At 35.2% G+C, this 72,089-nt stretch overlaps 2 protein-coding genes and 1 long non-coding RNA gene across 3 annotated transcripts; 1 reads left to right on the forward strand and 2 right to left on the reverse strand.

Moving 5' to 3' along the window:
• Positions 1 to 28,915: 28,915 nt before the first annotated feature.
• LOC143614309 (uncharacterized) lies at positions 28,916 to 29,533 on the reverse strand. The gene has a single exon (XM_077087788.1). It carries the CDS (start codon positions 29,531 to 29,533, stop codon positions 28,916 to 28,918), a length of 618 nt encoding a protein of 205 aa, XP_076943903.1.
• A 36-nt stretch (positions 29,534 to 29,569) lies between these two features.
• Positions 29,570 to 30,019, reverse strand: LOC143614310 (uncharacterized). The gene has a single exon (XM_077087789.1). It carries the CDS (start codon positions 30,017 to 30,019, stop codon positions 29,570 to 29,572), a length of 450 nt encoding a protein of 149 aa, XP_076943904.1.
• Positions 30,020 to 40,256: 10,237 nt separating this feature from the next.
• Positions 40,257 to 43,931, forward strand: LOC143614314 (uncharacterized). The gene is made up of 3 exons (XR_013150271.1): positions 40,257 to 40,543; positions 40,612 to 40,957; positions 43,839 to 43,931. It is a non-coding gene; the product is annotated as an uncharacterized LOC143614314 (long non-coding RNA).
• Positions 43,932 to 72,089: the final 28,158 nt, after the last annotated feature.

Genomic DNA, 72,089 nt, shown 5'->3' on the forward strand with positions numbered 1-72,089 from the left:
AGTGTGTGTTCCATTGTGACCGAGGCTGACTTGTTAGTTTGTTGCCACCCACGGAGTCTAATATAAGACAAGTGTGTTTCTAGTAAATGAGACTCCCGGCGACTCCCTCAACCGAGAGCCCCGAGGGGGTTTGTCAAACCCAGTAGTACTACCTTTCATTACCCAGCCAATATACAATTGTTAACGGTCCAATGTGCATGGGGGACTTCAGTATAAGTTCACAATGTACACATGAGGTATTAAAAAGTCTACAATTATCCAAAAGTTTGTAAGTTGCATGCTTTCCCCCCAAAAGGAGTAACTAAAAAGTGGGGTAGTGAAACTCACCTCGAATGCGGTTCAAATTGAAAGTCAATTGCTTAAGTCAATGTTGTTCTAGTGCCTAAATCACACAAGCACTATAAGTATTTGCTAAGCGATTCCTAGAACCCTTAGTATCCAAACAATTCCCTTGTTTATTTGAAGTATGACCAAAGTTTGACTTTTTGTTGACTTTGACCAAAGTTTGACTTTTTGTTGACTTTGACCAATGTTTTACTTTTCGTTTGACTTTTGACCAAAAGGTCCAAGTTGTTGACCGTTGACTAAAAAGTCCAAGTCTCGATGACCGAAAACTAAAAATTGAGTTTTATTGACCGTTGGCCAAAATGTTGACCTTTGACCAAAATGTTGACCGACGACCCGTTGATGACTCTTGACGAATTCGTTAGACTGAGAATGTTTACATTATGTTCCTAGTCGCAACTTTAACAATAATCAAGTAATGTGCACTTAGTCATTTTTCATCCAATTCTATGACTAAATCTAACTCCTATTACTTTCAACATTTCACAAGTAAGACCACTTAGTCAATTAGTTCTAAGTTGAGCCATAAAGTCAAAATTAAATATATTACAATTTACAACTATTTTAACTAATCATTATATTGATCATCCTTAACCAATTTCAATCATCCAAAACCGATTTTTCTCATCAACCAAAACTTGAAATTAAATTACCAAATAAATCACACATATACTCAAAAGTATTAGGTATAACATATATTTTTCTAATAATTTGATAATTCACCAAAACATACATAATATTCACACACTACATCTATCTAATTTTTATCTCTATTTCAACACAGCAGTACACAAATATTTGTCAAAAGTTATATATTTGTCCAATTGATGCAAGACCAATTGGATCAGATTTGTACTTCTATTTACAACATTCCAGAAGTGGAATCATATACATATCTATTTTTAACATTATGCAATTTATAACACAACTCAGAAACTTTACCTCTAAATCAGGTTTGCAACCCGATTTTATAAATTAATAAAAAGTATTCAAACAAAGTCCAAAAATTAAGATTCTCGACTTTCTGAAAACTAGATTCAAAAGAATTGTTCATAGAATCAAAAATAGACCAGAAACACAAACGTATCATCAAGTTATTCACCATACAATCTAAGACACAAAGTCTGCCAGCAAGCAGATTCAAACCACAATTCACAAAAGTTATAATTTTTACATCCTTATGATTCTTAAATCATCAAAGATCATTCCTACACTATCAATTTCATGTGTTTCTATTATCCATTTAAATTCATAAGAAAAATAAATATACTTATAAAAGAATCAAACTTCTAGACCAAAACACATACAATCCTTTAGACTCGTCAAACTTTGATCATCCCCTTTCTATGAACCAAATCATTTGGATACAAAGTTCCTATTTATAATATAAAACATAATAACCTACTCACTTGTTTGATCCAAAGGCTTACTCCCCTTGCTTCCCAATAATCACCAAACCTTTTGTGTATGGGAATGAGATCGAAAGAGAGTGTTTGCAAAACAAAGTGAGAGTGTGTGTGTGTGGGTGTGTGGTTCACGGCCAAGGCAAGAGAGAAAGGGAAAGATAAAAGCTTTGGAAAATCAATAGTTTGTAACCGTTATTAAAAGTCCTTTATTATTGATTTAATGGAATAATAATACCTTAGGTTATTTTTATTAAACCATATGTGACATGTTACATATTTTATAAAACATTTCCTATGTATTATAATCTAAGGTTACATTTAAATAACCAACATGTAACATATGTAACATGTTTAATCACCTAGCTTTCTTACAAATCACATAATCATGTAACAACTATAATATAACATATTGATCGTATAACACATTATACTTATCATATACAGTACATATCACATAACACGTTTATTATAACATGCATGACGAGTTTATTATTCTAGTTATAATTAGCCACTTATTCTTGTTTAAGTCACCAACGACACATTAACTTAAATGTACGCATACATGACACCACATGTACAAGAATTCGTTAACATAGTTAACAGAACTAACTGAGTTTACAGGCATAGTCAACAAGGTTTCACCGTGTTTAGTTAACGAAGTTAACCTGAAATTTGGTAGTTGTCACATTAGGGGGGTAGTGAGAATAGACGTCGACCTAGTGGAAGCTAAGAACTACTATTCCTCGTCCATGAAACCGGCGGCTAAGAAAACGGTAGCATAGCAACTACAGCAACATCCTAGGAACGAGCTGGAGGCTTGAGAACAAGACCTGAAAGAAGTTTCCTTGGACCTCGAGGATCCAGACGTAAAAGTTTTCGTAGGATCCAGTATCCCTACTAACATTGAAGAGGATCTAGTATCCTTCCTCAAGCAATGAAAATCTACATTTTCCTTCAAACACTCTGACATAACAAGTATATCAAAAGAGTTAATTACTCATAAACAAGGCCTTGATAATTCTATTACACCCATTCAACAGAAGCGAAAAAAATTTGCTCCTAAGAGGAATGCGATCATACAAGAAGAAGTTTCAAGCCACAAATAATGAAGCAGAATACGAAGCTTTAATTGCAAGTTTGCAACTAGCTAAACACATGAGGATCAGGTATCTTCAGGTGTATATAGATTCGTTATTAATTGTTAACCACTTTAATGGCTCATATGTTGTTAAAGGATAAAACTAATTAAATATCTAGATAGTGTGAAAGAACTATCAATGTTCTTCGATTCTTTTAGTATTATACAGGTACCAAGGGAAGAGAATCCTGGGGCAGATGCCTTAGAAAATCAAGCATCATCTTTGAAGGTTCCGAAAGCTACAAAAATTCCAATCGTCCATATACTCTCACCAGCAATAGGAGAACAAGAAATTTTGGAGATAACAACTATCAAAGAGATTGTGCTTTGGGATCCATTATCCTCAAATAATCAAGGATATTGGATCCTCCCGATCAAGAAATTCCTTCAAGATGGAGAGATCCCCGCCACAGATGATCCTAAAACCTTCAAACTTAAGGTATCATAATACATATAATTACATAATATTCTGTATAGGAGTTCTCTTGTAGGTCCATACTTGAGGTGTATTGAGGAACCTGAAATCCAAGAGGTTCTCAAAGACTTTCACAAAGGTGATTGTGGTAATCACACTGGAGGCAGAGCCATATTCTCTAGTTTTCTAAGAACAAGATACTTCTTGCCAACAATTAAGAAAGATGCCATGGAGTATTCAAAGAATGTGATGCTTGTCAAAGACACGGCAACATTCTGCACCAACCAGCGGAACCTATTTATCATATATCCTCATCATGGACTTTCATGAAGTGGGGGCATGGATATTGTGGGTAAGCTACCTAAAGCGCCATGAGGAAAAGTGTTCATGCTTGTCATGACTTATTACTTCTCAAATTGAATAGAAGCAGAAGCTTTTGTACAAGTCCGCGAAAAAGAGGTGATATTCTTCATTAAAAGAAATATTATTACTAGATTTGGTATTCCTTCATAAATTATTTGTGACAATGGTTCCCAGTTTATCGGGAAAAGAACCACTAACTTTTGTGATAGTTGGGGCATCAAGATGATCACTTCTACACCAGTTCACCCTCAAGCCAATGTAAAGCAGAATCAAGCAACAACATTATAATCAACAACTTGAAGAAGAAACTAGGATCCAAGAAAGGCAAGTAGGCTGAGGAGCTTCCTTATGTCCTTTGGGCTGATAGAACAACACCAAAGAATGCAACAGGTCAAACATCATTCTCATTGGTGTTCGGATCATAAGCCGTAATCCCAACAGAAATGGTGATTCCTACTACCAGAACGAGCATCCATGATCTTCAGGCCAATGATGAATTCTTATCCAATATCTAGATATTGTTGAGGAACTCAGAGACCTAGCCAAGATCAGAATGGCATCATATCAAAAAAGGGTAGCTAGGGCATACAACAAGAATATCAAGATTCGAATATTTCAATAAGGAGATTTAATCTTAAGGAAAGCTTTCCAAAATACAACTAATCCTGTAGATGGGAAGCTGGAACCTAATTGGGAATGCCCCTACTTGATGGAATCAAAAGCAGGAAAGGGGGCATATCATTTACTAACCATGGAAGGTGACGGACTAACAAGAGCATGGAATGTCATGCATCTTAAGAAGTACTTTTTCTAGTCAGGATCACGAATCCTTAAAGGATCAAGGATCCTTAAGGTGGTAAAATTTTATTCTATCATTTGTTTATTTCGGATTTACTTTACTAACTAAAGGATAATATATTCTTAACATTTATCTTTTCCAAGTTTTAAGTAACAATGCAGATTTCAATAAGAGATTCAATGACTAAGAGGTTGGCTACATCTCCCTCACGCTCAAGGTACATTGTTATTTCCTTGGCCTAGCCCACGATTAAGGTGTGATCCCCGATAGTCACATATTCCAAGGTTTAAAGGTTTTCGCTTTTCTCACGAATTAGAGTTTCTACAATCTCGCCTGTAGCGCACGTTATCCAAAGTATAGTCGGGGCAGTGGGACCAGTTACTCTTAGTGGCTGACAATTTCATTGTTTTCATCTATATAGAGGATCCTACGAATTATGGTAGACGTACCATACCTAAGGTTTTGGAGTTTTCACGGCACTCACGTTTGGGCTAAATCCCGGTTCGGGCGAGTCCCCAGTTAACATTTGAATCTTTGGGCCAGTCCCCGGTTTGGCCTTGTCCCTAGTTTTTGGGCTTGTCCCCAGTTTTCGGGTTTGTCACAAGATACACGGGCTAGTCCCCATATACACGGGCTTGATCCCATTTGCACGAGCTTGTCCCTAGTTTATTTGGGCTTGTCCCCAGTTTTTGGGTTTAATCATAGTTAATATGATAAGTTATATGCATCAGGTATCCTAAGTCTAACTACAAGGATCATGGAAATATCAACACTTGTGGTAATTTAGGTCTAAATAGACCTTATGGTATGATCTCTACTTATCGGTTTATATTCATTCGGTTTTAATCTTTATAACTTTATAGATGTAAGGATCCATTATTTTTAATCTGTTTTACAAGGATAATTTACCCTTGAAACTTTTCTCAAAACTTTTAATAAAATAAGACTGTTACAGATATGCTTTCAGAATAATAAACAACACGCAAGTAGTCAAAAAGTTTAAGTTATTATTATTATTATTATTATTATTAATAAATCACCAGGACTTACCAAAATCCTTAACCTGGATTTCACCATACAAAAAGATGGACCACCCACCAGGGTTAAGCAGGTGTTACTAATCGACGTAATCGTTCATAAAGTGCAGGAAAAATAAAGATAGGGGAATCAAGGGCTTCAACCCCACGAAAGGAGGATCCATCCACCTTTGTCACCCCTTAATAATGTCTTAGGATCGAGGATCCTATATCCTACTTAGCTATTATTTATTACATACCAGAATCAATTATCCAGAAAAACACAAACAAGCAAATAAAAAGAGGGCTCAAGCCTTGTTTTCTCTATCCTTCATTGCCCACTTTGCCAGCCTCCTCTTCAGCAGCTGCATCCTTCCCGCATCCATCATCTCAGCCTCCTAACCACCAACAGCAGTATTAGTGCTTTCACCTGCTTCATCTTCGCCACCACCCAATGTTGCCAAGGATTTCTTCTACTGTGCCATCTCCCATGAGGATTTGTCGAAGGCAAGATCATTAGCCTCAATCATAATTTTGATCCTGGCTTGGAGGACTGACTTGGTTGCCCGAATCTTTGCTTCATTAGTGGCACGCGTTATCTCCTACTGCAATTGAGCCTCGATTGAGGATGCGTGATCCTCAGCTTGCTTCTTTTCCTTGGTCATCTTAGCAAGCGCTTTATCCTTTGCAGCAGCCATGGACCTCATCCCAGACATGGTCTCCTCATACTCTTCGACCATCTTCTTATGATAACTTTTGGAAGAATTTACGACCTGTACAAGAAAATTGAACAAAGTCAGAAGGATACGTGATTCATAAATGAAAAATGTCATGGTCAAGGATCCTTACTGTAGTAAGCATGTCGAGGAGTTATTTCTTAGCACCGAAATGACTCTCTGGTTCTGAAGGTTTATTTCTCTTGGATGCTCCTGACTTGGCTCGGGTCGTGACAGGGCGTGGCTCATGCATCGGTGTAGATTTTGGAGTCTCCTTTTTCACAAACATACAATCAATGTCTTCAAGGGAGAATTTGGATGCAGACTTACCGGATTTCTGAGCACCTACAAAGAACGATTTACAGATAAGTCTTCAATTATTTTTAATTAATAATAAACAATGTTATAAAAACTCTTACTTGACATGTTGCTAATCGAATATGAAATCGACTCTTGAAAAGCTTCTGTGAACTTGGCTTTAAAAGTCCTAATATCTGGATCCAGTGCAAGAAATTTTTGTGCTCTTTCCTTGGCTCCAGGAAGCCCGGCTAACAAAGCAAAATTATCAACTGCAAAAGAAAGAACAAAGCGTTAGTTAAAGAATCGAGTACCCTTTCCATTTTACATAAGGATTCGGGATCCTACCCTTCATGATCCACCTTTTGGGTAAATCAGATCCACCAGGGATTGAGTCCTTTTTTACAGAGAAAAAATGGTTATCCAGAAAGTACCATTTTGGGTAACCTTTGAGATGGGGGTCGGTTGACGTGGTTTCAATTTAAAAAAAAACTATTGGAGCCATGAGTAGCCAAGGTGTACAGATATGACAGCTCCGACAAGCCGAACTCAAGATCTTCTTCATCAATGATCCTTTTGATGGTGCGCAGTACTCTCCACAGCATAGGCATCGCCTGAATGTAGCTGATTCCGGTCAAGGTAAAGAAGCTCTGGGTAATGCTAGAAAAGGGATATCGGTAGCCTATTAAAAAGGTTGAGCGGGAAAGCAAACTCGGGTCTTGGATACACAGTCGCTTCGTATAGTGGAATCAAAGGGACGAAAGATGGTGCTGGACTGAAAAGGTGATCGGAGATCATCAAATGTTGGATCGATAAACTTGCAGATCTCAGAGGAAGGGTTAGCGAGAAACCCTTGTGGTCGGAGTTAACTTGAATCCGATTGTTCGGAAGAAGAAGATACAGTGACGGTAAACATATTAAAAAAGAAAAGAGAATATGAAAGGAAGATAGAGAGAAGGATACCTGTTTGACTGCCAAATAGTGTGGTTATAAATGGATTATTATGATCACATATATAGGAGGCAGATAATAATCAGGTTTAGCGATAATAACTATTTCTGACACATGTCTAATCATCTCATTTTTGCTGGGAATTTGAATTTCAAAATGACAGCTGTAATCCGCAAACAACCGCCATTTTGGGGGCAATTGTTAAGGCATAGATTTTATGTTGAGGATACTTTATCCTTATGTAGCTTTTGGAACATTTTTCCTTGAGATATGTTCCAGGATGAGTAGGATCAAGGATCCTCGATATTTGTTGTTACTAATGATTGTTTCTCATGTGTAGGTTTTTAATTAACAGGTCTAACGGCTGGAAGACCTAGTCTACCAAATTTTACGTCATGGAGTTCATTCAGCACGTGGTAAAAAGACTTGGACGCAGCTAGTAGGAGAGTGGCGCAAAGATAGGACTAGTTGTTAGCTTTCATTTTTGTATTTAATCAAGCTTATGATCAGTTAGTTGACACACTTCACGTTCATTAGCAATACTCAGAGATAAATCAAGCAATACTCACACACACATAGCGATTCTTGTATTTACTGATCATAATCTCCAACCTTTGTAACACCCTTTTTGATTAATAAATTGGTGATGGACGATTTTTCATCACCCGGGGTTTTTGTGCCGGCGATCCGACCAATATCAAGGGCTTTTCCTCCCAACAAATCTCTGTGTTATTGTTCATCTTTGTTACACAATCGTTATTGTCATATAAGCACTAGAGCTCACTTTATAAATTTGGTTACATTATCCTTAAAACCAATTTTTGACCAAAAAACTTATGATTTAGTTTATGAGCCTAGAACAACAATTAAATCCCAAGCTTTGGCCGAATTTGTGGCTAATTTCAGTACTGATATCCGGCAGGAAGCTGACTAGAAGTTCAACAACTAGACCAGGATAAGGGTAAGTGGATATTATTTACTGATGGGGCCTCAAATGTCAAAAGGACAATCTTAGGAATCATCCTGAAATCGCCATAGGAGACATAATACTCCAAGCAATCAGATGTGACTTCCAAGCCATAGATAATGAAGCCGCGTATGAAGCTTTAATTGTTGGCCTTCAGTTGTCCAGGGATTTAGAAATTAAAAATATTCATGTATTTGTGGATTCCTTATTGCTTGCTAACCACTTCAATGGCTCATATGCTGTTAGAAGTTAAAAACTAACTGAATATCTTCAGATAGTTAAAAATCTGGCAGAGAAGTTCGATTCTTTTATTATTGAACGAGTATCTAGGGAGGAAATTGTTGAAGCAGGCGCCTTGGCACATCTTGGATCTGCCTTCAGGATCCCGACGGAAATATCAATTCCGATCATACATGTCCTGAATTTAGCTACAAAGGTGCCTTCACTTAATTACGAGGAAATAATGAAAGAAGTTGCTAAGCTGGCTCCCCAAGTCAATGAAGTAATGGATTCTGAAAATACAGCTGATCAGGATCCTCAAGCTAATCGGGAATCCTGGATTCAACCTATCAAGAGACATTTGTAACACACCGAGATCCCTAAGGAAGAGAATCCTAAAGCCTTGTGTATGAAAGTATCTAGGTTCATTATCTTAAACTAGTGTTTTTCCGATGCATTGCGTTGGTCGTAAAACACGGACGATGGTAAAACCCAAGTGTTGATGCGGTAAGTCGACGCGAATTCGGTCGGTTTCGGTTACGTGCGTTGTTGTACTGGAACTAAGACAAAAATAAAAAAAATTATAAAAATGGGGGTGGACCAATAGCGTAGTGCTGGTCGTAAAACTCGATCAATGGTAAAACCCAACCGTTATCTATCCTGGATGTTGAGGCGGTGATTCTATGCGAATTAGGTCATTTTTCGTCATGTTCATTATGGTATCGGACCTAAAAAATCATCATTCGGTCGATTTTCGTTACGATACTAGAACTAAAACAAAACGCGGTAAGTCTATGCGAATTCGGTCGATTTTCGTTATGGTATCGTAAATAATAATTAAAAAAAACAAAATTATCATTCAGTTGATTAGGCATTGATTATGGGCCGAAACTAAAGCAAAACAAAAAAAATACTATCAATATGGCGCCGTAAAGTGGCCCAACTAAGCTTTGCGACACCAAACTTTTAAATTATTATATATAATAATGATATTCTCTATAAGAAATCTCTTGCATTTTAACACTTGAGATGCCTGGAGGATCCGGAGATACAAGAAGTTTTAAAAGATATCCAAGAAAGAGACTGTGGGAATCACACTGGGTGTCGATCATTATTCTCCAAAATCCTTAGGACTGGTTACTGTTGGCCAACCATGAGGAAGGATGCAATGTTCTATGCTCAGAAGTGTGATGCATGTCAAAGACATAACAACATTCTTCATCAACCACCTGAACCTAACCATCCCATTGTGTATCCTTGACCCTTCATGAAGTGGGGGATGAATGTTGTGGGCAAACTACCGAAAGCTCTAGAAGGAAAGGTCTTTATGTTAGTAATGACATATTACTTTTCCAAATGGATTGAAGCAGGCGCATTGGCCCAAGTAAAAGAAAACGAAGTGATATCCTTCATCAAGTTGAATATCCTGAAGCGTTTCGGTATCCCAGCCGAGACCATCTGCGACAACGGGTCTCAATTCACTAGTAAAAGAACTACCAACTTTTGTGCGGCATGGGAAATAAAAATTGATCACTTCCACTCTAGTACACCCTCAAGCCAATGAACAAGCGGAAACTTCAAACAAGATCATCGTCAACAATTTGAAGAAGAAGTTGGGGACAAAAACAAGAAGGTGGGCTGAAGAGCTGCCATTCACACTATGAGCAGATCGAACTACATCAAAAAAGTGAAACAGTGCAAACTCGTTTCTCTCTAGTATTTGGACCGAGGCGATGCTTCTAACTGAGATGGTGTTCCCTACTGCGAGATCATGCCTCCAGAATCCTGAAACCAACAACCAGGATCTTGCCGATGATATTGATGTTGTGGATGAACTCAAAGATTCTGTAAGGATTCATATGACAGCATACCAACAAAGAATCACCAAGTCTTTCAACAAGAACGCCAAGGTCAGAAGATTTCAAATGGGAAGTCTAGTACGAAGAAAGGAATTTCAGAATATAATGGATCCCAAGGATTGAAAGTTAGCACCCAAATGGGAAGGACCATTCAAGATCGAGGCTGATGCGGGAAAAAGAGCATATCAGGTATCTACTATGGATGGCAGGCTCATGCCAATATCCTAGAATGTTATTCACCTTAAACTCTGCTTCGTGTAAGTTAGAATTTTATCTCTAACTTGGTATGGTATGTATTCTGACATTACGCTTTCAATTATTTTATTATCATTATTCTTAAAACCAATTACTGACTTAAGCATCGAAGGGTTGTTATCCAAGCTAACACCCGCTCACAAAGGTTCAAGTGTTTTGTAGAATTGGGATCCCGACTAAGAAGTGAATGCATTCCTAGGGGTTTGGCCACCTCTCTAAATTTAAGGTATAAATCCCTTCAAAGGTTTAAAGGTTTTCACCTTTCCACGAATTGGGTTTAAACACCTCGCCAGGAGCGCGCATGTCCACATGTAATTCAATATGGCGGGACCAGTTCATCTTAATGGTGGCTGACAATTTCATTATTGTTGGTTACATGGTGGATCCTCAAGTATATTATCAATGGAATAAAATGAACACATCGTACAACCGTGGCTTGTCCCAAGTACTTACACCAGGTTTCGGCATTTTCATGTCACTCACGATTGGCTTGTCCCAAGTACTTACCCCAGGTTATGGCATTTTCATGTCACTCATGATTGGCTTGTCCCAAGTATTTACATAAGCTTTTGGCATTTTCATGTCACTCACGATTGGCTAGTCCAAAGTATTTAACACTAATGTATTAACTCATGTTCAAAGCTATATTTGGGATTCTCCCAAGTATCCTCAGGATCACCTAACCATCTCAGCGATTATCTTAACATATCTTGCAGGATCTTAAGGTTCAACCTAAGATAAAGGTTATTAGATTGATTATCTTCTAACATCAAAGATTCCTAGTGCCTACCCATATAAACCTCATCCTATTCTAAACAAGTTTGATTGCTTCCTAAGTATGTGGTGAAAAATTGTTTTTACACGTGCGATTTTATTCAGTCCTAATATAACTCAACAAAAGTTTTCATCAATATCTTTTGGTATTAAAATAAGACAGACATAAGTAATACTGAAAGGTTATCATCATATTAATCAAAAGCAATATCCCTGACTTCGTCCTAAAACCCAAGATCCCTCCGTCAGAGATCTTAAAAAGTTTTCCTAAGAACAGTTTAGGTTTTGTCCTGAAAATCAGGATCCCTACACCTTAAGCTGTTCATTGTCTTAGAAACTGAAATTAAAATTGTTCAAAAGATCACCACCACATGACAGAGAAAAGTAAATTGTTTAGAGTACAACCATATCGAAAACTAGCAAATAAAACCTTCAGACAAAATGGGGCTCGGGCCTTATCTTCAATATCCTTCATTCCCCTTCCGTGAAGCCACAGCTATACCGGCCTGCACGACCTTGTCACCATCACCGGCTATAACCTCATCATCCCTGACCTTGTCCTCACACCTTGCTCGCTTCAGCAGGATCCTGCTTGGGATCTAAGCCTAACTCGGCCCTTAGCTCTGCTTCCCTAACCTTCAAACCTTTTAGATCCCGTGATGTCTTATCAAACTTAGGGATTATGGCCTCTTCCGTCAGCATAACCCAGGCATGGCAGATAGAGTGAGCAGCAGATAACTAAAGATTCATCTTGAACTCCTATAACTCCTTGGCATGAGCGGCCTTGATCGCCTGAAGATCCTTCTTCAGCTGGTCACATAGCTCAAACTTCTTTTCAAGATAAAGGTATTTATCCTCATCGATCTTGAAAAGATCATCCACCTTCTCCCTACAGGCTTCGAGCTCTTGCACGGTGCAGCTGTGGATCATCATAATCTGATCGAGACCTTGCAAAGATACAAATGAGTTAGTTCTAAAATACTATGCGATATAATGCTAAAAATGGTGGAAATCCCTACTTGCTGGACAATGGGCTAGAGATTCTCGAATGTCAGAGTTTCAGCAGTATGCCTGACGAGTTCAACTCCTTTTCTCTTCTTCGTTGAGGAAGCCTTGCTCTTGGAGTACGGAACAAGTGGTTTGGAGAATTTGACAGTGGTTGGATCTTTCTTTTTAATGATATTCTCGAGATCCTTCAACATGAAACCTTTCTTACCTAAAAGAAGGAGATCATAATCTTCATGAGTATAAGGAATCAAATCAAGATCCCGAAGAAGATACTTACCATACATGTTTTCAGAAACTTGGCTAGTGGAAGAGGATGCATGAATGTAAACACGAAAAAACCTTTCTAACTCCAGAATCCTCAAAAGAGCATAAATACTCTTGCAAGCCTCAGCTGTTGGTGATGCAAGATCCTCAAACTTGGGCGCTGCAACAACAAGAAAAAAGATAAGTATTTATTCTATCTAACTATTTATTTAATTCTTATTTTCTTACCTTTAACAACCTATTGTAATGAAAGATATTTGCATTCAGGGATGGAATCCCTCCGGACAAAAAAGAATTTCCTATTCCATTCCCCGTCGTTTTTGGTTGTTTTCAGGATCAAATGGGTTTGGCCAGGAATAATTTGAAAAACGAATCTACAGGAGCCGTGGGTTCTCAAGCGATATACGTCGGCTAGGTCAGAGAAGTCAAAGTCTAGGTTATGGGTGGTGATAATGTGATTAGGCATGAACAGTATCCTCCAGGCCATTAGCATCATCCTCATAACTCAGGCCGGTGATCTAGAAAACTGGGAAATAAAAGGCAGGAAATGATAAGTAAGGTCAAAAGAAAAAGAATAATAAGTAAAGCAAACCCAAGTTTTGGAAATAAGGTCGGAGCGAGTCTGTTTTTCGAAAGGACGAATGATGGTCCCTTGGGAAATATCTCCTCAGCGTGAAGGTTAGCGATATCACGATCCGTGAAGTTACAGGTCTCGAGATTTGGGAAAGCCAGAAGCTCTTGGTTGAGGAATTCTTCTCCGGAATCCTTAGCAGATGACACAGAAGATCGAGTTCTTTTCTTTTCCATCGGAAGTTATAATCGCGGTAAGAAAGAAGAAAAACCCTAGAAAAATCAGGAAAGGGAGAGAGAGAGTTACCTTGATTCCGGATTAGAGGTGAAGATAAATAAGGCTTGAAATGGAGTAATTATAGGCACTTATCCCTACATTAAGATGTGGTTGTTAATTTGCTTGGGGAATTGATCTAAGTTTTTTCACATTAGCTGGGTCGACGTCATAATGATAAGGCTTAATAAAATATATTACCGTTGTAAAGAGGTTTACAGTTGGTAGGGGTGAGCAATAACCGAATCGTTAACTGAAACTGAACTGAAAACCGACGAAACCGAACCGATATAACTGAAAACCGAATTAACCGAAATTAGCCGAACCGAACCGAAGTCTTCATTTTTTAACATTTTCAAGCCTATTTTCCCTCTATTTCATGTATTATACGTATTTATAGTTTAATACTATCATTTTCATGCATTTATATCTCCATTTCATGTACTAATATCTCAATTCATATATTTATACATTCATTTCATGTAGTTATGCATTCATTTCATGTATTCAAACATTCCTTTCATGTATTTTTAAACAAAATTTTAGCCCAAATTTGATATTGGTTATTAACCGAAATTAACCAAACCGAACCGTGCACACCCCTAACAGCTGGCATATTTTTTGGGGAAAATTGTTATGGGTTGATTTCTCTACTAAGATCCTGACTAGTGTCCTTAATAATATCCTGACATTCGGGATCCTTAGCAGGTCTGGAATCCTGAACCTTGTTTATTTAAACTAACTAAAATGCCTGCAGGTTACGCTTTCGCTAACAACTTAAAACGCTAGAAGACTCAGTCTTGTTGGTAATTCGGAAGCTCAGTTGAACTGCACATGGAGTTGAAGAATAAGTCATACAACGGTCACATAGTTAGGATTTCCATATTTGTAGCTTAGTTTTTTATTTTATTTCTCTATAGAAAGAGGCTGATGAGAACATTTAGAACACACAACCTCTGCACTCACTACTTATATTTTTGTACTTAGCGATTGTTCTCATTCAATTCTCTAATTGCACTCCAAGTTTACTTATTAATAAATTGAGGCAGGAGATTATTTTCCCCTCCCGAGGTTATTTTCCAAAGATCCTCACCGGGATTCTAGGTTTTATCTCGCTATAACCATGTGTCTGCTTTACTTTACCGCATTTACTCACTTGTTTGTTGAGAAACACACTACCTCACTTAACGAATTTTTTCAATTATTGGTTCGGTAATTTTTTACCAAAACACTTGGATCGATAAATTTTTGGTGAAATAAATTTGTGTTTTCTAAACTACCTAACGACGAGGAGTACTCAAATATAATATTTTTCTTAATTTACATTTATTTTTTTTAACCATTAATCAATTATTTTAATTAATTTTAGTTGGTTTTTTTTTATGAACTATTGATTTTAGTTATATTAATTTTATTTAATTCTAGATCTATTGATATTATTATTTTTATTTATAGAGGAGGGAAGCAAGAAATAGGGTATTTACTTGTTGAATAATACACTAAAAATTATTATTTTTTTAAATAATACATTTTTTATATTTGTAATTATCTTCTTTATGCTTCACTCATAAGCATTTTCAAAAAATATTAAAAGATTATACAGTGCGAATCAGGTATTCAAAGTCGGATATCCGGAGTTTCGGTTATCGAACTTCAGATATCCGAATCCATTTCCAAACTTCGGATATCTGAAATTTCAAATATCCGTTCGAATTATGAGACGAATATCCGAAAAAAACACTAGTTCATACCACACATGTAAAAAACAAAAGGGATATAATTGCAATTCAAAATGAAGCGATGGATCTTACACCACACATTTAAAACAAATATGTTTCAAAAGGAAAATTTATTAAAGATGAATCAAGCAGGTTACACTCAAACACAGTAACCACCGCCGTCTAAAAACCTTCACCTGCAGCCAACTACCAATCACCGTTGGGCATCATCTCCCTCTCTGTTTCACTGAAACCGTAGCCACCGAACTTTATATGAAGACAGAATTGCAGGTCAGAAGCGGTGTGGATGTTTGAAACCCATGGTTTACCACCGTCTGCGTCGTCGTCGAGATGATTAGGACGACGGTGATCTGATGGAAGGTTATACCGGCGTCGATGTTTGAGGCGTGTGTTTTGAAATAAGATGGATTTAGGGTTCTAGCTTCATTATATGTGTTTTATATGTAATAAATAATTAAAATAAAAAAAATAAATTTTCAGATATCGGATATCTGAAATATCCGAAAATTTCCAAATTCACTATCCGAAATTTCAAATTTCCCAGATTCGGATATCCGAATTTTCGGATATCCGAAATTTCGGATATTTTGGATTTGGATATTTCGGATACAGATTTTTTTGAACACCCCAAGTGCGAACAGTGTAACCCCAAATTTAATTTTTTTTTCATATAACATTTTCTCTCATCTATTCACAATAAATCATGAACATACCATAATTTACAAAATTTACTCACATAGTTATAAAGCATGGTGGCTGAGAATGCTCGAAGAGAGGGAAGCAAATTGAAAAATACACACCAGACTTATGTATGTATGTATGTATACTAGTCTGTGGCCCTTGTATTACACGGGTAGTTGATGAAAATTTTTAAAATTTAATCATTAAGTGAAATACAGTCAATAACATGATCATATCTGTTAATACAATTACAATTTACGTTAAAATTACAGAATTTACATAAGTAAGATTACACAAATATGTTACAAATAAGTAAAACCTTCATTATACACTACATTTTTGATTGTATTGGTCGGTATACATCGTTTATCATAAATCAAAATCTTTAGTACATGTATGCTTGTAACTCTTGATAATGTAACATAAAGGTCTGCTTATAACCAGTGGCGGACCCAGGATTTTTTGCCAATGGGGTCCCATATTTTTGGTGTTTAAATTTTTCGGGTCGGTCGTTGTTCAGGTCGGGTCGAGGCGAAGAACATAATAAAAAACAATATCATAATAAAACTTTCTTTTCAATCATCACTACCTGAACGGGTCAAAATGGGTCGGGTTGACACATAAACACTTTGTTTTCCCTTTCTTAAACATTTTTGAGATAGAACCTAGATCCACCCTTTCATAAGCATGTGTTGAAAACCATTAACTTAAACTAGTGAAAAATAAAACTGATATTTTAAAGTGTTTGAATGTTTCTAAAGAAACCATGCATAAAGTTGAAAACAATGATATGTATTTTAGAGGTGTTTGAATGTTTCCAAAGTTATCATTGCAACATTAGCAATCAAATGATTGATTAACACTAAAAATTAACACAAAAAACCAAAAACTGAGCCTTGTAAGACTTGAACCCATGACCTTTCAAAGATAAAACAAGGGACTTTCCACCAGACCACATCAACATTAATAGTATGGGTTCCAAGTATTAAATCTTATGGGGTCCTTAAACAATTTAATATACCGCTTCTAATAAATTTTTAAAAAACATTGGTGTCCCGGGACCCCGATCCACACTATGTGGGTCCGCCCCTGCTTATAACTCTTTCGTGTGACAAGTAAGGTTATTCAAGTACATACTAACCCTAGATAAATGATAATGTATCCATGAAACTAACAAAAAGATATTCATACACATAAAATGTCATACCTTTTAATCAATTAATATGATGTTATTTGAGATCATCAACTTATGTTTATCCATTATCCAAAAATCATGATTATCCCTAAAACCAGATTACATGAACTTTGATGAGATAATCATTGTTGCCTTAGAATCTTTAGAATTTCAAATTGATTGATCATGATAAATTTGTTATCATTAACACTCTATGTATGACAAATTTTTAGTTGATTTTATATTTTACAATTAACAATTGTATAATCAAGCAACATATAAAACTGAACACTAAAATATAACAAAATGATTTGTTTCATTTCATATGAATGTAGTTGCTAGAAAAATGACAAAGATATACTAACCTTAAAGCATTTTCAAATAACAACGATTATTCTGAGTTAGCAGAATATTATAATGTATAAAGTTGCATAAAGTGAATGTAGTGATTTTTATTTATAATAGTTGAAAGTATTTGATTGGGAATGTTTATATTTTGAATACTAATCTCGTGTTATTAGTAAATATTATGGGAAGTTGATGGAATATTTGACTAATCAATGTATATATTCTAATAACTTATAGTAAAAAAAAAAGAAGCAAAGATTTCAGATTTTATGGAAACATTGTAAATTACTTTTAACTGGGCTAAGTATTTTTTTTTAAATTTAATGTGAAAATGGAATATCCTTAAAATATAATGAGGAGCATGATTAAGTTACAAATAATAAAAAGAGAAATCTGTATTTTGTCTCCCTGGTTTATATCGTCGTGCGATGGGTTTACCCCTGAAAAAGATTTTGCGAACTTTGACTCCCTGTGTTTCTCCGGCGGGTTCTTCTGACCACTGACATCAGTTGACCCGTCGTTGACTGACCAAAAAATGTTGAAATGACTATTTTACCCCTGAGCCTTTAATTAATTCTAAAACTAATAATCCAAATCGTGTAGAGGGTGGGGTTTGAACCGGCGACGTCTCGTTTAACAACAAACAAAATAAACCATTTGAACTAAACTAGTGTTTGTTATAACTATGTAATATAAATATATATTACCACTTTATAACTTCATCAAAGGTTTATCATCATCATCATCTCCAGATTTTATTAATCCAAAAATCCAAGTTCATCATCATCATCATCTCCAGATTTTATCATCATCATCATCACCATATCTACAACATCTCAAGTTCATTATCATCTCCATTTTTACAAAACAATTAAGATCTAAATATAAATATTCATCCAAAAATCCAATAACAACAAATATGACACAAGAATTAATAATTATTAATAAAATTTTTGAAATAGAAAAACAAGATGGCTGGAATGTGGGTGCCGTGGCGGTGGTTGTCGTGACCGGAAAAACGATATGGCCGGAATCCATGGCGAAGATGGCTGTCGTGGCGGTGGCGTGGTGCCGGAGGTTAGGGGTTTTGATTGGAATGATTTATGGGTGCGATGGTTGAATTATTGAAGCGATTGGTGGTGGGATTTGAGAGATTTGAGGGTTTGAGTGATGAAATCTAAGGTTTGAGGATTTGAGATATCTGATTACTTGTTATGAAATTGATGATGAAGATGATGATATTAGGAGGGATTACTTGGTGGTGGGTTTGAGGATTTGAGGTTGTTGATGATGAAGATGAAATGATGTTGTTGATGAAACAAGTTGATAAAGATAGGATTCTTGAGGTTGTTGATGAAATGATGATGATGATGAAGATAGCCTTCTGATGTTCTACGATTATAATTAGAGAATTATTATTATTTATTTATTTATTTATTATTATATTATTATTATTATTAATACTATTATTTTTATATTTATTATTTATTAGAAGAAGATTACTAAAATACCCTTAATATGTTGGTATTATTACTAAAATCCCTACAGTCAACTAATGGTTAACTGACGGTAAGAGTCAGAAGAACCCGCCGGAGTAACACAGGGAGTCAAAGTTCGCAAAATCTTTTTCAGGGGTAAACCCATCGCACGACGATATAACCAGGGAGACAAAATGCAGATTTCTCTAATAAAAAATAAAAACAATATATATTTCTATTAAGTTACATGCATAATTAAGACGTGAATCTTAATGAATTTTTAAAATTTTAATAATAAATGTTATAACTGTAATTATTTTAAAAAAAATTGTGTATAACTTTATTATTTTGAATATAAACCATAATAAACACTTGAATTGTATTAACCAAAATGTAAAACTAACATAACCACAGTTTGTTGTATTTGTATAAAATTAAATTAATAAGTTAATATAATATTTAAATTATATAAATAACTGATGAAAACAATATTCTAGGTTTCAATATCCTAAATGATTTTTGAAAAACGAAAATAGTGGAATGAGATTGAAACATATTTTTTGGTTTAACGTTTTGAATGCTTTTAGTTAAGTAATTTTTTTTATAAGGCATGTTAAATTAAATATATTTAAATGTATACAAAAAGTATAAATCAAGTCAAAAAATATATGCTTTTGAACCATTTTGGTCTGAGTTATAGAATAAAATATTGAAAACTTAATATTGATATTTTTATTGCTAAAACCCTATATACTACACAAAAAATCATATAAATAAATGACAAATAGTTCATATAGTAAATCGTTATATATATATATATATATATGGATTATAATTATAATGTTCAATATATATATATATGTATAATAGGTATTCTCCATATTTGTAATATTTATACAAAATGTTTGAAGAAAATTAAGAAAAATACACATTTTTCTAAGTTCAAATGCATATGAGAAAATTTTAAATTCAATTTTGAAATCAATTTTATATAAAAAATTATGCATTAATGCTCGAATCCTAGTTTAAAAACAATTTGTAGTTAACCATACACATCCAAATTCTTCGATAATGATGCACCTTTATTTTCTTTAATTTGCAATTACCTGTGATTTTAAAATTTTATTCTAACAGACCTGCAATATTAATTTTGATATTTCCCTATTTTCTTATTTCACAATTAATGTTAATGAATGAATATGTTAAGATTTACATTTAATTAAATATTGATTCATATACTGAAATGACTTAAAAGATAAATACCATATATTAAAACAAGTTGTAAAAAATGTAAGTCTGAGGGTAGTGGGGGGTGAGCGGGGGGCGCGGCCGCCTACGTGGTCAGCCGTGGCTGGGACCGCGGGGCGCAAAAGAGAGAGAGAGAGAGAGAGGAGTGTGTGTATGTTTTGAGAGAGAGAGAGAGAGAGAGGAGTGTGTGGTGGTGGTGTGATTTGTGGTGGTCCGGTGATCGGTGGTGGTGGTCCGGTGGCCCGGTGATCGGTGGTGGTGGTCCGGTGAAAAAGAAGCCATGATCTGTGAAGAAGAATATATATGGTCCGGTGGTCCGGTGATCGGTGGTGGTGGTCCGATGAAGAAGAAGTCGTGATCTGTGAAGAAGAATATATATGGATCAAGAATATATATTAATATTAAAATTAATATTTAAAATAAATAAATAAATAACCGGATCAAGCCCCGGATCACCTGGACCACTACACCCTCTGTGGCTTGGTTGAGGGGCTTGATCCAGTGCCATGTCATCGCCTACGTGTCAGGTTTTGATTGGATCACTTGGGGCTCAACCAAGCCCCATTACCCTTAGTCTAAGGATGGCTAAGAAATTGACAAGTGACAAGTATGAGTAGGCTTATATTTGAATACTAGTTTAATCCCCGCATGTTACACGCGTTGCTTTTATATACCACACATTATTGTGAATATACTTTTTTTGGCTTCTAATAATGTGTGAATATACTTTTTTGGCTTTTAATTTAATTTATTATAAGAAAGTTTATATACTTTTTTTTATCCATATGTTTTTTATTATTGAAACTTTAAAGTAAAACGAATATTTTGCTCAATTCACATGAAGGAAATTCTTCCATTGACAAACGTTTCTTGAATCTTACATATTCCTACAATTCATTCAAACTTACAAACATGATAAAGATTTCATTTCTTGATTCACATTATCATTAATCAATCCAGGAGTTTGTATCGTTTCTCCTGCACACCTGTACCTCTCATTTGTATCTTGAATATCATATGAAGTGGCATCTGACATCCCCAATCAAATTCATTAATTACATTCTCAAAGGTTACAGGAAATTATTGATCTAATTTTTGTTGTTGTTTACCTGTGTGGAATCCCTTTCAATGGCCTATCAGAAAAATTTGCATATAAAGCTCTTAAAACAGCCTGCAATGCACAATCCCATTTAAACTGATGTTTGCAATGCACAAATTTTTCAATGAAGAGTTGGTTAAAGCGTCATTTCCAAATGGTCGTGCCTGGTCCATCAAAAAAGACCTTTCTTGTCCATTTTCTTTTAAAAAAATTATAAAGATAATTACACTAAATATGATTCAAAGACTATATTATCAAAAAATATCTATTAAAAATAAAAATATGCGTTACGGCCCATCCAAAAAACTTTTTCGTCCATTTTATTTAAAAAAATTTAATGCCCTAAATATGGCTCAAAAACTACATTAATTCAAAAACATGTGGCTGCATTGTGTAAGTTTGTCCTTCTTCCTTGACCTTCAAGAAGTTAAACAAAAGACCATTATATGAAACTGTATATAATTTGCTCATACTTGTTACAAGGAACTAAAAATAAATGAATAATTGACATTTATATTATACATATTCACCAGGCATATTCTTCTTAATTTCTTCATAAGTCGTGCCGCCACATACACCGGCGTTTATCTCATTGAGTGCACGCCATTGTATCTATAACAAAAAGTTAGCAAAATTTATGAATAGTAAGTAATCAAATAATCAATTCATGTGATATAAAAAAACTAACCTTTGGGAATCCAGCAATTTGATTTGCGGTCAAAATTGTTCATTGCAATGTGCTTGTCCATATCTAGGTCACACCAAAAACGCATAACATTATTAAAAAGCATGTCCATATAAAAATAAGCATATTAAAGTAAAATGAGTACGAGTCCTAATGGAAGCAGCCCGTTCGTTTTTGAGTCGCTTCTCAACAAAATTAGTAAGCTTTTTGAAACAAAGCTCCTAGTTTCCACTAAAAAGTCAAAAGATCATAACAGTGGGTCAAGAAATATAAGACATTCATGCTACAGACGAACGCGTATTAGCTGTCAGGTCTTAAAAGCTCAAAAAGCAGCTCATTATCTTATGACCATAAACTGCATACGATTAAGGTAAAAATTTTTACCTAATGATAAAGCCAATTGAAGCCACAAAATTACATATATCATTTATGATGTAAAAGTACATGTGTTGATGCAATCTGCACAATGCTCACAGTATTTCAATACAAGTACCTATTACACAAATGATGAAACACAAATAGCTAAAAAACATAAAAACATATAAAATAAAAGACAAACTTTACGTGTTAAACTACCGGAAAAAAATAACACTTCAATAGTTTAAATTAAGAACAAAACCAAATCGTCTACGTAAACCGACGCATTAAGCGAAGGCATTGATAATACGAAACTATACAAAAACTTGAAAGATAAATTATAAGACCATATATAATGTCAGTCAAACACCTTATGTATAACAAAATACATACTTTATGTAACGTTAGATTAACAGAAACCCGAGACTTATGCAGGTCCTGCTAAGTAAACCATACACTTCAACCGTGGCACAATTGAAAATCTCAGGATTCCCTCTGTATCTTTATTAAGACAACCAAGCCATATACAAATATAAAATAGCAAAAACACCTAAATTTTAACCTAACCTAATCCCTAAATCAAAGAAGTTAAACACATCAAATCCAGTACTCAACACAGTTAACGGGCAGTCAGATGACAATAATCAAAATCAAAACCCAATCCATAAAGCCAAAGATAAAGAAAGCAAACATCTGGATATTGAGACCGTCTCTATAAATCGATTAGGGTTATTGTATGATTGAAATATATGATTTTTGAATGAACAAATAAACATACCTATAACTCCATTGGCATTTGAGAATCGGACTTCAATCGAACAACTATACTAAATAACAACGATGGAATGCTAGTAGAAAAGAGAGATCGAAGATTTGGATTTGATGGAATGATGGCGCTGAATTAAAGGCAGAAGAAAGATGACCAGATTGTTGAGATACATCGAGATATTAGGGTTGATAAGATATGATTGAACGGAAGGAGTTCGGAGGCAGAGGTTGAAGGATAGGGTTTGAGTAAATTCCGATGATGCTTTGTTTATTGATGTTTTATGACCCATGTAATATAAATGAATCAAAACCGGGTTAAATTAATGAAAGACCACCATTCACAAATGAAGCAATCTTGTGGTTTTAGAGAGAATGGGAAGCGACGTGAGAGCGACACATAGAATTTTATGATAGATAATTATATATATACTAGCTTTTAGCCCACGTATTACGCGGATTTTATTTAAAGTTTATGTTAAATATTATTTTAAACCATAAAAGGTTAAAAAGGTAAAACATTTTGCTCACAGGATATTATAACTATTCAAAACTTATTACTTCTTAATATCACTAAGTTGCACATATTATTATTCTACTATGACAATTTCCCCAATTAAGAAACCAGAAAATTTAAGTTATCACATGTTTATGTCTTTCAATCCCCTCGTCGTCACCTTCGCACTCATGAGTCATGATCGAAACCCGTTCTCTCTTAAGATCCATGACAGGGTTAACAAAAGCACTTTCACACTCACAAGTCATGATTGAAACTCATTCTCTCTTAAGATCCATGACAAGGTTAACAACCCAACTGTCTTTCACCGTCTTGTGTATCATAACATTTGTTTACATTGATTTTGGTTTGAAAACTTCAAACTGATCAGAGTTTCTTGCTTGTATCTTACCTTTGGAATCTGGTTGTCGATTGCTGCCTTGAGGTAATGAATTAGACATAAGATTCTCAGAGAAGTAAACACTTGTTTAAAAAGAAGCAAATTAAATATGTTTCAATGAATATTTCACTTTATTCAAAACTATACTACAAAATGCAAATGACCATAATTTAAACAGCCAATAAACAGCAAAAGGTTCACTTTCTACCAACCAATTTCTCAATTTTTATTGAATGCAATTTTACAATTTCAGAAACAACCTACAACTTAACTGATCGAAAAAGGGCATACAGAATGAAACCATATATGCTTGCCATGATAACCAATAAGCCGTGCAAAAAAAAAAAAAAAAAAAAAAAAGAAAAACCTACCAAAGCCATCACCTATAAAGAAAACTACATAATTATGAAAAATATGTAAACAATATTAACAAAAAAAAAAAGAGTGTATGGCGAAGCTTGGGTTCTTTCTCAATAATATGTAACAGAAAACGAAATGTTGCAATTGCCATGCGAGTGCCGTTCTATATGATAAAGAAAAAAAATATGAAGAATGCTTATAAAGACACTTGAAGGAATGTAGCTCGCTTGTTCCAACATGGGAGCATCAAGTTCTTCATGAACAAAGCTTTATATTGTTGTAGCAGAAACTTGAAAAGGTTTAAAAGCGTTTTATGAATCTTGGCTATTCGTTCACGCTATGATCCTCGCTCCCCAAGTAGTAGCAAATATCCAACTCTGAAGCCACCTAATATAAAAACAAAGAATTCATATTTGTTTACATTCACTAAGGATACCAACATTAAGTGGATGTTAAAAACTTAACCCCAAAAAATGAAAGCAAATCTTTAAGGTTAAATACCATTTTATTTATTATTAAATTTTTAAAAGAAACAATTTTCGAGACTTTACAACTGTTGAACCGACCCAAATTTTCCAAGATTTTAATCCATTCTGCAATGGTTAAATAAACACAATATTAGAATTAGTAGAGGATAATAATAATTAGAAAATTGACAGTTGAAACTAAAAAATTAACTTCACATCTGGTCTCGGTTGTCTGTTGTTTGTGCTAAATTTGGTTGAAAATCGAATGGGGCTACGTTACATACATTATCGAAAGTTAGTTATGTGAAGGAAACTAAGAAATGATGGTGTGACTTAGTTATACAACATAAAACGACCGTAACTGATCATATATATGAATAGGCATAAACACATGTTCACGAACATAAATGCGCGAACAAAACATGTTTTCATATTCGTTCGTTTAATTAAACACTAAACATTAAAGAATAAAGAATATAGATTTGCATGAACTTCACTATTAAGATAATACCAAATTTATTTGAATTACATAAGTTTGAAAGACCTATATACCACATTTTGACCTTTTTATATTATTAACCAAGTATCTAAGTTTGACCAACTCAACACATTCTAGACAAAAATTCTCTCAAATTTGACTCCAAACTATCAACTCGACTCCAAACATTAGTGGAATTCAAAGACACAAAAAGAATGTCTATCAAACATGGCTCATGGTATGACGTCTTCTAGCCAAATGTGTAAGCAAAGTGTTAATTCTTGAGCCATTCGAACCATTTGATCTTTGTGAACTTCTTTTTCCACGTTAACATCCAATATGCTTGCTAGATCACCCTTATTTCCCTACCACCACCAGCACCACCACCCACCCCATGGAGCCCGTTGCCACCACCGCAACCACCTATGCAAACCGCCATCCTTGTGCCATATATAAAAAAAATTATATAATTGTATTAATTATAAAATAATGTTCAATAAATAACCAAATGAAAAGTTAACAATATATTAAAAGAAACACAATACGAACTGACACATTTGATCTATAACATAGATCTAATTACCATGTTTCAAATAAAACACAATCCGAATACAATTTATTGATTATATATAGTTTATTGGTGCTTTGAAATAACCAACTTCTCCATATGAAGGACAACCCCTTTCACGGGAACGGACACTTTAAATATTTGTATTTGTAGATAAACATAACACATGTAGCTCTTGTCAATTATGTGAAATTATTACATTAACCTTGTCAATTATGTAAAATTAATACATTACTCTTGAAAGAGTGCCTGGATGTAGTTGTAATGTGGCCATCCTTATTTAGAGAGAGACTACAATCTAGCAACCTCAAGAGAAAGGTTACCGCACGCACCGGAGGGGCTTGTTGTTAGAGACAATCCCCTCAAATGAGATTTATCAATTGTATAATCGCTCCGGCTTTAGCGATAAGAGGCATTGTTGCTCAACTCATTAGATGATTGTATTATTGTACAGATCATCTGATTGAGTTCGAGAGAATTCCTCTTTTCCTCAAATTAATTATCAAACTTTTATCTTTTAATTAGCAAAAGATAAAAATAATAATTCAGAAAACAATAATTCAAGAGTCCACTTTTTTTTGTTCAAGTTATGTTATTCAAAGCTTTATACACCGAAAGATCATTAAAAGGTAACAATATCTGAGCTTTTTTCGTGATAAAGCCAAGACAAAATTTAAAATCTCATCGTTGAAGTGAATGATTTCTCAGTTCCTTGAAGACAATGGTTCTTCTCGTCTCTTGTCATGTTCTAAATAAACCATGAATATCACATTAGATCACAACAGAACCACACCTTGACTTTAGAAGTTGAAGTTGACACTTTTTAATTCAAAATTTTAGAACAGGCCGTCATGAATCTAACAACTAAAGCTTCTAATTTGATAAAAATGGTATAAAATCCGTTCTTTGGAAATTCAAAGTTGAACAAAGATGTTACATTTTTTCTATAAATATCAAAATTATAAGTTGTATTTTTAAGTTTGAAATTACCTAACAACCCTGTTCATCGTTTTCTAACATTTTGCAATAGTTAGGAAAGATCAGCACTCCCCTGAGTGTTATTCTAGCCCTTAGTCTAGCAGATGCTTTGGATATTGGGACCTTTACAAGATTTTCCAGCCCTTAGTCTATACTTATTATGACAATATATAATAAGTAAGCAATTGGTAGTTGACTTGTTCAATCAAGCATACCAATGCAAAGAAGTTTGGGGTACAAAGTATCAGCTCAATTAGTTGCCATAATAACCTTAAACATCAACTGTATACGCCTATGTTGTCAGTAGTGCAAATAAAACAGACCATATGATTGCAAACTTTCGTATTTAAATTTAAACTAAAGCTCACCCTATACATGCATTAGTTTGTTTTGCAAACGTTGTTGTAACGATGAGTAACCGAGCCAATAAATACTACAAAAAAAGGGATTTTATTAATATTGACATAGGTTCGCCTATATTTTAAATTACCTCATTGTCTTGTATTCGTACAAACATAATTGAAATTGTATATTTCAATCTGAAACGTGTTTTTCTTATTTAAACATTAATTAATCCGTAATGTAAATCAGTTTTAAGATTTTGAATCGGTAAACTAACCCGAATCTTTGTGACTCGTTAACACACTTTGGGCAAATTACCCTTGCAACCTTTTAACTTGTTAAAAAGTTAACTTTTATGATCTCAAGAACAAATATAAGCAAGGGCAAAACAATTAACTTGAATTCATCACATATCGGAGCTTTAAGCTAATCAAAGGTGAGCAAATACGAAATCTACATAGCAATTAAACGAAAATATACGTACCAGAAAGTTTGAAGAATTGATGCTAAATGGAGTTGGTCAGCGATTTACAGCGCGACTGTGAAAGTTTGGAGAAACCGTAAAGAGACAGAGAGCAAAGTTCTCTACCACCGCTAATCATATGTACATCTGCACATATTATTCGCATCGGTGTACGAAAAACAAAGACCGCTCAAGTTAGCAAGGACATCAGATAAAAAGCCTCATTGACGGAGATTATAATAAGCAACCCTAGATGAAACGAACCGCACACGAATCATAAGAAAATATATAAAAAAATCAGTTCGGATCGTTAAAACACAGAGAATAATTATGAGATCTGTAATGAAAACTAACCAATTGACCAGACGATGGATCCGATTTTGGTCACACCGCTGCTGTTGTATCCATGGCAACTGATCAACATAGATGCTAGGTTTTGTGAGTGAATGGTTTGTGACATAGATAAGGAAAGATAGAGATGAAGAACATTTGGGTGATTAGGGATTTTACAAAAAGTTTGATGATTTTAGAAGTTGAAAGTGTTATGGCGAGGTTGGCTAGGCATAATTAGTGATCGACAACAGTAAGGGGGTGACGGTTTGCGAGGGAGAGGTGATGGAAGCTCGTGTTGTGGAGGGTTATAACTTATATGACATAACCCGTTTAAGGTTTAGATAGATTCGGATTCATAAACCCACGAATTTTAAGGATTGAATGAGAAGCCTTTATTTTGAAATCAAGCAATCTGGTGGCTTTATAGAGTGGGGGAGCAATGTGAGAGTGACACATAGGATTTCATAATAAACAATTATATAGATAGTTAGATATATATATATATACTAGCTTTTAGCCCGCGTGTTACGCGGGTTACTTATAAGTGTTTTTAATTTATTGATTTAGGTCCGTTTGACCGGTTACCTTATACTATGTTTGTTAGTATACATCATGATTTATTTTAATTATAGTTATATAAGTGTTTTTAATTTATTGATTTAGGTCCGTTTGATTGGTTACCTTATACTATTTTTGTTAGTATACATCATGATTTAATTTAATTATAGTTATTCCATAAATCATTGTTGTTGTACATCATGAATTTATAAAACTGTACTAAATACAGAAATTATAATAGTGTAAGTGATAACCACAAATTTTATTTTAAATAAGAGAAAATTTCCTTGAAAACGACATTTGTCGTTTTGTTAGCCTGTTTTCCGTTTTTGTCTAGAATCGGTATCTTCAGACCCTTTTTGCTAGCAACTCTTGATAGTGCTACATACAACCGTCCATGTGAGAAGACATCGTTCTTTAAGTACAAACCCACACTAGTTAATGACTGTCCTTGACTTTTGTTTATTGTCATAGCGAAGCAAACTGATAAGGGATACTGTCGTCTTGTAAACGTGAATGCGATGCTCTTATCAGAAGGTGTCAGGGCGATTCTTGGAATAGAGATCCTCTCACCAGTATTAGTCCCTGAAAGAATTTTCACTTCGATTACATGCGTACCCAAAGAAACTACCTGAAGCCTTGTGCCGTTGCATAAGCCCTGTTTTTGATCGATATTTCTCAAAAGCATAACGGGTACACCGACTTTTAGTATAAGCTTGTGGTTTGGTAGTCCGGCTATTTTAAGACCGTTAAGTATCTCAGTGGAGTATAAAGTTGGATCGACATTTCCATCTATGTAGTCGGACTTAGATACAGAATCTGAGCTTAAGTACTCGACCGGGTCACCATGAAATAATTCAAGCAGACGATCATTAATCATATGAACAACCTCACTTGTTGGTGCAAGCAACCCCGTCTATTGAAAGTATGTTGGGTCTTGGCTGTTGTTTAGAATGTTGGGATATACAAACTGTATTAGCTTTATGATAGGGTCGTCACATTGTTCAATAAGTAAATCATCCGATATATCTATTTTTGCCGTACCGTCATTAGGTCCACCGACTTTACCTTCTCCTATGTCTAGTAGCCATTTGGAGAAATTTTTGGTGTCTTCTATGTCAGCCGATTGTTGACCAACTGTTAACCTTAGGTTTTTTGTTAATCTAAGTACCCAACAATGATGCCAAATATAGGACGAACACAGAGTTGCGTTTACTATTTGCTGCCTGCTTCCTTTCTGTATTACCGGCAGAATCTGTCTGAAATCGCCTCCAAAGACAACAACCTTTCCTCCAAATAGCGATTTTGACTTTAAGACGTCTTTGCAAGACTTGTCCAGAGCCTGAAATGCGTGTTTGTGGGTCATTACGGCTTCATCCCAAATTATTATTTTTTGGCACCAAATAATGTTGACATAGTTTGCATTAAAAGGGGTGAGGTGCACAAAAAGAAAAAAGGTGGGAATGCTACTGTCTTTTATGCAAATTCCATTGTTGCAGTGGATAAGGCACTAAAATGCGAAAAAATAGGTTCACCAAAAAGGAGTAAACAATTAAAGTGGAAGGATACTGGTGGGGTTTTTCACACGGAATGTAAAGGTGGTGAGATTATGGAATTCGAATTTGTTATAGAACTCGTAGACGAAAACAGGGTCTGGGACGTTGGATTACTTTTTAAAGTTAAGCTTATTGTTGTCATCTGGAATTGGGAAATATCCCAAGTGATTGCTCCTGAAGCTGCATCCGAGGTGTTAGTTAAAATCTAAAAAAGGCTTAGAACTAAAATGAGTAAGAGTTAGTAAGGGTAGAAACTTTTGAATGGAAACTAGGATGGCAATGTGTGTTAAAGATGGGCTTTATGATCAAAGTAACCATCATTCCCTTGTGGCCTCGTTGATTCTAATATTCACTTGTGGCTTTTGTGTGTACTTTCATTTATTGGATTGGTTCAAAAGAGTTTCGGTTGGACATTTTATTATTTTAAATTATATTTATTTGCATTTAAAGTTTTAACTTGATTAAGATGGTTGTTTTTCATGTTTTCAGTATTAATACTATTTGGTTTTGGTAATTTTAATACTGGGACTGAACCAACAGATTAAATCAATCATAAGTGTTTTCTAGAAGGGTGATTCATCAATCATACTATCTTTAAAAAAAATAACAAATAAATAAATAGAAAACATACTTTTCATTATTTGTACATGTTGTAATTGTCATATTTTGTGACGAATATTGCTTTCTATTTAACTAAGATTATATACTCTTTTTTAATGTTTTTTTTTCTGTTTAATAAATTACAACAATTTGAATAACTAAACAACTATCTACCTATGATTTCTAACTTCACGATTGGATGTGACATGATTAAGTATAATTAGGTCAAATTAACAGCAATATAACCTCAAATTATGTACAGTACAATTCAAATATAGCATCGTAAACATAAATCAAATCCAATAATAACCTAATACGTTAAAACAATTCGAATAAGTAAATAACTATTTACCTAACTACTAACTCACACGATTGACATCAACATAATTAAGCACAAATATGTCAAAATTCGCCAAGCTCATGTACAGTCAAGTTAAACATTATAAACATAATTCAATTCCAATAACAATAATAATAACAAAATAACCTAATTACGTCTATCATGTCAACTCTTGCATTAACAATTTAGTTGAAAAACTCACACATATGACTTGATTTTTAGTTTATCAATAAAACCTGAAAATTTATTTGGCAGTATACATCAAAATAACTATCTACCTACAATTTTTAACTTCAAAATTGGAATCAACAAATTAAGCACACTTAGGTAAAAATCAACAGCAATAGAACCTCAATTATGTGCAGTACAATTTAATAGGATGTTATATCTTCATACCGTATGTATCTGTAGCTTTCAACTTGTAAGTATGTTGGACGTGGATGTTGAAGAAGACAACTTAAATAAATAATAAATGATGATGTATATATAATGATTATTTTATGAGTTGTATTATATTTATAATAGGTAAAGATATAACCTAGATTAAATAGGGATTTGAATTAACTAATTTAAACTATTATTATTATTTTGCTGAGATAATTTTATTTTTTTAAGTTTCCTTCAGTAAAAGAGATACAACCTATATCATATAGAGATTTGAATTAACTAATTTAAGATCAAATAACCAATTAAATAATAAACAAAAAACTGTCTAAACCGAACATGATACTTTTTTTTTTAAATTTCCTTTAGCAAAATACTATTGCTTAAAAAATTTAATTACTAAATAACAAATCAAAGTGTGTTCTTTAATTAAGTATGTTTCATATATTTCGAGTTTGAGAAACAAAACCAACCTTAAGAAAGAATATAGCAGCACATTGCATACACGGGCAGAAAGTCTGATCAGCCGACAACTTGTGCTGATCATCTCGTCTCATAATTTGACCACATCTACAAGAATCGATAACGTAAAAAAATTGTAAGTAACATTAAAAACAATTGACAATAATAATGGATGTATTCGACTTTTGTAACTACCTTATAACTGTAGTAAGAGTAGAGGAATCGGGAGACGGAGGCAAAACGTTTTGTTTATGCACCGGAATTGTATTAATCGCAGGAGGCATGAGAGCGGGTTCTATTTTCCATGGAGACACTCTATCTGGACAAGGAATGGAAGACATTTAACAACCCCTGACCCGAAACTGTGCACTCTGGACAGGAGCATATCGTTAAACCAAAAGTATTTAAAATCTTTATCAAATTAGTCACGACTACACTCATTTAATTCTACTTATATTAAATTAATCTCATAAGTTATTCTTTGTGGCATTTTAACAAACACCTTGCGTGCTTAAAACAGTGTGTTCTTTAATTAAGTATGTTTCATATATTTCGAGTTTAATTCTGGATGAGATAAGCACAGTAACAAACAAACACTTACCTCCATGGTTTCAGAGTTTTGGCCGGAATTGGATGTAGGGAAATTCCGATAGCCACCGTCGGGTTATTAACCCGGAATTGAGGTCTAGGGTTTTGTTAATTTGGGGTTATATTGCAGGTTCGAAATCGAGCAATAATGCTTGAAAGAGGCAATGGCAAGCAAAGATTTGGGATTGGGATAACAGAAGACCGCGACAATGATTTGGGATATAATTTTTCGGGTTTGGATCGGTTTTTTCGGTTTCTTGCACACACCTGATGGGCAACCTGATTGAATAAGTTAAAGAACTGAATATATCATAATTACATGTTCACTAAATTGGTACCATCAATTCAGATCACAAGATAATAATAACTAATGTTTTGTGGAGAAAATGCCCAAATGGGTATTAATTATTATAAACTTTATTTCAGCAAAAATAATAAAAATCCATGAAAATATAACCTGTCTGCGAGAAGAGATGATAACAGAGGCGCCTTCAAGGCCGAGTCTTTGGGCAATACTGAAGCCTATGCCTTGAGTTGAAGCTGTAATGATCGCCACTTTCCCTTCAAATCTTCTACCAATTTTTTATTTTGATTTATCCATTGTTATGTTATAATAATCTTCCACCGATGTTGTAGTTGTAGTTGTTGTTGGGGTTGATTTATCAAGTTTATCGGCACTTCAGATTATGCGGGCATATCCTTCACGGCATTTGTTATGTGTGGAGAAGAAAGGATTAAGCAGGTGTTTTGACCCATTTAAGTGTATCTGGGTTTGGTAGAATCATGACCCGCGAAATTTAAACCTTAAACGGGTCAAAACCTGGTTAAATCTATGAGAAGTCACCATTTAAGAATGAAGCAAATCTAGTGGCTCCAAAAAAGGGGGAGCTATCACATCGCGCACCTAGGATTTTTGGATCTTCGTTTATATATTATATATATATATATATATATATATATAAGTTCAAATAAAAAACAATTGTTTTGTGAGAAGTGTGAGAATGCTTTAAAATAAAGTACACCACTTAAATAGGACACTATACCATATAAATAGGAAACTATACAACTCTTATAAACTACCAATCTCAACCACTAGATCCTAGATCCAAAGGTTTACATCTATTCTATGCTTCTCACAAAACTATTGTTTTTTACATTAACCCTACCCTATTTATATATATATATATATATATATATATTAGGAGGGGTTATTGTAAAAAGAAGAGTGTGTCTAAAAAGTATATGAAGCAATATGGATAATTAGTTCTTGGTAATTAGATCTAAAGATGGATCTTTAAGAGGAGTGTTTTAATTTTAAATGTTATTTTGATGTTTTAAATGGTATTTTAGTCATAGTGTTTATATTAACTTGTTGGAATGTCAACTGAATATTTTAGAAGTTCCTATTTTCAAGCAATTGTTCTCTCTCACTCTTCCAGAATTTAATTAAATAATATATTTTGATATTTTAATTTGATATTCTCATTAAAAGATAACATTTTTCTTTACTCTCTCTAAAACACACAATCGGTGAGTTTTATGTAGTTATAGAGCAATTAATTAATAGAATAATTGCTTGATTTTGATGTGGTCTTCAATCGGTTGTGCAGGATTAGTCATTGGAGAAGAAGAAGTCACCACTGAGTGCGCGTGCTGGTATTACAAAACCACCAGGTGTGTTTATATTTGGTTTGTAGTGATGATGTCTTTTTCTTTTTGGGTTGTGTGTTTTTTGTTGTCGGATGTTTGTTTTTTAGTCAGTCTAGAAAAACCCCCAAATCTTAGGGTTTGTTTTACGTTTTTTTCCTGTCTGGGATCGTAGGTGTTGGTGTGTTAATCTGGTGATTGTATGTGTTTTTTGTTAAAATTAAACTGGGTTGTTTTACGTTTTACGTTTTTTTTTTCTCTATATTTTAACCTTATCTTTTGTTTTTGTGTGTGTTTTGTGTTAATATTAAAGTGGGTTGTTGTAACAATTGTATGCAAAATGGTTGTTTTTTGTGTTTTTTTAATGTTGAATGGGTGGTGTGTTGTTGGTCTTGTGTTATAAGACTAATATATGGTGTTGTTTTCCATTAATATTACCGTTGTGTGTTGTTTGTCAGTTTGGAGAAACCACTGAGTGCGCGTGCCGGTCACCTATACTGGTATGTTTTCGTTAGTTTCTTTTATTTCACCTATGCTTTAGATTCTTTTGTCAAATAACAATTATTACTCTACAATACTTCAATACAAGTTTGTGATTTCTGTTAGCTTATGAGTCAAATGGGCCATGCTTACCAGTAGCATTATTACGAAACAGTTACTTGTAACCTTTTTACTATATGCATTTCTTTATCAATAGAACAAGGATAACAAAAGGACAAACAAAGGTTTAAGGCCAAGCTTTGGCATTAACATAGGCCTTATTTGCAATGATCAAATTCATTATTTGATTAATTAATTGTATAAAGGTTTTGCCATTTTCTGCAACATGTACAATAGATTGTTATGTAAGTGGGTCTGATAATAGTTTTTATTTTGAAAAATGAATAATATAAAGACAATTTTGTAGTTTATTTTTCATTGCGTCTTTAAATCAAATTGTTCGGTACTGCAGTTGCTTCGTGTGTTGGAAAGTTCTTGCATTATGAGTTCATCGTCGTCGAGGTAATTGTTACTTACAGTTCCTTTCGTTAATGGTTTGGTCTTTATTGGCGTGTTACGTGTTTTTACATGCTACTAAACATTCGCATGTGTTTTTTTCTATTTACTAGATGTTTACCTTTTAGGTTACTTTGCACATTTGTCTGCCCTTTTTAAATTTGAACTGATATGTTTTGTGAAAACTGCAGGCAACAATGTTCAATGATAAAGTAGCAAGTTTGATATTCTTGTAGCAAGCGATGCCATTGGCATGGGCCTTAATCTTAACATTTCCATAATTATATTTTCAGAAATGGAGAAATTTGATGGACTAGAAAAGCGATAACCTTCTGTACCAGAAATCAAAACAAATCGCTGGTAACTGTTACTACTTTATAACACATACATATAATGCACCTCCTAAATTTGACATTTTTATGCTAAATTTATATTCATATTCTAGATAGAGCTGGTAGATACGGATCTAAATTTCCAGTTGGTGAAGTAACTTGCTTGAATGATAAAAAGACCTACCCTTAATTCATTCCTCACTAAATTGCCATCTCCAGTTCTAGAGGTAATGTTTTTTAATTCATGTTTATTTAATGTTGATTATTTTTTATAGTTACTTTATTGTATTATAAAGTATTTTTGTGTGTCATTAAATGGTTTTTTATTTGTAGTGAATTACATTTTAGTTATAAAAATTTATGTCAAACTTGTTTTTATTTTTAAAGTTAGTATAAAATATGCATACGATTTTATTCATGGCATCTTCTTTGAGTCTAAAAACCGTAACTAATGGTTGGCTCATGGGTTTAGCTAACGATTTTTTTTTTGTTTAATTTTCAACCTAGGTTGGGGGAGTCAAACACAAATATACGTAGGCGGATTTCGATGTGGTTGGGAAGATTGGTCCGCGTATAAAACACAGTTTATATTTCGTTAGTGATATGTATTATATTAAATATTAACCGGTTTTGTTAACTTGGGGATTATATGTAATATTTTGATTCAAGATGTTTAATTTAGAATGAAATGTATATTTTTGCTTCAATATGTATGTAATATTTTGATTCAATATGTATTATATTAAAAACACAGCGTACACACATAATAGACACATCAACGAGCAAATAACATCATTATATTTTGATACATCGATCACTGGAATCATAAAACAAACTCGTAACCAAATTTTTATTATCACTAGAATAGTATATGCGAAATCAAAAAACAACATAACTACGATCAGGAATAATTAAACACACCATAATGACGACTTACATAACATCGTAACCGAATTTTTATAGTTACACAGAAATCAGAAGAACATAACACACCATCTTACGAAACACCTAAAGGCACAATGAAATAAACAAGAATACTGAAATTTTACCTAATTGATGTTCATTCATGAAGGTCTCCATCTTGAATATTGTATTGATTAAGAAGATTATTTTATATGAATAAATGAGATAGAGAATAAGAAAAATAAGAATACCGGTGATTAAGTCAACGTGAGATATGTTTCATTAGGAGATTAATATGGTGAGATATTGATCCAGGATATACAAGATCGAGCATGATAATATAATTAGGTTGTTAATTTGTTTTGAATGTTAAACTAAATATCGAATAAAAATGAACATATTCTGGATCTTATTTCATTTTTATTAATTATATATTTACATACCATAACAAAAAAATAAATTAAGGTTACAATCATACCCTTGATAGATGATGTTAATCTAATGGTGGAAAATACTTCTTACATTTTTTAGGAAAACATAACCTGTTATTTTAACCTTTCTCTTTCTCTCTCTCTCTCTATATATATATATATATATTTGTCATCAATTTATAATTGTTTGATTTAGTTGAAAATCTAAACCTACATATAGTTATTTAGAGCATTTGCGGAAGGTTCTCTATCTCCATTTCTATAATTGCAACAAAAATCAATACAATTTCTTTCTCGTTTTCAATCTACTATTATAATAAACAAAAATGATGTTTGTGCCACATGGTACCTAATTGGCTTATTTTTGTGCCAAGTGGCACCTTTATCATGTAACCTTTAATTTATAATTTTTCTAATTAAAACAAATCAATTAAAACATTCCTTAAATAGATTAAAACATCTTTAACAAGCACTAATGAGATATAAATTTTTATTCAACATTGTATGCACACAAAATCTAGATCTATAAACCGGTATGTTTTAAACTCGTGTACGTTTATATTGTTTCCATACCCCAAATATGTATTTTCGTACCCCAAAATCCCTTTTCCGTTATGTATTTTTAATTGTATGCAAATTTCATACCTCAAATCCTAATCCAACCGGTTATCAAATCTTTATTTTTCCCCAAATCCCTATTCTGATTGTATGCAAACACTAATAATACCCCAAAAATGTATTTTTCGATTGAATATGATAACAATCGATTATTTATTCGATTAACGCCTCCACATGTCGATTAATTGTATGCTTCGAGTATGTTATCCATATTTTTTTCCTCTTTGCATCCATTTATTGTATGTACGCTTTTGAATGTGATGACTTTTTCAAACACTTATTGGAATAGGGTGTATACGCCTGTTCATTTTTTATTAAAGAAACATAAGTTAGTTTGTTTTTACTTCAATTACTAGATCGATTGGTTATATGTACTGGATTGTCAACTACTTGAATGATGAAATATAATTTAATCTTACTATCATATGCATATGCACGTTTTTTTTATCGATCGATAGGGCCAAGTTTCTATAGATTTGTTCTCCATCCACCCAGAAATTATCTGGTAAACAACTTTTTTTAATTATTATTTACTTTTGGCAATTTCTTAGTATGAAAAACTTTGATTAATTATACTTATTTATATTTACTTTAGGTGTTTCAGACTAGGTATGCACAGTTATCTAATCAATATAACAATTTTTCAAAATAATTGTTGTTCTAATTTATAATTTATTAATTAACAACTTCCAATTGGTCTGTATTCAAAGTATATATATAGAAGTTTTCCAATTGTGAAGCCTGGGAAAATTTGAGAGAAAAAAGTTCATAGCTTCATTGGATCTAAGCTTTTTTGACAATAAAGTTATTGACAAAAAAAAGGTTTTGATTTCTATTGAGTGACTCATGTTCATATAATAAACTACAGCCGTTGGATGTGTTTATGTTTTCTTTTCTTGAATTACTAACTTAAGATTATATGTGTAAAGTACACGATTGTAGAAAAGTATCTTGAAATTTGGTTAATGAATCAAAATAATAAGTTATTTGTTGTAGTGTGAACCAAATTTTTATTCACATGGCGTTATTTTTGCATTAGTGCGATTGTTGGTATGGCTTTCAAGTCATTTTTTCAAGGCATCCTACTTTCTTTTAAGGAGTAAATGAGTAATTTATTTTCCACACACAATATTTTATCTATGTATTTGCAAAGACATAAGTTGAAATATGCTATGTTAGTTTGATGTATATTTGTAGGGAAAAACTTAATTCTACTGTCTCTGTTGTATTGTAGCATTGACTCTTATGGGTATTGCTTTTGATTAATTCAACTATGGGTTATGCAACTAGGTTGACCATCTCTAACCATCTTGATATTTATTTCGCATTGTATGTTTCATAGTTCACGGGTTATTGACCAAAATGGGTATTTCATAGTTAATGGGTCAATACAAGTCAAGTATGTTTGATAGAACGAATGATGTATTTATAAAGTCAAAACAAATTGAGTATGTTTGATTGAACAACTAATGTATTTATAAAGATAATTAGTTTATTTATTATAAATGTGAACTGTGGTAAGAAAGTAGAATTTTTACGTGAGGTGTTATAGTGAATTGGTAAATTGTCATTGGGTTTATTTTAGAAAAATGAAATGTCACTCAAAATATAAATATAACATTTTTTAACTTACTCCGTTATTGTATATTTGAGTAGGAACATACACAAGTTTCTTAAATATATTTTATGTTTTTATTAGTATTATCAACCTTCATCTGATGAGAAACCAAAGGTTATTATGTATCGGGATTATTTTGAAGAAAAGTAAAACGAGAACTGGGCAATTAAAAGAGGAGCAATTGAAACAATAGGTTAAGAAGCCAAATAGTGATACCTTTATTTTTAAGAACCCTAAACAATATATGAATTTTAGCATTCTAATTTTTCAACCCGTGTAACACACGAGTTTTTAACCTAGTTAAGTAATATATTTTAATATTTTTGTCATTATCTTTATTCTCTCATTCACTCACAACTATTATACTCATTACAAGTAGTATTTTCTCTCTTTTTCTACTTAAACCACCTCATACTATATCAGGAAACCACTCATATAATTACGGAGTACTTGTTTTGAATGCATGCTCTTAACGTCAATTCTTGAAACTTTATTTTAAAAAGTTTTGAAGTATTAATCATTAAAAATACATTCCATTTATGAAATGTTGAAATGTCATAACAACTATTAATCTTTAATTTCGTATAGGATTTTTCCAAATTATCAGGATGGTAGGCTATACGTAGTTGGCGATATGAGCGGTCCCCCCCCCATCCCTCCGGCGAAATGTGGGGCGAAAGGTGGGGGGGGGGGGCGCCAACCTTTTGTCATCGGCGATGTAATGAAAATAATAATATAATAATAATAATACCGTTGGAACGGTCAAATTCATAAAAAAGAAAACAAACTTTAATTTAAACAATATATATCTATATATATACATATAGGGGTTGTTTGTTTTTCCTCAAAAGCTCTTCCAGACCACTTTTCTCTTTGTCGCGCAAAGGTTTTGGTCTGCAGTGTGTTTGTTTTCCCGAAGAGATTTCATTAAAAAACCTCTTCGCGCCCTCTTCTCCTAGAAGTGTTGTTCCCACCTCTTCCCACCTCTTCATTCTTATTTTTTTCATCAGACCCTTCTCCTCTCAAACCCTAGCTCCACCATCTCTTCTCCTTCTCTTCGCCTCCTCCACCCTCCACCTCCACTGCCGGTCGCCTTCCTCCACTCCGGCCACCCTCCTCCACCGCCGGCCACCCTGAATAGCCGCCGTATCTCTCTCTTTCTCCACCTCAGATCCGCGAATCTCTCCCTCTCCACCACAGGCTTGCTTCTCTCTTTCCCTCACATGCTAATATCTATTACCTTTTGTTTGATTTTCATATGTGATTTTGTTAGATTTTGTTAGATTGTTAAAGTTTTAGATTGAAAGATTTTGTTAGTTTTTTGTTAACTTTGTTAGATTATTAAATTGTTAAAGTTTATTGTTAGATTTTGATAGTTTTTTGTTAACTTTGTTAGATTATGTTACATTGTTAAAGTTTTAATTTTTTTTAATTGTTAAAGTTTTTTATTAATTTGGTTAGATTGTTATTAGTTTGTAGAAAGTTTAGGTTTGTTGAATATTGTTATTAGTTTTTTGTTGAACAAAGTTTGAAGTTTTTTGTTAATTGTTAAAGTTTTTTGTTAGTTTTGTTAGATTGTTATTAGTTTGTAGAAAGTTTAGGTTTGTTGAATATTGTTATTAGTTTTTTGTTGAAAAAGTTTATAGTTTTTTGTTAATTGTTAAAGGTTTTTGTTAGTTTTGTTAGATTGTTATTAGTTTGTAGAAAGTTTAGGTTTGTTGAATATTGTTATTAGTTGTTGTTGAATAAAGTTTGTAGTTTTTTGTTAATTGTTAAAGGTTTTTGTTAGTTTTGTTAGATTGTTATTAGTTTGTAGAAAGTTTAGGTTTGTTGAATATTGTTATTAGTTGTTGTTGAATAAAGTTTGTAGTTTTTTGTTAATTAGTTTTTTGTTAGGTTTGATGAATTGTTGTTTCTTATTAGTTGATCATAAAATGGGAGAGAAACAATAATGGTCGAATGAGCAAATAAAATGTTTATTAGAAACTTGCATTGAAGAGATGAACACTGTGGGTAAAAAGGGGTTGAGTTTGCACAAAGACTCATGGGCTAAGGTAATAAGTGTTCTTAAGGAAAAGTTTGGGTTGAATTTGTGTCAAAGACAAGTGAAAAACGCTTATGATAATCTTAAAGCCAAATACATAGGATGGGTGTATTTGAAAAATAAAACCGGCTACATATACAATCCTCAAACAAATACCTTTACCTTAACGAACGAGGAATGAGAAGAATTTAAGAAGGTATGTTCATATATTTTTATTTTTTAACATCTACCTCTACCTTAAGGTCCACCCCTAGTTTATTTTTTAACATCTACCATTATTTTTTAGGGGCATTCGAAAGCGACATCCTTAAAAACAACTCCATTAGCATTTCCGGAACTTTATGCACAACTGTTTGATGAGAATATTGCCACGGGGAATCGCAAGTGGACATCAACCCAAACATCAGTGGTTGGATCATGCTCTTGTAATCGGCTCCAATCGGTCCAACTACTGATGATTATGGACAACAGTTTTGTCGACACAGAAGATGATGCCAGCACTAATCCTACTATCGGGCCTACTACCGAGCCTACTACAGAGCCTACCCCCAAAAGGGCTAAAACCTCAAAATCATCATCTGTCACTTTTGACGATTTAGCACTTGACATGCGAAATGCTTTGCGACATTTGACTAGAGATAAACCTAAAAAAACGCCCAGTAGTTACAACAGTTGTTGAATGTTCTGAAAAGTTAAATGTGGTTGGGTTAGACCCGAGAGACCCTCTATATTTGGTTGCTTTTCATATTTTTGGAATGTCCACGGACATGAGAGAGGCGTGGATGGCATTGCCAAATATTCCCGACGTGTTAAAAGGGTGGATTGAGATGACGGCTAAAAATTTAGGATTTATGAAGTAGTTTTTGTTTTGTTGAAAACATTATTTGCTTTTGGTGTATGTTTTTTTTTGTTTTGTTGAAAACATTATTTGTTTTTAGTTATGTTGAAAACATTCTATGCTTTTTGGCTATGTGACATGGTTGTTTATGCTTTATGATAATGGTTGCTTTTTTATTACTATGTGACATGGTTGTTTATGTTTTATTAACAGGTTCATAATGAATAACGATGAGAAAATACTTCTAGTAGTTGTTATTACTTGTATATCCGCTTTTTCTGGAATAGGGGTTTGAAACGAAAGCGAGACAATGATTCGGCAATGACGGGACATAAATACACGTTAGAGTTATTGCAAGGAAATCCCAAACAATGCATTTAATTGCTATGCATGTCCCGTGAATCATTTGTCCGACTATGTGCACATTTTAGAACAAATTATTCGTTAAAGGATAGTAAACATGTTTCGGTTGAGGAAAAGATGGCTATGTTTTTTATGATAATCGGCCATAATCAACGTTATGTGGTTATCAAGCGTAGATTTCAACACTCAAAGCAAACAATTCATAAATTCTTTCATGAAGTGTTGGATAAAATGATGCTTTTCTCCAAAGATATGATAGTACCAACTTCTTTCAATCCGAATCCAAACATTCCGGGACATAACAAGAGGCTACTAAAGATTTTTAAAGGAGCGGTTGGTGCACTAGATGGAACCTTGATACATGTTGTTGTTCCTACTAGGCAACAAGATTTATATAGAGGAAGGGGAAAGGGTGATTGTTATCAAAATGTATTAGCAATTTGTGATTTTAACATGATTTTCACTTTTCTTGTGGCCGGATGGGAAGGGGTAGCACATGATTCTAGAATATTATCAGAGGCATTATCAGATCCATATGCGCCATTCCCATTTCCACCATCAGGTAGGTATTTTTATTGTTTGTTAATTATTTATTTGTTAGTTTAATATTGTAATTAATTGTAAATATTTACAGAGAAATGCTATCTTTGTGACGCCGCCTTTGCACACATACGAGGATTTATGGCTCCATATCGTAATGTGAGGTATTGGCTTGGAGATTTTCGTCGGAGACGTGCATTAACCAATAAAGAAAAACTTAATCATGCACATGCAAAACTTCGAAACGTCATTGAGCTTGCTTTTGGTGTCTTGAAAGCAAGATTCCCTATATTGAAGAGGATGGCACCATTTCCATTGGAAACACAAAGGAACGTTACCGTTGCATGTTTCGCGCTACATAATTTTATTAGGAAGCAGGGTTTGGACGATGAGTTGTTTACACAATACTATCAACCCGATGTGTCGCTTGGAAATAGTCGTGGGAGATTTTCGTCGGAGACGTGCAATAACCAATAAAGAAAAATTTAATCATGCACATGCAAAACTTCGAAACGTCATTGAGCTTGCTTTTGGTGTCTTGAAAGCAAGATTCCCTATATTGAAGAGGATGGCACCATTTCCATTGGAAACACAAAGGAACGTTACCGTTGCATGTTTCGCGCTACATAATTTTATTAGGAAACAGGGTTTGGACGATGAGTTGTTTACACAATACAATCAACCCGATTTGTCGCTTGGAAATAGTCGTGGGAAAATTGATGCTAATGAAGACGAGGTTGAAGCACTTGACACTGAATCAGATCGGGAATATATGACTCAGTTACGAGATGAAATTGCTGAGCAGTTAATGCAAAGTACAGAATAAATGATTTAAAAAATGTTTGTGGTATTATGAATATTATTTTAGTGTTGTTGACTATTATTTAAATTTGGATGTTGAAGACTTTTTTTATTTTTATTTCAGTTTATTTAGATTTCAGTTTATTTAAATTTCAGCTTATTTTAGCAGTCTGCAGATGTTAAAAAACAAACAGTCTTCTTGTTGCAGACTGCAGAGCTTTGATCCACCTCTTCTGCTACAGATGTTGGCAGATGTGGTTTCGCAGACTTCTGACATTTTACCTCTGAAAAACAAACAGCACCATGCTCTTCTTCTCCAAACTCATATCCATTTCATATATACACATAACTAAATTCTTCAAAATACAACAAAAATGAAACCTAGAAACAACCCGAACCAACCGAAACACCCCCTTTTTTCGAAACCCATGTCGTGGAACTCACCGCTACCATGAGAGAAACCAACAAACAACACGAAAATATTGCCGCTATGTTGAAATTACGGGAAATGAATAAAGACTACGAAACCCTCAAAGCGGCTGGGTTACACGAAGATGTCGCATTATTGCAACGAAGGCGAGTTAAAAAAATGCACGAATATTGTGGATATTAGTTTTTTTTGTTATGTTTCTTTTTTAATTTTAATGTATATTTATTTAATTATATAACTTAATGGGTTTTATTTGTTTAGTTTAATTATTAAAAGAAAATAATAAAAAATTGATGACGTGGCACTAGAGGGGGCTACAACACTATTACACGCCAAAAACAAATTTTTACCCTTTGCTAACTGGGCGCCACGTGTCGCAATTCGCCTAATTTGTAGCCCCTCCACTACAAATAGCCTTACCATCTTGTGTGTCTGAAAATTTTGCGTGTACATGTTTCTTCAAATACTGTGTATAAGTGTATGGTCAAAAGCTCTTTGTTAAACTGAGTTCTTCAGGTTTCTAAATGAAACTAAATTTTGACTTGTTTATAAATGTAAGGAAATCAGAAGAATATGTTGGAAGTTTAAGTAAAAGTGTGTGTGAATGAAGTCTCAATAAGGAAGTGGTAAAGATTGTCCCATATCAGGTTGGGAACAAAATAATGAGTAGTATATAAGGTATAGCTTTCACCATTGATTTGAATCTTTATGACATGTTTAACCACAAGTCCTACGCGCGCGCAGGGGGGGTGCAAATTTGGGTTTCTGGACTAGAAATTCATCGAACTCGTGTGTGCCCGCACGTCCCGCTGACACGAATGCAACTCCAAAAACCCGGGCTCCCGTGAGACAGTTTTTGAATTCGTTTTTTGAAATTCAAATTGGTTGTCTGGTCTATACAATTAATGATCATAATGATTATGATTATTATTATTATTCAGTTTCAATTCTACTCTAATGGTCAATAGATGAATATTATTATTCTGTAATGGTCATAACTCTGAATTGATTATATGTTTATGACTCTTGGTTATAAATACCATGGCATTCTTTAGTCAAGACAGACAAACACACTTCATCTTCTTCCTCTCTACAGCAATACTATTCTCGTTTTCGTTTTCAGGAAAGTGATCAGTCCGGCAGAGCACCGATTCTATTTCGAACCGGAGTACCCTGGGAACAGACCGCGAATCTGTTTTAGGGAATTGTGTTAAACACAAGCCCGGTTTACTGTGTCGATTGTTTCTTTATTTCTAGTTATTATTAATACAAGATTTCCAACAAACTTAAAAATATTACTTATTATTATTCTTGTATTTTCGTTTTCAGAATGGAATCCCAACCCATGAGTGCTTCCGTTTCTGTTATCGTGACTACCGTTGTTGCTGTCACAACCGGTTTGGTCGCTCCGCTGCCTGCTACAGTCACGTCTCATGCTGAGAAACCGGAAAAGTTCACCGGTGTGAATTTCAAACAGTGGCAACAAAAGATGTTCTTTTATTTGACCACTTTGAACCTTGCGAGGTTCTTGACTGAAACCGTTCCCCAAGTTGATGAAGGGGCAACGGATGCGTTGTCGGTAAGCGCGGTTCATGCTTGGAATCAGTCGGATTTCTTGTGCCGGAACTATGTCTTGAATGGCATGGTGGATGCACTTTATAACGTGTATTGTAAGGCCAAGACTGCCAAAGAATTATGGGAGTCGTTGGACCGCAAATACAAAACCGAAGATGCTGGTACTAAGAAATTCGTGGTGGCTAAGTTCTTGGACTTTAAAATGATAGACTCAAGAACTGTTATGAGTCAAGTCCAAGATTTGCAAGTTATTCTTCATGATATTCATGCGGAAGGGATGTCTCTTAGTGAGACATTCCAAGTTGCTTGTATTATTGAAAAGCTACCACCAAGTTGGGTCGATTTCAAGAACTATCTCAAGCATAAGAGAAACGAGATGACCATTGAAGATCTTGTTGTTCGTCTGCGTATTGAAGAAGATAACAAACTTGCAATAAAATGAATTGACGGCCCCGGAACAACAAAGGCCAATGTTGTTGAACATGGCCAATCTTCAAAGGGTAAAAATGGTGGAAAGAAAAATCATGGGAAAGGCTTCAACCTCGGTCCTAAGGGGGGAGTTGGGATGAAAAAGAAGTTCCAAGGAACTTGCTATAATTGTGGAAAGAAAGGCCATAGGGCCAATGAGTGCAAGCTTCCAAAGAAAGAAAATGCTCGACAAGTTAACATGGATCGTGAGGTTGAGAACCTTGTTGCGGTAGTCACGGACCTCTCGATTATGGTCACCGAAGTTAACTTGGTTGGGCAAAATAACAAAGACTGGTGGGTCGATATGGGGGCTACCCGTCATGTGTGCTTTGACAAAAGTATCTTTAGCACTTTCAAAGAGGTGACTAATGGAGAAAAGGTGTTTATGGGAAACTCCGCTACGGCCGAAGTCAAAGGTGAAGGGAATGTGCTTTTGAAGATGACTTCGGGAAAGGAACTTACTTTGTCAAATGTGTTGTATGTTCCCGAAATTCATAAGAATCTTGTGTCGGGGTGGCAGTTGAACAAGTTTGGGTTCAAAATGGTATCTGAGTCTGATAAGGTCGTGTTGACCAAAAATGGTGTGTATGTTGGTAAGAGCTATGCCCTTAATGGTATGTTCAAGTTGAATGTAACCGTGCTTAATAAAATGAATGAGAATGCTACTAGTTCTGCTTATATGCTTGAGTCTTCTAATGTTTGGCATGGTAGACTAGGTCATGTTAATTTTAATTCCATTCGACGTTTGATTAAACTTAATTGCATACCAACATTCGATATCGACTAAAATAATAAATGTGAAACTTGTGTCGAAGCAAAACAAACGAGATCGCCATTCAAAAAGATTGAACGATTTACCGAACCCCTCGATATGATTCACACCGATGTGTGTAATCTAAAAGCAATTCCTACTCGTGGTGGGAACAAGTACTTCATCACGTTCATTGATGATAGTACAAGGTATTGCTATGTTTACTTACTTAAGAGTAAGGACGAGGTTATTGATAAGTATCCTATTTAAAGCCGAAGTTGAGAATCAACTAAATCGAAAAATCAAAAGAGTGAGGAGTGACCGAGGAGGTGAATATGTTTCACCTTTTATTGACTTGTGTGAAAAAGAAGGAATCATACATGAAGTCACGCCTCCTTACTCCCCTCAATCAAATGGCATACCGGAACGTAAGAACCGAACCTTGAAAGAATTGATGAATGCCATGATGATAAGTTCTGGGGTAAGCCCGGACATTGGGGGGAAGCAATCTTATCGGCTAATTATGTCTTAAACATGATACCGAATAAGAAGAAAGATCTAACTCCATATGAGTTATGGACGAGAATTAAACCACCATATAAATACTTGCGAGTGTGGGGGTGCCTAGACAAGGTAGTGGTGACTCCACCAAAAGGCCTACTAATAGGACCCAAAACCGTGGATTGTGTATTTATAGGATATACCCTTCCCGGTGGTGCATATCGATTTCTTGTGCTTGATTCCAAGAATCCCGGAATAAACAATGGCACCATAATAGAATCAAAGGATGAATCATGGTTTGAATATATGTTCCCATGTTTGGATAAAGGAAAACCGAGCTATTCTAGACCGGTTGAGGAAAGTATTCAAAACGAGAGTACTGGAGATGAACCTCGGGAACAATCTGAGACAGAGGAGGTTGAAATCAGAAAAAGTAAACGGCAAAGGACTGAAAAATCCTTTGGCCCTGATTTCCTTACCTACATGGTAGAAGAGGAACCTCAAACGTATCAACAAGCGGTGAATTCCGCTGAAGGACCTCAGTGAAGGAAGGCCATCAAATGTGAGATAGATTATATCTTACAAAATCATACGTGGGAACTAGTGGATCTTCCTCAAGGGTGTAAACTACTAGGATATCGATGGATCTTTAAGAAGAAGATGAAACATCACCATCGATGAGTATAAGGCAAGGTTGGTGATCAAAGGATATATACAACGAGAAGGTTTAGATTACTTTGATACGTATTCGCCGGTTACGCGAATAACATCTATAAGATTGGTGCTTGCCATTTCCGCCATTAGAAACTTGGAAGTTCACCAAATGGATGTAAAAACGGCTTTCTTGAATGGAAATCTAGAGGAAGAGATTTACATGGAACAACCTAAAGGCTTCATAGTCGTTGGGCAAGAAAAGAAAGTGTGTAAACTTGTGAAATCCTTGTATGGATTAAAACAAGCTCCTAAACAATGGCACCAAAAGTTTGATCATGTCATGCTTGATGCTGGGTTCAAAATCAATGAATGTGACAAATGTGTATACGTGAAGGACACATCCGATGGATATGTCATTTTGTGTCTATACGTAGATGATATGCTCATTGCTGGAAGTGATGACAAAATCATAACGTCCACAAAGAACATGCTAAAAGCGAGATTTGACATGAAGGACATGAGTTTTGCGGATGTGATTTTGGGAGCTAAAATCACACGAACCAAAAATGGACTTGTTTTAAGTCAATCCCATTACGGGAGCAAAATTCTTGAGAAGTTTAATGCGAATGACTCTAATGTAACTAGAACACCCATTGACACAAGTCAACATCTAGCTAAGAATATAGGTGAACCCGTTAATCAGTTGGAATACTCAAGAATTATTGGCAGCTTGATGTATCTTATGAGTTGCACTAGACCCGACTTAGCATATGCTGTGAGAAAGCTAAGTAGATACACAAGCAACCCAAGTTCAAGTCATTGGAACTGTGTGATTCGGTTGCTTCGGTACCTAAGATACACTAGGGAATACGGGTTACATTATAACAGATATCCAGCAGTTGTCGAGGGACATTGTGATGCAAATTGGATATCTGACACGAATGATTCCAGAGCAACAAGTGGGTATGTATTCACACTTGGAGGTGCTGCTATATCGTGGAAATCGTCTAAACAAACGGTTATAGCTAGATCCACGATGGAATCAGAATTCATCGCCCTAGATAAAGCAGGCGAAGAGGCATAATGGTTACATCAATTTGTTGAGGATATACCAAGATGGACTAATCCGGCATCGGCCATCTGTATACATTGTGATAGCCAATCGGCAATTGGCAGAGCTCATAGCACAATATATAATGGTAAGAATAGACATATTAGACGTAGACATAATACGGTACGGCAACTAATATCTACTGCAATTATCACTGTTGACTACGTGAAGTCAAAGGATAATATTGCAGATCTGCTAACAAAAGGCCTAAGTAGAGAGTTAGTTCAGAAGTAGTCCATGGGAATGGGACTGAAGCCCTTGAAAAATTAAAGTTCATATGAAGGAAACCTAACTCAACAGACTGGAGATCCCAAGAATTGAGTTCAGTAGGAAAACCTAATTGTATGAATTAGTGCGGTCACTGTGTGTGTGGGGGGGGGGGGGGGGATAACCCTACAATTTTAAGAGGGAGTGTACCACATAGCTAGGTAACCTTCCTAGTCCATTCCTAAAGTGACTAGTGTGAGGCTAAGCATATGGCTTTTAATGATTCGACCAAGGTAGTCATACATGGTGAATCACCTATGTGAGAGAGAAGTGGAGTCGCTTCGAAGGGTGTTGTTGGGCACAATACTTAATAGCTCTTGCAGAACCAGGCGCATGTCCATGACCATAACGAATATAACTATGAGGACTTGAATTTGTCAGGGAGAGTCTTGTGTGAAGTGTATTGTCGTCTACACAAACGGAAAACGAGTTCAAAGACATCACCGTCTACTCAAAGCCAGTGGGCTAAGTATGCTTCATAAGCAAAGGTTCTAAGGATAACACCTACCTATTGTATGCAAGATTCAACTGCTGAAATCTAATCGGAATAATGTTGTTGTTTCGACCTCCATTCATGTGGGGGATTGTTGGAAGTTTAAGTAAAAGTGTGTGTGAATGAAGTCTCAATAAGGAAGTGGTAAAGATTGTCCCACATCGGGTTGGGAACAAAATAATGAGTGGTATATAAGGTATAGCCTTCACCATTGATTTGAATCTTTATGACATGTTTTACCACAATTCCTACGCGCGCGCATGGGGGGGGGTGCAAATTTGGGTTTCTGGACTAGAAATTCATCGAACTCGTGCGTGCCCGCACGTCCCGCTGACATGAATGCAACTCCAAAAACCCGGGCTCGTGTGAGACAGTTTTTGAATTCGTTTTTTGAAATTCAAATTGGTTGTCTGGTCAATACAATTAATGATCATAATGATTATGATTATTATTATTATTATTCAGGTTTAATTCTACTCTAATGGTCATTAGATGAATATTATTATTCTTTAATATTCTTTAATGGTCATAACTCTGAATTGATTATATGTTTATGACTCTTGGTTATAAATACCATGACATTCTTTAGTCAAGACAGACCAACACACTTCATCTTCTTCCTCTCTACATCAATACTATTCTCGTTTTCGTTTTCAGGCAAGTGATCAGTCCGGCAGAGCACCGATTCTGTTTCGAACCGGAGTACCCTAGAAACAGACCATGAATCTGTTTAAGGAAATTGTGTTAAACACAAGCCCGGTTTACTGTGTCGATTGTTTCTTTATTTCTGGTTATTATTAATACAAGATTTCCGACAGAATATATTATTTTACCTTGATATTGAATGCTCAAAAACATATTTAGAGAAAACGACGGGTCCTCAAGTGTTGGTCGTTGTTGCAAACATATGATGAATTTTGTATGTCTGGTGAATACACTTTTCTGTCAAAGAACATAGAAAGGGAAACTTCTTAAGATACTATAATTTGTAACAATTTTTACATTAAAATCATGTGGCATGGAATCCAACAGAGATAGCAAAGATTCTAGATTAATTTGACAAACTAACAACCTAGCAAGAATAGAGGTGTGCAAACAAGTTTAAAACTCAAAACCGGTTCGAGTTAAAACCGGTTTGGTTTGGTCAACAAAAGTCAAAATCGGTTTATGATCGGTTTCGGTTCGGGTTGAAATCGGTTTCTTACCCTGTTTCGATCGGTTTCGGTTCGGTTTTTGCCCGGTTTTGGCCGGGTTCGGTTCGGTTAACCGGTTTGAAACCGGTTTTGGTGGAGAAAATTACAAACCGGTTCCGAACCTACGATTTCAATCGGTTCTAAACCGGTTTCTACATAATCGGTTTCAAATCGGTTCAGTTTCGGTTTATTTTTCGGATCGGTTCGGTTAACCAGTTTGTTTTCCCACCTCTAATCAAGAACACTTTGGAGCAAACCATGTATTGGTCAATATCTTGAATAAGGTCATTGCAATATCCTTTTTATCCTTTTCCTTATTTTGGTGTGTTATTTTTGTCACATACCATGATGATATTTTCTTTACATATATATAGTATTAGTATTAGTATTATTATTATTATTACTATTATTATTATTAGTATTATCTATATTTTTATATTATTGTTGAACTTTGATTTCCTTTGTATTGCTTCAAACATATGTACTTTAGAGCTGAGAGTCTCTCTGGAAGCCATATCTTTATCCCTTTGGATAGAGGTACGATGTGCCTACATCCCACCCTCCCCAGACCCTACTTATAGCTTTGCTGTTGATGAGACTTCACTGGGTATGATTGATTGATTGATTAAATTATTTGATGTAAAACTTTTTTTAACAACTATGTTATGTATATCCTTTTTCTATGTAATGAGTGTAATGGTTCTATTTTGTATATTATGTTAGTGACTTTCAAACCAATCTAAGAATTAATTGTACATGAATAGTCGTTTATCAATAAACCTTTGAGGTTTTTAGCTTTTTAATTTTTGATTAACCTGATCATTTGATTGTTTTCTTTGTTTTGAATCATTTGGTATGATCAAAGCTTTTGGTTGTATCAAATAGTTGCCAGTAGAAGAAATCGACACCCTACTCATAGTCCATAGACCACCGATTGGAGCAACAGTGAGTTGATTTCACCCTATGGGATTTCAAGATCCAACGGCTCCAACAAAGGATCTAAGATCCTGAAAAGGATTTCAAGATTAAGCGGCTCTGATGTGGTTCCAACGGTTTAATCGTTGGCCAAAGAAATTAGACGGTATGTCAAACTAGAAATTTAGAGGGAAACTTAGATCAAATTAATATTTTTCATTCATAATCCTTAACACATAAGAACTAGTGGCATATATAGCCAAGATACATAACCGACCCACTACTTAATTAACTATCAATTACAAAGATACCAAACCGATAATTATCAAACAAAAAAAAGACAAAGAACGTATAAAAATTGCATGGCATTGAGTTGAAGGTATGGAAACATGGGTGTGGTGCCAGATCGTGGCACACAACAGGTTCAGACAAAGGATTAGAGATCAATAAAAACTAACATTTATTTCTTTTTCATGATTTTGTCCTTTTTATTTGATCCCCAATTCAAACACCCTTTTTAATTTTGACAAAAAATTCGTCGGGCCTTTTTGGCATTCCACCTTCCGGTGCTTCAAATGGGGATTTTAAATTAAAAGGAAGTTTTGTTCAGAAATCAGAATTGTCTTCTTGTTCGTAAATATTTTTATGCCGGCCACTTGATATTGCAATCACTTCTATTAATATATTGCAATAGTCGTTTTATGAAATATATTTTTTTCAATATCATATTTGTGGGGTTGGCAGCAACACCCTACCGCTATGTGTTAGGCCGAGGGTAGTGGGGGGTGATCATGTGGGCGTGGTCCAGGTGGCTGATCACGTGGCTTGCGAACACCACTACACCCTTCATGTGATCAGGGGCGCGGACGAGCGGGGTGGCCGGGATTGCGGGGCAGAAATAGCCGTTGAGTTTGGTTTGACCGGTCAAACTAGCCGTTGGGGCTGCAATGTGGGTTTAATGTTTTTTTTTACCTATAAAAACAAATTCACACACATCATTTTAATAAAAACTCAACCCATTCTCTCTTATTCTCTTTAAAAACCACACTTTCCCTCTACCAAAACTTCATTTTTCTCTCCATATAATATAAATGTCATCGTCTTCGTCTTCCAATTCTTCCAAAGAAGACGAACTCATTTCTCAAGTGGTTCAAACGGCGATAAACTTTTTGATAGATCGAAAATGCCCCGAGCCCCATTATTCCGGCAACCACGTATTCGTGATCGAAAGACCGCTAACGAAACTTTGATACGTCAATATTTTAGTCCCAATCCCACATATGGTGATGATAGTTTTAGAACCCGTTTTCGAATGACTAGACGATTATTCATGCGTCTAGCAAATGACTTGCCGGAGAACTTTGAGTATTTTCAACAAAGGGATGACGCTAGAGGTAAGCCCGGGTTCACGGCAACTCAAAAAATTACCGCCGCTCATCGGCAACTAGCGTATGGTGTTGGCTCGGACATGTTGGACGAGTATCTACAAATGGCTAAAAAGACCGGACGCGATGCGCTTAACCACTTTTGTAGAGGTATATAGTTTTAATATAATTTTATTATTTACGTTTGTTTATATATTTTTAAATATTTAGATAACTTATATAATTTTAATAATTATATTAAGGGTCATATCGCTATACAAGAGGAGATACTTACGTAGACCATCAATGTATGATATCCAATGCATATACAGGTGCACGGTGAAACGCATGGTTTCATCGGGATGCTCGGTAGCCTTGATTGTATGCATGTTGGTTGGGCTATGTGTCCTACTGCTTGGCGAGGCAAATTCCATCGAGGTGATCACCCCGGCCCTACTATTGTACTTGAGGCGGTGGCGTAACAGGATCTTTGGTTTTGGCATGCGTTCTTTGGGGTTTCCGTGTCTAATAATGACTTCAATGTTATCGATAAATCATCGATAATCGATTACCTTATCGACGGGGTTGAACCCCCTCAGGCTTTTTTTGCAAATGGAGAACATTTCAAGTACGGGTACTACCTCGTTGATGGTATTTACAACGAATGGGGATACTTGTTCAAGCTTACGCGTCTCCAATTTCTAACAAACGAAAGTACTTCACGAAGAAACAAGCGGCAAGGAAATATATTGAAAGGGTGCTTGGAGTCCTAAAGAAAAGATGGGCAATGTTGGGGAATCCAATAAGATTTTGGACAAGGGAGAAGATAGCAGAAGTCGTCATCACGTGTATAATCCTACATAACATGATACTAGAAGACGAGGGTCATGCTATTTGTCAAAACTACTAAGGTGATATTCCAAGACAAGAATCGGTGATCACCAATGAACAACGACTCAACAACATAAATATCATCAAGAGCCGTGAGATACACGACAACGTTCGGCATGAATTGGTCGAACATTTGTGGGATAGAAGACCCGATAATCTTGTATTAGACTAGTATCAATGTAATGTTTTATATATTATTAATGTAGCGTTTTATATTATTATTAATGTAGTGTTTTATATTATTATTTAATGTATTATTTAAATAAGTAAATAAATAAAAAACTGGATCAAGCCCCGGATCACCTGGACCGCTACACCCTATGGGGCTTGATCTAGGGCCATGTCAACGCCTACATGTCGGGTTTTGATTGAATCACTTGGGGCTCAACCAAGCCCCCATTACATTTAGCCTTAGGGGACGTCACTTTTGTCTATATTACATTTGAGGTCAAACATTACATTTGAAAATGAGCATTCTCAACCATTATACATTTATCATCTCTATAATTACATTAAAAAACACTACTCCTTTTGTCCCGGTTAAAGTGTCTTAGTTTGAAAAATACAAAGTTTAAGATAGATTAAATTATTGTTTTCTTTGCTTACCAAATGACAATAATATCATTGAAAATTAGGTCCATCAATATTGTTTATTAATGTTAGTTGTTTGTGTTTAAGGGTAAACTTGGAAATTGACTAATAAATTTTAAAAGTAAACAGTTGTAACGTCACAAATAAAAAAGAAAATATGGACACTTTTAATGGGATAGAGGAAGTACTTTTTTCTTTCATGCTCAACTATATGATATTTTTTTTATCAATACAGTATTCTCTCTTCCCTACTCACAACCAAGTCAACAAATATTAAAAAATAAATATGGGCAAACTTTGTTTCCTCAAATTTACAAAAAATCATTACATTTTTTTCTCTCCACCCTATAATTAACACTCACAATTACTCAAAACCTCTCTATAATTTGCAAACTTCCCTCACATAATTTTGAAGGATAGAATGGGAATGCTTTAAGGGCGTCAAAATTAATCATGCACTCCCAAGAACCATCTAAGTAACTAAGTGAATGCCTTTAATGGTGAGATCAACTATAAATCCAACCATTAAAAATACCCCTCACATTTTTATTAAACAATAATTAGTTTTTGGTTAAACCATTAAATCCATTTAGGCTATCCTCTACAGTGGGGGCTTCGAAGCCCCTCTATCGTGCTACGTCAGCGTCATGTAAGCATCGGAGGCATCGAATCCTCATCCATAATGCTCCGCTATGGTAAGGGCGTCATTATATATATATATATATATATATATATATAAATGATTTGGTTCATTTCAGAAGTGTTCTTATGGTGAGAAGTGCGATAATAGATTATAACCAATCAAAATGTTTCTATTTAATTTTGGATTATTTAATTGTAGAAGTATATTAGTAAAAAATTTAATGAGTTTTCTTTAGTAATTAATACTAATTAATGTTAAGTTACAAATGACTACACATTTATTTTTATTTTTTAATTTGATTCAATCTTCAAAAAATACATAAAACAAAACAACCATACTCATACTATAAAAAAATTTCATTAACCATCATAAAAACAAATAGCTACACAAATCATAATATTAACCTACACATCAAATAACTAGTTCATATTATCACCTACACATATCACAATATTAATTTATATGCACGTAACTAGTTCATGATAACATACACAAATCACAATATTAACCTCTATATACAAATTTAATTACTTCATATTATAGCCTACCCATTTGTATTTACATACGCTGATCCCAAAATTAACCTACACAAACAAAACTTGTTCATGATATCACATACAATTAATGGTATTAACCTAAACTTGTAAAATATTTGCAACGTATGAACACATCATGTTTTTAATTTTTATTTTCAATTATAATCTATCTTTTATGTGTAGGCAATACGAGTTATGTGTAGGTGAATAATATTTATATGTAGGTGAAAATTAAAATGAATTAACAATCTGTGTAGGTGAATACGAGTTATGTGTAGGTGACTATTAGTTATGTGTTGGTGAAAACAAAAGAAACAAAATTTGTGTAGATGAAAATAAGTTGTGTTTGTAATACGAGTTACATTTTGATAAAAATAAAAATAACTAACAATTTGTATAATTAAACATGAGCTATATGTAGATTATTGGGTTACTTGTGTACGTGATCTATTAATTACAAGTCACCTACATATACATTTATTTTAATATGTAGGTACGTAAAAGAAACTGCAAATAAATCTGATGAAACCTTGAATGTAAAAAATTTCTCTTGATTATATTTCATTAAAATTATTTTAGAGAATTTTTTATATAAAAGTCAATTTATATTTTCTAAAATTTGTAACTTTCTACAATATTTAATATGAAGAATAATTTATGAGTTATTAGGGGAATTAATGCTTTGAACAACTAGGAGATAATCAATGATTGAGATCGACTTCTCGCACTTCTCACTATAATATCACTTCTCGCATGATACATCACTTATATATATATAGAAAATGGTTAAAATAAAAATACATAGTTTTTATGAAAAGTTGGAATGAAACAAAATGTAAAGTTAGGAAACTATGTAGCATAAATCATTAACCCTAGAAAACTATTTGGTATTTTAAAAACTACCAATCTCAACCACTAGATCATAGATCCAATGGCCAAGATTTATTTTTACCCTTCTTAAAAAACTATTCTTTCCATTATAACACACCCCTATATAGGTATACATATGTATGTATGTGTGTGTGAGAGATAGAGAGAGAGGGTCCACCAAAATACCTCACTTTTCCTCTCTTCCGCACCCGACGTTCCAACCACTTGCAGCATCAGCGCCCCACCACCAAGGGCGCCCCTTGGTGGTGTTGAGCGCCCAATGGCACCGGCCATCTCAGCCAACCCCGCCCCATAACAACGAATCTTTAAGAGTATAATTTGTTAATTCCCCCATTGGCATACGTGGTCCACTTCCACAACACTCATTCTTTAATTATTGTTTTTAAAAGTAGGGTTCTGTCCTATTTTATACATGGTGCAGTTATGGCCCTACTTTCAATATTTTTAATACGAAAATAGGGTGTTATCAAATTTGACATTGTATTGTTTTGACGCTAGAAACACGTGTTTGTAAAGAGATGCAAATACTCTGGCATTAATAAATCCAAAATTAAGGATAAAATAAAAAGAACTCAAGTAAAGGTAGATAATTAACAAAATGAGAGGCTACCACTTTCACCTAATATTCTTTCAATTTTAGAGTTAAAAATATATTAACTGACCGGCTAGGTTAAGCCTCTTCAAGTTCTAGAAACCGGAAATTTTCCTTTGATCATCTAATTAACTATTATTACTCTAAATTTCATAAATAATATTGTTTTAATAGTTTATAATTAGTAGGATGCTTTTGAAGGAATTTTCACAACTCAGTCAATGGAGACAATTGATCAATTCATAATTTGACCATGAGTATTTTGACCGGATTTTGTGAAGATCGGTTGAGTTCGGTTTTGGGTTAAATCAGTTGAGATAGTCTGAGGTAATTGTTACAGAATATCTTTTAGTTACAGTTTATTGACAGTGTCCAGTAGAACCACTGTGAGTTCAGACCCATGTCATTGTTGTGTAAGTTCAATGTTTTCGATTTGTTCTTGTTTGTTATTGTTATAACTTAGGACAAGATGGTTATGATCGGAATGTTCGAATGTTTGGATTTTGGTTGATTAGTTTGTCATGGGAACAGGGATGTGGTACTATTGATGGATAAACCTTGAAAAAGTAGAACCAGTAGGTGCGTTGGCAACAACATAAGTGAAAAAAAGGGTTAGTGGCAAGTCATGTGATCTATTGCTCGTTTGGATAATTCAGTTAGGGTTTGTGTTAACTGATCGGGTGTACGGTCATAGAACCCTTGGTACCGCTTGCTTTCCTTGAAAGCTCTACTGTTCTTATAACTGTTTGTATGTTAGCTGGTCTAGAACTGTGAAGCTATTCTTGTTTAGTGGTGATCAGTGGTTCTACATGTGAGGGATCATTTCACTTGTATGGGGTGAAGTTTTTTTTCGCCAGGTAATTATGAGTGGCGATTCGACTCATGGGTGTTGTTACGACATGGGTGGGGATAACAGAGACAATGAGAGCTGAGCATAGTTTGACTTGGTGGGGCTGCATGAAGGCGTGGGACATTCTTTCGAGTCGATGTCCATAGATGGTAAATCCTGATCTTGAGAATGTGTCGGTGGTGATGCATTGGGACTTAGTGGAAGGCAGTGAAGACTCTTGGGTTTGAGATTCTGTTTTGTTTCATTTTGTTGTTACCTACTTTTGTGAAGCATATGTGAATATGTAATTTAAAACTTTTCTGGAGTTGTAAAAGCCTTGGCTTGCTGGATTGAATAGAGCTAAGTGGGTTTATATTGCAAAAATGAATCTTGGAGCCACAATGATATCAGCTTGAGCGTATCCGGAGGTCTAAACCTTGACAAGAATTTGGTAACAGTGGGAGCACATTGGTGTTCAGGCATAGTTAAACGTGACGTTGGTTTTTGAGACATGATATCTAAATGGAAATTCTCTCATTGGTGTTTGTTGTATTATGGGACATGCTCTTTCTTCTGGAAGTATTTGGAGCCAGTTGTTAGGTGCCGGCTGATATTGAAGATGAGTCATTGGCAGGTTTTGCCATGACTGGGTGTGTGATAACCATATTGAAGCCGGGGTGTTTCAATGGGTCTTTCAGGAAACTTCTGCAAAGGCCGGCCATTGCAACTTGGTGGATTAGATTGTTGAAATATTAGTTTGTCTAAAAGAACATGTCGCTTGAAGAACTTTCATTGTTGGAGTTTTAGCTTGTTCTTGAAATTGGAGGTGGATTTCTGTTATTGAAGATTATTAGAGTTATTGGAGTTGGGACTTTTGGATAGAATTTATGGATTTGCAAAGGCTGAAGCCTTTGGGCTTGGGTTTATTTTAGATCACATGGAGGAGCTATTGGGTTGTGTTATTATTAAGTTAATTAGGCCCGTATTGTGTTTCTTGTTGGCTAAGATGCAATCCGTAATCCTAGTTTATTTATATCCATGTTATGTATTTGTAATCCCGTGCACCTAATCAATCAAATAACCTAGCTGCAGCCCGTGGATCTAGGTTCCCCGCTAGACCAAACCACATAAAACTATGGTGTCATTTGTCATTATTATCTTCTATTTTACCGTGTAATAATCGTTTGTAAGTGTGATGCTTCCGCACACCGCTTTTTTCTAACAGATTCTAGATAATTGGACAAACCAATAACCTTTCAAAGAACACCTTGGAGCAAACCATTGATTGGTACAAAATTAGCTCCAGATTTAAATTGGAGTTTTTTTTTTCCTTTTTTATCCTTTTTCTATTGGTTAATTTATTTTAGACAGAATTACAAATATTGTCCTTTATGTTTGCATCAAATTTCGTTAGTAATCCTTTGTCTTCTAAGTTGATATATTGGGTACTTAACGTTTTCAAATCCAACACTGTTAATCCTCTGAGCCTAACCCCGTTACTTTTTCTCGTTAAGTCAACTCATGTGCCACACACATGAGGATAAATTAGACTTTTTACTCATTTAATAACAAAACATTTAAATATATATAAAAGATTAAGAAAACTCTCTCTCTCTCTCTCATGTACCACCATATCACCACCCCATGTAACACCACGTCTTTTACCCTATAAATTTAAGCCTAAATATAATAACTTAGAAAGTATAAGGACCAAAAATGAACATTCTTATAACTTCACCCATCGCGATACGCGACGGGCAAAGATAAGCCCATCGCGTAGCGCGATGGCCTTGCACACAAACCCAGAAATGGGCGGCATAGCGATACGCTACGGCCCAATCACAAAGGTCATCTCGTATCGCGATGACCCTGATGAGTCACTGGACACGTGTCCAACAACGTGTCAACACGTGGCACGATATGACAGGCCACGTGTCACGAGCTGGTAAGGCGGCGTCGCGATACGCGACGGGGTAGAGGAACCCATCGCATATCGCGAAGGGGTCCAAAATCTGCCTAAAAATGGAGGGGTAAGGGATTGAGCCTCATTCATCCCAAACACACCTCCATTTACACACACTTAACCTCGAAAGGCGTGCCCCATTGCCGTGCCAAGCCGACGTGCCATTTTCTCGTAATTCATGCAAGGAACGAAGTTATAATCAAACTAGCAATCGAGTAGATCAAGATCCTGCCTTTTTCTTATTATCAATCTAAGTATCCACATTAAGGTAGGAGTTATGTTTAAGTTATTTGAATTATAGCTTAGGCTATCAATCAAGGCTATGGCCTTTAACCTTGGAAGGTTTTATAAACATTCATAAACGAGTTTTCATAAACATTACTTCATAACTAAGTAATGTCAATCAAAGATATATTTTGACTGGCATGTAGTAACTGTAAGGGTGATATCATTAGTAGTAAGTTTCTTGCCTAAGGAAAGTAATTCGTACAAATCCCAATCAACCGAGGGACCCGTTTACTTACCTGGAGAAACTTACCAACATGTTATAACCTATTAAGCCAAAGCATGTTATATCAAACGTCACATAAAACCAAGTGTTTTCATTCACAATCAAAGATAAACGATTTCAAGGTTAAGTTTACAATCATTGCTTAACCTTATTCAAAACATTCATACAGACCTATTTATGTATAGGTTATGTATCATTCACAATCAATCAATAAGTCAAGGTTTTCAACACCGACGGTACAGGTGAATACGTCAACCTTTTTAATCAGTCAAACATATTATACTCAATGAGACGAACGAGTGTTTGTCTTAACGAGTCAATCAATGTCTACACGAGATCATGAAATCTCTAAAACGTTATAATACAAAGTAGAGAATAAAATCAACTCAGACCGAATACGCACGTGTCTGGATCCAAACATAACTGTTAAAGCCTAATCAATAAATCAAAGGCAAAGAAGCCGCGAGCTGCAACGATCATGACTAGTTCTCATCTCAGGGCCGTGTGGCTCGGGGAATACCGTTATGTGTGCAGGGAAGTGGTACATATACCGGAAGTAGAAATGCTTCCGCTGAGATTGTCAAGAAAACTATGTTTGTATTGTAATCGTCATTCAAAATGTTTTATTTAGTCATACGTGTTCACCGGCATATAGCTGACGTATTTTTTCAACCAATTGCATGTAATTAAGCATAAGTAAGCATTAGCAAGGATTGGAGTCTTAATGAAGATAGAAGCGCGTACAAGATGGCTCTGTTTTTTATAACTAAAAATCCTTGTAATACGAAACATATATTTTGTAAACTAATACTCTGGTGTTTAATTCCCGAGTAAATTTTCAATGTAAATTAATATTATATTCAAACTTAAAGTCTTCCGCTAAAAGTAACCCATAACTCTGATACATTTACAAAAAAGGTACCAACTTGTGGTCACACGCCTAGGCCCTAAGTCGGGGTTTGACAGGTTGGTATCAGAGCCATCGGTTTCAGCGAATTAGGTATTTAAACACTAGTACCTAAGCTTTAACCATAAAGTTATTATTATCATTCGTAGGGATAAGACAGGATTGTTAAAACTTCCTGTTAGTGCACGATTTCGATGTCCGTAGCGATCGAATAAGTTATAGGCATTTTAGTCTTCGTATTTAATGTATATTGTAAAATAGCCTATAAATAAGGAGCTCATGCTCATAATTTAGTAGAGAACTTGTACATAGATCTAAGTTATTCTCTCTATAAGTTATCTCCATCATAATGCATTTACTCTATATTTATCAATAAAAGTATTATATTTAAAGTATCGATTTCGTGTTGATGTATCGTATTAGCGGCTAGATGTTGGTCTCTATGACGTTCTCTCAATTGGTATCAGAGCAGGAGCTGCTCTCGATGCATCAATAATATGGTATGAATCTGAGTTTTTCGTGTTCTTCGAGTTTTGGTCAGATCTAGAGTAATTTAGTGTGTTATTGGTGGATTTGTTGGTGAATTCGTGTTTATTGATGGAAGAGGGAACTTCCTGTGTAATTTGGTGTTGAGTTATAGTGTATTGAGTGATTCACCATGGAAGAGCATGTTAACTTTTGATTCGGTTTATGATGATTTAGTGATTGTTAAGTTAATTGGATGATGGATTTGTGATTATAATTGAAATCCGCATGTTTCTGTGGATTTTGGTGGTTAATTATGGTGTATTGAAGGTTTTGCCATGAAAGAGCATGGTTTTGGGTTGATTTAATTGATGTTGAATCAATGAGTGTTAAGCTAAACTGATTATGGATTCGGAACCGTGGTGAAAAACCGGGTGTTCGGGTAGAATTTCATGATTTATGATGGTGTTTGATGATTTCACCATGGATGAATCTTGAAATTTCCAGATTCCGGCCAGATCTGCTTATTCCGGCCACTGTAACTGAATTTTCCGGCGAAATTCGTTTTTCCGGCGAAGCTGTTCAGATCCAACCACCTGATTCGTTAGTTACTGTAGCTAATTCGTTAAGAAAGCTTAACGAATCTACTGTAGCAATTCGTTATGGAAATGTTAACGAATTAAGTTAATTCATTAAGGATTTTCGTTAAGGAAAATGTAACGAATTAAGGCAATTCGTTAAGTTAATTCGTCATGGTAATTCTTTAACTTAAAGGTAATGAATTAAGGCAATTCATTAAGTTACTTCGTTAAGTTAATTCGTTAAGGTATTGGTAACGAATTAAGGTAACTCGTTATGTGTATGACGAATTGGAATTCTTAACGAATGGGAGTTCATTCGTTAGTAATTTGACTTCTTGCTCCACCCATCAGTCTTCTATGAAGAGAAAATAAAAAGCTCTTTCCTATCTACTCATTATTCGGAGGTGAATCATAGAACACCAAAAGCTGTGCTATCTTATGGACCTAACATAGGTCACATCCCTCACGTGCGCCAAGAGCACATTCGATAGCATCCTCTTAAGGTTTAAAGATCCAAACCTTCTTCTTCTTAGCGGAAACGCGTGTGGCCAAAACATAAAAAGATCGGCATAGTCGCTCATAGGGGCATATATATCTGGATAGAGGATAGTCTAGATCTTGATTCACTATTTCCCTTTTGATTTTTCTTTTCTGTCTCGTACGAAGCAAGGGGGGCAAGCTATGACGGCAGGCTGTGACCTTGCCTTCCTTGCATATTCATTTAGTCCAACAATTGAAATACCTATTCGCATTCCTTCCCAGTCGAACTGGTTAGATGCCTCTTTTTGAACTTTCTGATAGTTAGTAGTACCTAGCCAAACCAAAGGCTGGAAAGAGCGTATAGACTACTTATACCCCTCACTGGGAATCAGAGAAAGGAGAGGATAGGACCGGTATTAGCAGAATAGATGGCTTCCTAAGAATCCATCTGATGGTCTTTAGTAAAGACTTTCACAGAAGGAAACGAATGGTTTAGCATGAGCTGCATAAGTCTCGGATAAAGGCTTCACCGGTCAGGTATTCACCAGCTTTTCTTTCTTTAGTTGCAGTATCGGAATATCCTCTTAATTCAACTGGAAAGGTTTTTCTCAGTAACAGAATATAGTAGCAAAATCCACTCCTGATGAGTTATAAAAGACCCTCTCATACCAGCTAGAATCATTAATTCCAGATTCTTCTACTGTTCCCGGATGCTTTAGCTGTTGAGGCTAAGAAGGCTACTAGCTGAGGGCGAAGGGCTCACTGAACACGAACCGAATCATGATGCTGACTGAAAAACAGGTAGACACATCAAATAAACTAGGATGAAACATAGGATTCGGTGGATGATTCGGTATCCATTCTTAATTGCTTATATAACGGTAGCCATTCCAAAATAGTTTAGTAGGCTAGGAAAGAAAGAAGAAATGATAGAGCGAAATGGTTGGTTGCCCAAAGGGCTTTCTGATCTGATCATGGGGGGGGGGGATAGCACAAGGGTTTAAGGCATTGGTTTGCTAAATCGACATACAAGAAGATTGCATCATGCATGGGTTCGAATCCCATTTCTTCCAGTCTTTTCCTACTGAACACTTTCCTGCTCAAGATAGGTGTAACTGTTATAACGAATTAGAGTTGGTAAGTTATAACGAACTGGCTGGTTGACGAACTGCTTGGTTAACGAATGGAGAGCACGAACTAATGTAACGAATGGTGTATATCTATAACGAATTAGAGAGGCATTTCGTTAAAAAAAAGAGTAAAATGGCGGGAAAAATTTTCTTGCGCGAATTTTTTCTTGAATGCTCCTCGTAAGTGAGATTTTATTTTTGAAAATTTTGGCGTTAATATTTGTTTTTCAAAAAATTTCGATGAATTTTTGGCGGGAAAATCGGAAAAATTTTCTTAATCGAAATTTTTCTAGGATGTTTCTAATGTATTGGAGACTCTTCGTGCAAATTTTGGTAATATATTTTCCGGCTAACTGTTTATGTGTTTCGACTGGCCGAGGGGGAGATCTCGTGTAATTTAAGGAGGAGTGTGTTTGTTTGTGAACCTTGAAGATTATTCAAAGACCTTGCTTATTTTGTCAAGAAAATGGGGAGATAAAACTTTTATCTGAGTTTATTTAGCTTGCATCTTCCTACGTTTGCAAGGTTTCTTGAAAAATTACTCCAATTTGGGTGGTAATTCATGCTTGCAAAGCTACATTTGACTGAGTTCAATACTGCTAGTGTTCTTCGATTGGTGATTGATCTGTTCAAGATTGAAACCTGACTATGTGGGATATGAGTGTCTGTTCGTTTACTTATTTCCGAGGGACTTTGATCCTGACTATGTTGGCAACGAGTAAATGGCGGATTACTTCTGTTGAGGGGGACGATTCTCAAATGGGTTTATCTTATTGAAGAATATACGAGTCTTGTTATTTGATTGAAGAATTTGATCATTTGGGGTTTATTAATGGAGGTTGGAACTCTGAATCTTATGCCCAAACATTAGTGCATCTTTGCGAATGGGATGTGGAAGAGCTTCAAAGGGTATATTTGGGGTACACGTTATCAAGAGAGGGAAAACCGAAGTGAAAGATGTTGAATGATCGAGTTGTTCACGAAGATGTGTGACGAGGTTAAACGTAAAGATATGTTTTTCTTTACAGGTGCTGACGGATAGTTGATGACTTGTTGCTGATTGTTGAAAGATTGAACCATATCATACGCCAGTGGATGATCGGGATGATCTCCTAGAGTTGCTCACTTTCAGGGGGAGATCTAATATGAGAAGCTACAAGTTATTGGTTTGTTGAAAAAGATTTAAAGATTGTTTGTCTGCACAAGCCCGAAAATCATCAGTCAAGGGGGAGTCTGTTAGTGCACGGTTTGTGACTGGTGATTTGCAGTTAAAGTATTCAAGGATAAAGTATTCGATAGCTACAGAAAAGGGGGAGTCTGTTAGTGCATGGTTTCGGTGTCCGTAGCGATTGAATAAGTTATAGGCGGTTTAGTCTTCGTATTTAATGTATATTGTAAAATAGCCTATAAATAGGGAGCTCATGCTCATAATTTAGTAGAGAACTTGTACATAGATCTAAGTTATTCTCTCTATAACTTATCTCCTTCATAATGTATTTACTCCATATTTACAATAAAAGTATTATATTTAAAGTATCGATTTCGTGTTGATGTATCGTATTAGTGGCTAGATCTTGGTCTCTATGACGTTCTCTCACTTCATATCCCTAAATTTAACTAAAGTGCAGATGTCTTATATTAATTATCTTAGTCAGAGACACCGAGTAGCAATCCGATCAAAACTGACAATCAACCACGAACCATCTGATATGGAGAGTAGCAATAGTTATTACACAAGCTTTTTCAATCACAGTCAACCAATCATTCCGATGTTACCATATAGGAGCCAACCCATGTATCTCCCAGGAAGTCAACAATGCCCCATCGAAATTCCGATAATACTGCCGACGACAATCCTCAGTACTATCCATTCGACATTCACACTTACCATCCTTCCGAGGAACAGGAAGTGCAAAGTAAGATCAAACAGGAAACTGAGTCGGAATCATCTAGCTGGATGAATTGTCACTTTGATCAAAGGAGATGGCAATTCGGATCACCACCTTTAAACTATCAATACCAAATTCCACCTACCACTGCAGAACCAAGTCGTAAGCCAAAGATGAGGGTCATCTTACCATACAAAAAGAGATTAGTTCAATCACCAATCAAGAATCCTTATGAATCGGAGGAAGAACCCGAGGAAGAGGAGAATCCAGAGGAAGAAAATGACGAAAATGAGAATCCTTGTTTTCCTCCTTATAATGGACCAAGACCTTCAATATCACAACAAGCTAATGAAATCCGCGAGGAAGCAAATCTCATCGAGGAATTTTACACTACCAATATCCCCGATGAAGAAATGCATACATATGTTACCAACCCGCATCTCTATCCACGGGAAAATGCTTATCTCTTCCCAGCTGCATCCGCACCAACGGGATATCCTAACCCGCCAACTTCAGTAATGGATGAGCTAAGGAATAAGAAAGTGGACAAAAAGAGAATGGGAAAGAAAATAGTTAAGAAATGTGACAAGATGAAGAATCTTGTTAAAAAGTGGATTAAGGATTAGAAATCGTTGTTAAGTACTGTGTATACTGCTATGTTTCTTTGTAAAATAAATAATGTAATATAAAGAAAGTTTGTCTTTTCTCTGAATCTTGTTTTATTCATGTTACAGCATGTCTAAAGCTAATCAAGAAATAAATAATGAAAAGAACGTTGAAGAAAATATTATCAACGATAAAGAAAAGACTGTAGCAGCAAATATTCAAGCAATACCAAAAGACTACGTGCTCGGTATTCGCGATTTAATCAAAGAAGCTGTAACTCCACTTTATGACTTAATGAAAAATGATCAAAGTCGAACCGCCTCACATTCTAATAAAAGGGAAAGTCAAAGTAAAAGTGAATCTGCTACTTCAAAAAGAGAATCAAAGAAAGAATCTAAAAAGGAGTCAGAAAAGAAAGAAAGTAAAAAGAAGGAAAGTAAGAAAAAGAAAGAAGCAAGTGATGAGAGTTCGACTGCTAAGAACGACCTCCGTGATAAAACCAAGAAGTTAAAAATACACGAGGGTTGTGATTTCAAAGTGTTTAAAGTTTATAACCCCAAAGAGTTTCATGGGGATAAAGGAGCAATACACACCCTCCGATGGTTGGAGGAAATGGAATCGATTATGCTGATAAGCAAGTGTACGGAAAGTGAGAAGGTACAATACACTTCCCAGATGTTCAAAGGGGAAGCATTGGAGTGGTGGAATACCCTAATTGGAATTAAGGGTAGAGAAAATTTATACAACCTAGATTGGGAGACGTTCAAGGCCATGATATTGAAGAAGTTTTGTCCAATAAACGAAATGGACCAAATTCAGACTAAACTATGGAACCACAAAGTTGTGGGAACCAATCTCAAGGAATATAACACCAAGTTTCTTGAGTATTGTAGAATCCTGCCTCATCTGGTCACTCCTGAAATCAAAAAAGTGACGCGCTACATTTACGGGTTGCCAATATAAATCCGTGATTTAGTTCGTTCACATATGCCGTCCACGACGGAATATGCTATGGAGTTGGCCGGGTATTTGATGGATGAAATGATAAGGAATAAGGATGATGGAAAAACAACCGTGGGAGGAAAAATAAAGAGGATATACCGGAAGTGTCTTTATGTTTGACACTCAGAAGGCAGCAGATATACCGGAAGTGATCACCGGTACGTTTCCTATTAATAATGTTTATGCTAGAGTATTATTTGACTCAGGTGCAACTCAAAGTTTTATAGACTATAAATTTTGTAGTCTATTAAATGAGCCCCTAGTTAAATTAGATAAACATTATGAAGTCGAGACTGCTGATGGAAATGTAAGTAGAATAACCGAAGCCTTAAATAATGCCACCATTTCTTTAGCCGATCACGTCATACCTGTACGATTGTTACCCATGACATTGGCAGGTTTTGATGTAGTTTTGGGTATGGACTGGTTATCGTTTAATCAAGCCCGTATCTTATGTAACGATAAGGCTATTGACATCCGAACGTCTAACAATAAAACCATTCGTATCACCGGAGACAAAGAAGCAGGTAGGGTAGGAATCATTTCTAAGGTAAAAGCAAGTAGTTGCTTAGGTAAGGGATGCCTAGCATTCATGGCTTATGTAACTAAAGAACTTGAACCCAAGAAGATGGATGAGGTGCCAATCGTGTCCGAATTTCAAGATGTATTTCCCGACGAGTTACCAGGAGCCCCGCCAGATAGAGAAGTAGAGTTTAGAATTGATCTTGTGCCAGGAATGTCACCGATAGCTAAGTCTCCTTATCGTCTAGCACCTAAGGAAATGAAAGAATTAAAGAAGCAGTTAGATGAGATTTTGGAAAAAGGATTTATACGACCGAGTTCCTCACCATGGGGAGCTCCAATTTTGTTCGTAAAGAAGAAGGACGTATCAATGAGAATGTGTATAGATTATAGAGAGCTTAATAAGGTCACAATCAAGAACAAGTATCCATTTCCAAGAATCGACGATTTGTTCGATCAGCTCCAAGGAGCAAGTTGTTTTTCAAAGATCGATCTTAGATCGGGTTACCACCAGTTGAAAGTACAAGAAGAAGATATCCCAAAGACAGCCTTTAGAACCCGACACGGACATTATGAGTTCACCGTAATGCCTTTCGGACTCACTAATGCTCCGGCAGCTTTCATGGACATGATGAATCGTATTTGTAAACCATATATTGACAAGTTTGTTATCGTTTTCATTGATGACATTCTTGTTTACTCAAAATCCAAAGACGATCATCAAGTTCATCTCAAAATTATACTTGAAACCCTAAGAAACGAGAAATTGTACGCCAAATTCTCCAAGTGTGAATTTTGGTTATCCAAAGTTCAATTTCTTGGTCATGTTATAAATGAGAAGGGTATTCAAGTAGATCCAGCAAATATAGAAGCCATAACCAAATGGGAGAAACCTAAGACACCGACTCAAGTCAGAAGTTTCTTAGGCTTAGCTGGATATTACCGAAGATTCATTCAAAATTTCTCCCGTATAGCCGTTCCATTAACTTCACTCACAAGAAAATCAATTAAGTTTGAATGGGGACCGAAACAAGAAGAAGCATTTGAAACACTCAAACAAAAGTTAACCAATGCACCTATCTTGGCCTTTCCAAAAGGATTGGAAAACTTTACCATTTACTGTGATGCTTCGCATACGGGAATGGGTTGTGTTTTAAGGCAAGGAAAGAAAGTGATTGCTTATGCTTCAAGACAATTAAAAGTTCATGAAAAAAATTACACCACACAAGTTGTATGGTGTTAAATTCATTGTATACACTGATCACAAAAGTTTGAAGCATATATTCGACCAAAAAGAATTAAACATGAGACAAAGGCGTTGGATGGAAACACTTAATGATTATGATTGTGAGATCATATATCATGAAGGAAAGGCGAATGTGGTGGCTGACGCCTTAAGCAGGAAAGAACATGAGAAACCAAAGAGAGTCCGAGCTCTTAGATTGGAACTCAAAGTTGATTTAGCTAGTAAGATCAAAGAAGCTCAGAAGTTGAAACTGGAAGAAGGAAACATTAAAGCTGAAAAAGAGAATGGTACAATCGACCAGTTAGTCAAAGGAAGTGATGAAATACTTAGACTCGGTACTAGGATTTGGGTACCGATGGTCGGGAGTTTGAGAAATAAGATTCTAGAAGAAGCACACAAGTCAAAGTATATGATGCATCCGGGAAGTGACAAGATGTATCACAATTTAAAAGATGATTATTGGTGGATCGGGATGAAGAAAGACATTTCTTTATATGTAGCTAAATGCCTGACGTGTTCTAAAGTGAAAGCTGAACATCAAAAGCCGTTAGGATTACTACAACAACCGGAAATCCCGATATGGAAATGGGATATGATAACTATGGATTTCATCATGAAGTTACCTAAGACTTCTCGTTAAAATGATGCGATCTGGGTTATTGTCGATAGACTTACCAAGTCTACCCATTTTATTCCGATACAAGAAACGTTTAGCATGGAAAAGTTAGCACACTTATATGTCGAAAACATAGTATCCTTACATGGTGTGCCGCTATCCATCATTTCTGATACAGATAGTCGTTTCACTTCAAATTTTTGGTCAAGCTTTCAAAAGGCTATGGGGACTCAATTAAACTTAAGTACCGCATACCATCCCCAAACTAATGGCCAAAGTGAATGTACAATTCAAACCTTAGAAGACATGCTTCGTGCCTGTGTTATCGACTTAGGAGGAAGTTGGGACACTCATCTCGCGCTAATGGAATTCTCGTAAAACAACAGTTATCATACGAGTATCCAAGCAGCACCATTTGAAGCATTGTATGGGCGTAAGTGTAGAAGACCTGTATGCTGGTCACAAACAGGTGATAGTCAGTTGTCAGGACCCGAAATTGTTCAAAGAACCACTGATCAAGTTATACAAATTCGAGAATGATTGAAGGCAACAAGAGATAGACAAAAGAGCTATACGGACATTCGTCGCAAGCCATTAGATTTTAAATAAGGCGATAGAGTTTTATTGAAGGTGTCGCCTTGGAAAGGTGTAGTAAGATTCGGGAAGAAAGAGAAACTAAGTCCACGTTTTGTGGGACCATTTAAGATACTTGATAGAATTGGACCAGTTGCTTACCGATTAGAGTTACCCGATGAAATGAAAGGCATTCATGATGTGTTTCATGTATCCAATTTACAGAAGTGTTTAGCCGACAAAACTCTTGCTATGCTATTAAAAGATGTTAAGATCAACGAGAAGCTTGAATTTGTGGAACAACCTATTCAAATAGAAGATACTATGGTCAAGTTTCTCAAACACAAACGACTCAAGCTCGTGAAAGTCAAATGGGATTCAAGACGAGGACCTGAGTATACGTGGGAGCTCGTGTCAGAAATGAAAAAGAAGTATCCCTATCTATTCCAATAAATCTCGAGGACGAGATTATTCAAAAGGTGGGGAGGATGTAACACCGCGTATTTTACCCTATAAATTTAAGCCTAAATATACTAACTTATAAAGTATAAGGACCAAAAATGAACATTCTTAAAACTTTACCCATCGCGATACGAGACGGGGCAAAGATAAGCCCATCGCGTAGTGCAATGGCCTTGCACACAAACCCAGAAATGGGCGACATAGCGATACGCTACGGCCCAATCAAAACGGTCATCGCGTATCGCGATGATCCTGATGAGTCACTGGACAAGTGTCCAACAACGTGTCAACACGTGGCACGATATGACAGGCCACGTGTCACGAGCTGGTAAGGCGGCGTAAAAATGGCGGCGTCACGATACGCGATGGGGTAGAGGAACCCATCGCGTATCGTGAAGGGGTCCAAAATCTGCCTATAAATAGAGGGGTACGGAATTGAGCCTCATTCATCCCAAACACACCTCCATTTACACACACTTAACCTCGAAAGGCGTGCCCCATTGCCGTGCCAAGCCGACGTGCCATTTTCTCGTAATTCGTGCAAGGAACGAAGTTATAATCAAGCTAGCAATCGAGTAGATCAAGATCCTGCCTTTTTCTTATTATCAATCTAAGTATCCACATTAAGGTAGGAGTTATGTTTAAGTTATTTGAATTATAGCTTAGGCTATCCATCAAGGCTATGGCCTTTAACCTTGAAAGGTTTTATAAATATTCATAAACGAGT

The sequence above is a fragment of the Bidens hawaiensis genome, unplaced genomic scaffold (genome assembly GCF_021521415.1).
Source record: "Bidens hawaiensis isolate Kalapana, Puna unplaced genomic scaffold, B.hawaiensis_p1.1 tig00039587_1, whole genome shotgun sequence".
NCBI lineage: Eukaryota > Viridiplantae > Streptophyta > Magnoliopsida > Asterales > Asteraceae > Bidens > Bidens hawaiensis.

Bases quoted from the DNA above. Each gene is read 5' to 3' on its own strand.
- LOC143614309 (XM_077087788.1), bottom strand. From the start codon at position 29,533: ATGATTAATGATCGTCTGCTTGAATTATTTCATGGTGACCCGGTCGAG.
- LOC143614310 (XM_077087789.1), bottom strand. From the start codon at position 30,019: ATGACCCACAAACACGCATTTCAGGCTCTGGACAAGTCTTGCAAAGAC.